The 60,948-nt window shown below is 28.1% G+C and overlaps 6 protein-coding genes, 1 non-coding gene and 1 pseudogene across 13 annotated transcripts in view; 4 read left to right on the top strand and 4 right to left on the bottom strand.

The window, feature by feature from the left end:
* The window catches only part of LOC112601254 (glycogen phosphorylase), a 15,514-nt gene extending 12,954 nt beyond the window's left edge, over nucleotides 1-2,560 (bottom strand). The window contains exon 1 of the mRNA XM_025348755.1: nucleotides 2,106-2,560. Coding sequence (XP_025204540.1) covers nucleotides 2,106-2,357 — 252 coding nt within the window. The 5' untranslated portion in view covers nucleotides 2,358-2,560. The remainder of the gene's footprint in view (nucleotides 1-2,105) is intronic.
* The window catches only part of LOC112601257, a 15,315-nt gene extending 1,061 nt beyond the window's left edge, over nucleotides 1-14,254 (top strand). The window contains exons 1-3 of one of the 2 annotated variants that reach the window (XM_025348764.1): nucleotides 5,955-6,090; nucleotides 6,509-6,987; nucleotides 11,255-14,254. In XM_025348764.1, the coding sequence (XP_025204549.1) occupies nucleotides 6,523-6,987; nucleotides 11,255-11,941 (1,152 nt within the window). In that variant the 5' untranslated portion in view covers nucleotides 5,955-6,090; nucleotides 6,509-6,522 and the 3' untranslated portion in view covers nucleotides 11,942-14,254. Of the gene's footprint in view, nucleotides 1-5,954; nucleotides 6,091-6,508; nucleotides 6,988-11,254 lie in introns of those variants that run through there. The other variant, XM_025348763.1, reaches the window with a different exon arrangement.
* Nucleotides 14,255-15,083: 829 nt separating this feature from the next.
* Nucleotides 15,084-15,202, top strand: LOC112601271. The gene has a single exon (XR_003115045.1). It is a non-coding gene; the product is annotated as a 5S ribosomal RNA (ribosomal RNA).
* Nucleotides 15,203-20,950: 5,748 nt separating this feature from the next.
* Nucleotides 20,951-36,734, bottom strand: LOC112601256 (reticulon-1-A). Of its 4 annotated transcripts, none has more exons than XM_025348759.1 (6): nucleotides 35,886-36,734; nucleotides 31,920-31,955; nucleotides 21,980-22,187; nucleotides 21,694-21,902; nucleotides 21,519-21,624; nucleotides 20,951-21,080 (listed from the first exon to the last, which is right to left on the bottom strand). In XM_025348759.1, the coding sequence occupies exons 1-6, from the start codon at nucleotides 36,469-36,471 to the stop codon at nucleotides 21,023-21,025; spliced, it is 1,203 nt and encodes a 400-aa protein (XP_025204544.1). In that variant the 5' UTR covers nucleotides 36,472-36,734; the 3' UTR covers nucleotides 20,951-21,022. The 4 variants fall into 4 exon arrangements, with proteins under 4 accessions (XP_025204544.1, XP_025204545.1, XP_025204547.1 ...); XM_025348760.1 differs by lacking the exon at nucleotides 35,886-36,734 and adding an exon at nucleotides 32,387-32,483; XM_025348762.1 differs by lacking the exons at nucleotides 31,920-31,955; nucleotides 35,886-36,734 and adding an exon at nucleotides 29,890-30,469.
* On the top strand, nucleotides 33,629-41,067 carry LOC112601255 (serine palmitoyltransferase 2). Its single transcript, XM_025348758.1, has 10 exons — nucleotides 33,629-33,826; nucleotides 37,608-37,760; nucleotides 38,028-38,189; nucleotides 38,248-38,402; nucleotides 38,481-38,845; nucleotides 39,098-39,261; nucleotides 39,350-39,511; nucleotides 39,606-39,868; nucleotides 39,951-40,080; nucleotides 40,792-41,067. Exons 2-10 carry the CDS (start codon nucleotides 37,698-37,700, stop codon nucleotides 40,888-40,890), a joined length of 1,563 nt encoding a protein of 520 aa, XP_025204543.1. The 5' UTR covers nucleotides 33,629-33,826; nucleotides 37,608-37,697; the 3' UTR covers nucleotides 40,891-41,067.
* Nucleotides 41,068-41,625: 558 nt separating this feature from the next.
* On the bottom strand, nucleotides 41,626-43,005 carry LOC112601215 (annotated as a pseudogene).
* Nucleotides 41,870-46,541, top strand: LOC112601253 (UDP-sugar transporter UST74c-like). 2 transcript variants are annotated; one of them, XM_025348754.1, is made up of 4 exons: nucleotides 41,870-41,942; nucleotides 42,726-42,798; nucleotides 45,296-46,029; nucleotides 46,096-46,541. In XM_025348754.1, the coding sequence occupies exons 3-4, from the start codon at nucleotides 45,344-45,346 to the stop codon at nucleotides 46,403-46,405; spliced, it is 996 nt and encodes a 331-aa protein (XP_025204539.1). In that variant the 5' UTR covers nucleotides 41,870-41,942; nucleotides 42,726-42,798; nucleotides 45,296-45,343; the 3' UTR covers nucleotides 46,406-46,541. The 2 variants fall into 2 exon arrangements, with proteins under 2 accessions (XP_025204539.1, XP_025204538.1); XM_025348753.1 differs by lacking the exons at nucleotides 41,870-41,942; nucleotides 42,726-42,798 and adding an exon at nucleotides 44,554-45,166 and having other exon boundaries at nucleotides 46,096-46,539.
* A 1,148-nt stretch (nucleotides 46,542-47,689) lies between these two features.
* On the bottom strand, nucleotides 47,690-53,503 carry LOC112601220 (mediator of RNA polymerase II transcription subunit 15). 2 transcript variants are annotated; one of them, XM_025348701.1, is made up of 9 exons: nucleotides 53,247-53,503; nucleotides 51,386-51,785; nucleotides 50,953-51,321; nucleotides 50,598-50,754; nucleotides 49,418-49,886; nucleotides 48,617-49,362; nucleotides 48,372-48,559; nucleotides 48,160-48,300; nucleotides 47,690-48,104 (listed from the first exon to the last, which is right to left on the bottom strand). In XM_025348701.1, the coding sequence occupies exons 2-9, from the start codon at nucleotides 51,758-51,760 to the stop codon at nucleotides 47,880-47,882; spliced, it is 2,670 nt and encodes an 889-aa protein (XP_025204486.1). In that variant the 5' UTR covers nucleotides 51,761-51,785; nucleotides 53,247-53,503; the 3' UTR covers nucleotides 47,690-47,879. The 2 variants fall into 2 exon arrangements, with proteins under 2 accessions (XP_025204486.1, XP_025204485.1); XM_025348700.1 differs by having other exon boundaries at nucleotides 50,812-51,321.
* Nucleotides 53,504-60,948: the final 7,445 nt, after the last annotated feature.

Below are 60,948 nucleotides of genomic sequence, written 5' to 3' on the forward strand. Positions count from 1 at the left end.
ACAAAAATTTTTATCAATTTTTTTTTTTGTGTTTTATAAAAATGATATAAATAAAAAATTAAAACATTTAATTTGAACTGTATCAAAAGCGTTATTATATTGCATAACTATAAATTATAATTATTTTACATACATATTAGAAGATTAGTAGAAACTATATTAAATATAATAGCTACTATATGTTTAATATTTATCTTATTTCAATTAATTTATTTTGATTAATATATATATATATTGCAAATCGGTGTGTTATAATTCAAAATTTGTATTTCTAAAACTACATGTATATAATCTATGCTTATTGTAAAACGAGCATAAGGTACTCATTACTCATATTATATCATGTAAGTACATCATAGTTCATGACTTGGATGTAGTTTAAAAAAAGAAATACGATAAATATGAATTCACTACATAATAATTAATATTTTAATCTATTACCAACATGCGGTGCACAATGTAAGTAATACATAAAACCCTATACAATAGTAATACTAATAGATCAAGTACAATATTAATCTTATGACAGTAAATTCCACCCACTCTCATATTTTTTAACCATTTGTGCGATTTAGCTAATTTAATATTTCAATGATTTTGCAGAACTTTCACTTTAATGTGTAGTAATAAATTTTATTCGAATAAGCTTATAATAAACTGTATGATTCAACAAGCATTATTTAATTTTTTTTTTATATATATATTAAAATTCAAATTTTTTTAGAATAATTAAAAACCATTTTAAAAATTTAATACTCAGATGTTTTTACCAAGAAAAGAATGTAATTTTGCGATACAATTTTTTTTTTATTGACATTTTCTGGTTTTTATTATAATAGTAATTTAAAAATTCTAATAGATTATATCAATATTAATTTATTACAATTTTATAATTTGTAGTTAGGTAATTAATATTAATAATTATAATTATTGGACACTAGATTAAATATTACATAATATATTTTATATTTTATAATATGCATTTTTGCAGTCTTATTTCTTATTAAAAACCGCTCGTTCGGATTTCGATTTCGATTTTACACACACCAACATATAACAATATTTGATAAATGATTTACACTAAAAAAAAAGAGTGTATTGATACTCCTTAGATGGCAAAAAGTATTTAAGTATTTTAAAACACAGTATTTAAGTATTCTTCAAAATTTCAAAAATCAGAATTTAAATTTATATATTATGATTATTAAAACATCACTTGTATTTCGTATTGTCGGATTTTTAAATATACAAGATTGAATAGCCGTGATTATTAAATTTACATCAACAATTGGGTACTAATATATTATAAGATATTATAATTTTGTATTAATAGGACATGATATAATTTAAAATACGTATTATTGTCGGCGAAACCCAAAAGCGCAAATCGTGGATTTCTTTTCAATAGACCAAAAACGCAAATTCATTAATATTGTACCCGTTACACTATAAGTTTCATTTTAAAATTATTAATTATCAAATTTAATGATTTATTTAAATTAAAAATAACTATAGTAATTTTATAATTCAAAAATACATCAATAACGATCGAGTTCAGTTGAAGTTTAGTATTATTGTAACGTATTTTGGATTGCGTTAGAGTCAAATTTTGCAATCATGGGCTATAACCATTATTGTCAATTATCAATTTCTATTTTACTACACAAAAGTTAACATATTTGATATAATTTAAGTTTGAGGATATTTTAACATGTTTTTTGATTAATAATACATTCTCGTGTAACGTTTTCAAAATCTAGCGCCCGTTGGCAATTTTTTTTTTACCTTCGTATAGGTACATACTATATAGTATATATTTATTTAAAATTAATTTCATTTTAATTTCAATTTATATCAGGAGTACCTGTGATATTAAATGATTATGTATTCAAAAACAAGTTTTAGAGGAATCACAGAGTTTCAATTATAAACAATTTTTGCATTACATACTATACGGTCGTTTTATGACTACCTGTCGCAAAGTACTAAGATACCTAAACAACACGAGTAATAATTATGCATTTGATCTGACACCTGTATTTATCACAATCTGGTCTGTTTAATGTGAAATATGAAATATGCGCAATACAAATGACTACACTCACCTTCGGGTTGACTGCATAATGGTGCTGTTGTGTCCGGATCCACCGGGACACTAGGCTGTCTCGGACCGAGTGCGCCAGCGCATAATAATAATCCCGGATTGTGGCTACATTCCTATCCTTGACTAGTGTGAAGTGCAGGTGCCGGTTGAAAGTTTTCTTCATGGCCACCACATCCTCAACATCCGCAATGGACTTGACACTGATCTGTTTGCGTTTTTCTACCTTAGGCTTGTTGATTTGCACCGCCGGCATATTGAAGCTTTTTCAATATGATCTATACCCTTGATAGATGGTAATACAAGTGCAATATGTGAAGAGGATAGATATGAGTGTGTGTCTCACACTATAAGAATCGTGATGTTTTTAATCAAGTGCACGATGTGTTCTCGGACGATATTCTCGGGAAGTGTTTTGGAAGACGTTTTAGGTCGTTGTCGTTGGCCAGCCGCCGATGAACTGTGAAGATCGAAGGCACGCGAACAGTTATGTTGGCGCTGCGGCTCCCCACAAAATTTCCAGAGATAAGAGCGCATCCGATAAGCCTACGGAACAATAAGACTACTCAAACAACTTAAATTCGCTTTATTTATTGTGATAAAATGCTGCAGCTAACAAGCGTGAAATCGATAAAATATACCTATCATATAATATTTAATTAAACAATTAATGCATAAACAATATCAACATATTATAATATATTATAATAACTGTATTTTATAGTAAATAACTGGCCCGACTTCAAAGTTCAATATTATAATATTATAAGATGTGAGTTTACTGTAGGTACTAGGTATAAAATCTATAATAACACTTAAGATGATATGCGGGCAATGTTCTCTTATAAGATATCGAGGTACACATTAAAAACAATTTAATAAAATGTATAAGATATTTTCGCATAAAATTCAGTGTTTTGATTATTATTAACAGCTTTATATACCTTGGTAGATATACGCACACTATTGACATCTTATTGATATAAATGCCAAAATTGAAAATACTAAATTGTCTCTATTAAAGTATCAGCTGCATTTTTTTATTTTGTAGTATAATTAGTGTTGGAATAATTCCTTAATTCTTATTAATCACTATTTTTTCAGACAGTAATCGACGCTTAGAGTATTGAAGAACAAAAATGTAAAAAGTAGTAATTTAATAAGTCATTAAATTAAACTTTAAATATAATGAAATGGAAATAATATAAATTATAATATTGTGTAATTTTAATTCTAATAATCTGAAAATCGTCTATGTATATTCAATGCAAATTAAGTTCCGCTGCGTTAAATACATACGAACTAAAAGAAAATTGAAAATATTAATTCACGTAAATTACGAAGGTAGTGGTTGTATAGTAATTAATAATAGAAATGTATCACAATAATAACGTTTAGTACAAAAATAAATCTCAATTTACATATCTTATACCTATATTAAATCGGTGTATTATATCAGATTTGCATATTTCAATGGGAATATATTAAATAAAAATACAATAATTTAAGGGTATAAACGTCCTATAGTGACTTACCGAATCGTTATCGCACCATTAACCATTGACCGTTCAGTAAATACAATTGCAGGGTGTTGCTTAATAGCCCGATAGTAATAACGGCTGTTTAAACACTACCGACTTGTGGACCTACCTGTAAACTACAGATCGGATTTTGGTTCTGAACTTACAGACATGCTTACAGAACGATTAGTTATAATATTAAATATGATTATTGTTATCATTATTTAAATTTATCATATAAAATGTGGTTTAATTTATTTGGTAATTGCGATAATAAATAATTAAGTATTTTTTTATACAACATTAGCATAATTTTACACAATCATTAAATCTTACAGGGCCAGTAAATTACAAGGCCTTTAACAAATTTACAGGCTGATCTTAATGCAATCCATCCTAAGTATCATAGATATGTTTTTATACGAGCGTTTTATCTTTTATCGCTTAAAACGTTATCGGTATAAAATTAAAAAGTTTGATTATTTACGAATTTTATGTATAATGACAAGCCGGTAAAGGGTGAGTAGGTACTAATTTGTACTAAGTAAATTTATTAAAAGATATCCTGTGAAATCAAATTAAAAATGTTTAAAATATAATGTTCAAACTTTAAAACTTACAGAAATAAATAAGTGGTGTAGGTAAATAATATTATTATGAAATACGGTTGTGATTATATTTTAAAAGCCAATTTTAGTATCATACAAAAAAAAGTCCATACATTTATTTCGTATTATTTTAAAATATTATTAAGACACTTGAACTATATATATTATAATTTATAACTTACAATAATAATAATAATGCATAATATATAATAAATTAACAACTAGTTTACAAGCATGTCTATATCTTTAATTTATGGTAAAAATTATATATTGGTAAAATTTTTAAAATGTCTTCTTTTTTAGTTTAAATAATTTTGTGTTATTTTAAATGCATAGCCGAGTACAAACATATTTTAGTATTACTAAAGCTCTTAAAAATTGTCTATAGGTACAAAGTGATGATTGGGTATATTGTGTTGACCCATAAACTTTGTACGTGATTTATATTTAACAAAATATTTTATCTAATATTGTTTTATACCTACACCTATAATCTATAAACTATGTTAATGAAGTTATATGGAAAACTAGTTAAATATTCCAGTTTAATATATTGTGAACATATTTAATTACTATATTATTGAGTATGAATAGTTACTAATTTATTTTTCTTAGTTATTATTATTATTATAAATTAATAATATTACCTATATATTGACATATTGTTGATATAGATACTCTGTATGGTTGCATGTTTGTACAATATTGAATTATCTATGGGTTTATTAAATAATTCAATTCTATTAAAAACTAAATTTTTTTTTCGTTATTAACTACTAATCGTATGCAAAATAATTTAATAATAATATATAAAACGAAACTTTCCCATGTCATGAATATGATTACGTTATTATTGATTAAATTTATAAAAACGATTTTAATTGAATTTAAATTATTTGGTTTTATGGGTGAAATATATTATCTATATATTTATGTATAACAATTAAATGCCAGTTTATGTTTCCATTATACCTATTTGGTAATTAATTTTAAATATAGTATATAATAAATTTATCAATTTTAGAATTGTTTTATATTAAATATTTAGTTTAGTCACTTTAGTCACGCAGCGTTTTCGTAAATGACAATTTCTAGACCATAGAAACAACTAATAATGTTATTGTAACTGTTTTCCTCATTAGTGAAAATACAGCTTTAAACTTAAAGACCGTATTCTAATGTATTAACGTATTATCTAATACGTGTTGAACTAAAAATTATTTTTAATAAAAATATGAAAAACCATAATACCAAAACTAATAATAATTTCTCACAACATTTCAAAGATTTTAAACTCTAACTAATTATAATGTTATTTTATACGTTTTGAGTAAATCGATTATATTTAAAATAACAAAAAGCTGCCAACGTTATATTATTTTTACTGCACATTCGCTAACTATAAGTACTTACTTTATATTTTGAAACTAACTCGTGAATTATAAACATTTACGTTGTTCGACATGCCAACATAAAATATTGTTTACGCATGACTTTATATTGTAGTATATTAGTATAGGTGTCATTCGTATACAACAGTATAAATTGTACATGATATATTTGAAAATTTTTATGTCAATATTTTTTTCGTCACATAAATCGGACATGTTGTTTTCGAGTTCATTGCACAACTTGTAATATATATATATATATATATATATATAGTGGCTTCTAAACTACAAAGTATATTTTATATTATATTATACGTAGTAATATAATTTGTGAGCAATATGTACTATGTCGCATAATATTCTGTTTTTGATTTGTTGTTAAGGTTAATAATAACAATATAGGCGTATAACATTGTTGATTTCGATAATATTACATTGTTAATTTCGATACCGTCAAATCTTGACTGAACGTAAGTTATATTTTATGTAGTTTGAATATTGTGAACTTTTATAAATTTAATGTAGTGTGTTGATTAATTAGTCGTTTACTTGTTTAATATCCAGTGTTCCATATTATGTGTTACTTATCACCTAAAATATTTCCACGACAAATTAATATTTTTATAGTAACAACAATTTATAGGAAAAATAATTTCAATTCGATAACATAAATTAATATTATATTCTCTTCGTTCTAATAATTTACCCATTTGTTCTAAAACACCATTCAAAATTTAAAAAATATTTTTTAAATTTTTTATTCAAACCATATTTTCTAACTATGATTACGGAGACCAGTTAAAAAAAACAACTTAAACCGTATTTAATTTTTTGTTTTTGTTTTTTTTTTTTTTTAACCATTAAATATTTTTATGCATGCGTATGCAGTAAAAAACAGCAGTATGAAGATTAATCGGAAATGTCGCCACGGCGGCGACGAAGAAGACGACGTCCGTTACATGTCGAAAGTGAACAAGGGCGCTCAGAAAATCATGGTCGCGGTCCCGGATCAGCTGGCAATGGTGTTCATGTGGTTCCTGATGGTGGCAGTGTTCGTCGTTTTCCTGATGACGGCCACGTACTTGATCCTAATGTACGAATCGCCACCTTTGCCAGTGGCTTTGCGTGTGTCACCTGGGGAAAGTTGTCCAACCGCGTCGTCCAAACATCCGCTGGCGGCTCGACAGGACGTCGGGCCGGGTGACGTGCACTACGTTTTCGTTGACGGCGATCGCATCCCGCGATTGTCCGCTTGTTCGCTGGAAACGGCTGTGAACGCCGTCTCGGGGCAAGGCAGCGGTCGCGTGAACGTGTTCGTCGTAGGAGGCATCGGACGGGCCGAGAACAGTAATAATCGAACGCTTTCGGTAAGTGTCCCGTGCTGCTACAACTATAAAAATATATATTAATCAGTAAACCATTAAACAATATCGTACGCGCCGGTCCGGTAACACCTGCGCAAGGTCTGTTTTAAAAAAAGTCTGATTTCCGTTTTGGGCTAATATATTTGCAGCTATACGATAAAATTTTAATATACTTGTACGATATATTTTCACATACGTATAAGTATATAATTTATAACTGCTATTGTTATTTTAATTTTTAGATTTAAAAAAAAAAAAAAAGGTCATTATTATAATTCCAATATTATACCATAAACAGTGTACTCTCGATTATCCACGGAATACATACAGTGGCTTGACATCTGCGGATAATCCTCAAAATTCAAATTAAATCCAAAATTCATGTTTCTATACATGTAATATTACTAAAAAATTAAAACATGTTATTTTAAATAGTATTTAAGGAATATTAAATTATAGCATGTTTTATTTTTATTTAAACATTCGTATATAATATTACGAAAATATTTTAAATTTTATGATAAAAAATAAGAGATACACATGTACATATATAATGAAAAATTATAAATCATTTATATGCAAAAAAATCAGTTATAGGTACGAGTTGTTGTTTTTTTTATTCTTCTTGTCTTTTTAACTATTGAATTTGAAGTTTATTTTGTATTGATTTCGCGAAAGAAAACGGATAATCGAGAGTAGGTACACTGTATATATAAAACTTAATATTGGATTTTTACATGATCGAATAGATTGATAAGATCGAAACTGCAGTATAGATAAAAACATTGTGTACGTCATAAATCTCTTAGCGATCACAAAATATTTTTACTATTTAATTAACCAGTGAAATATGCTTGTATTAAACAAAATACGGCAACTGTGAATTTTAAAAATATTTTTTTTCTCGTTTCTGTGAACAATTTTTATACTTTTGGATTTTTGTATATCTTTACTAAAAAAAATTATGAACACCAGGCAAGTTGCACATGATAGAACTGATGCTTTTCTACAGTGTTTTGTTTCTGTGTGGTATTCATTAGATTTTTTATTAAAAATTTACAATCTAAGACAATCAAAATAGTTAGTATACGTTATGGTTTATGATCATTCCACTTTATGTTAATCTGTTTTTATAACCGTATTGGTTTTAATTATGCAAGGTAATATTTATAATCATTATCCATATTTATAAGACTATTATTCAAATATTTTCTTAATGTAATTTAGACACAAAGACTACTTTCCAAAAATAATGATAATTAATTTTATAAAATTTAAATAAATGCATATTAGTTTATTACCGCATACGAATATTGTCAATTATTATTATAATACAACATATAATTCGTTGGTTAAATTGATTTATTTGAAATACCTATTCCACTAATAAACGTTGCAACTGTTCGGAGTTTTTAAATAATTTAGTATAGAAAATATTAACTAAACTTGCATGCAAATCATAATGAGTTGATAACATATTTTTTTTAAAGAGATTATACTTAGATACGCACTAAAATCGTAATAATGTTAGATTTTAATTCTGCTTGATTTCGTATCAGTATCCATTTGAATAATTTAATTAAACACAATTTTCATTAAAAATTCAAAATAAAATCTTATTATTTTAATTATTTTATTTTATTACCTATTTAGTTACATATTAATCTTGCTGTAGACTTTATATTAATACTTGAATATTGTATAACAACTAACATGATATGAAAACTAAAAATAAATAAACATATGCTTAAATAATTTTAAATATAGGAAATAAATACGTCATAGGTACATGTAAAACGTGAGTTGGATTTTAAGATTAAAATTTAGAGCAATATAATGCGTTTAATTAACCTACTTTAATTAGAAATATAGACTGCTATTTCCTATCGCTGCACTTCGTCCTTCGAAAGATATCCTATTCGTTTTTATTACATCTTTATATAGGTACTTTGTTTTTTTTTTTTTTTGTCAAAGAATTGGCATTTTATCAATTAGAGATAACCTATGATTTTTCAATGATTAAGAAAATAACATTTATAAAATACTTTGATCTCTCATTTTTTAATGGTGATTTCTGAAATAAAATTGAATATAGTTAGTATCTTTAGTAGGTCAAAATTAAAAATGTCTAATGTTTATCAGGAGAACCAGAAAAAAATAAAGAAAAACGAGAATTTTCACGCAAAACTAGTTTTTGACAAAATCGATTTTATTTTTTGGCAAAAAAAATTAACACATTTATTACAATGACCTATTCAATAACGAAGTACACTAATACTGTAAAGCAGAGTGATTATTTATTTCACCTTTTTCTTTTAATAATGAATATATTAAAATTCTAATTTTTAAATAAACCTAATGATGATATTTGTAAAAACTTTGATTTTTTTTTGTAATTTAAAGAGTGTTCTGTAATGTCTTTGATTCAGATAGGAGCCAACCTTTTTATTAATAATTATCAAGGAGAATTTTTTTAATGTCAATATAAATCAATAAAAAATCAAATTGAACGAGTAGTTTCTGATTTATCAAATTTGACGTACTAAAGATAATAGTTGATGTCCTGCACGATAATAATTTTGGGAAATCGGAGGCTATGATAAATTAAACATTATAACAATTAGCAATTAATAATTAATATTATTTTATTAAAACATTATAATTTGTAAAAATTCTTGAAGTGTAATACAGACTATGTACTAATGTTCTATACTACACCTAACTAATATTACATCTTGACCATCTCGTAGTATTTTATGTGAAACAAAATATAATCGTTATTAAATATAAAATAATATTATCACAAATACTCAAAGTATAATAACTCAAACACTTCTCGTTTCTTTTTAATTTTGATTTATTTACATAAACATTTTCAAAAAATTATCTAATACCTACCTATAATAATTAGTAATAAAAAGGTTTTCTTTTGAAATAAAAATATTACAACACTCTTTTAATTGCATAAAAAATCGAAGTATTTGAAAATATAAGATCATTTAAACTACTTAACTTCAAAACTCAAAATGTTATTAAATTTATTATCAAAGGGAAAATGGGGATAAGAGGTGAACATGTTTTGAAAATTTACCTCATACATAACATACATACATACATTTTATATATATATATACAAAGGGTATATCGGCAAAAAATCCTACCGTATTTAGAGATTGCGCTATGTGAGTTGTGGTTGTGGTACAACTATGGAGAGGGTATCGATCGATAGCTGTGTACGTGCCATTTTTAGTAGGCGTAATAATGTGGATCATTGAAGATCGCGCATTTGTCTTAGAGGAGTATATTTGTAATGGTGGACGGTGTTTTTGCGATTTCTAGTCAGCTAGCATTTCGCATCCTGTTCCAACTTGACCGACATGATTTTGTTCTGGATAGAAAAACAATGCTCGCGTTTGGGTGTCCAATTTTAGAGCAACGAGTTCTATACTGAAAAAAAAAACTGTCTGACCAACCTTTGATCACAACAACTCCGGAAGATGTGTCGGTCAAGTTGAAATAGGATACGAAATGCTCGCTAACTAGAAATCGCAGAACTACCATTACAAATATACTCCTCTACGACAAATGCGCGATCTTCAACGATCAAAATGGCATTTATACAGCTATCAATCAATACCTTCTCCATAGTTGTACCATCACCACAACTCACACAGCGCAATCTCTAAATACAGGGGATTTTTTTGCCGGACCCTGTATATTTATTTATTTATTTACATACAATGGTATATATATATATATTATAATACGATTGTACCAATAACGTTTATCTCAAATTGATCATACATCAAACTAGAACAGTGGTTCTCAATCTTTTTAGAACCGCAACCCAATTTTTTTTCCAAAAATCTATCGCGACCCCCATAGTTTTAAATTTACAGAATCAAAAAAGTAATTTCAAAAAACAAATTTTTTTATTACTTATTTACTACTTTATAATAATAATAATAATTGTAATAATATACTTATAATAATAATTTTAATAATATACTTATAATAATAATATAATACTACTTCTCGCGACCCCCAAAAATTGACTCGCTACCCCCCAGGGAGTCGCGACCCACAGTTTGAGAAACGCTGAACTAGAATATTCAGGTATATCGGCGATCGGCCTCTTTTCTCCTACACTATTTTATAATATTACTCAATAAATATATGGACAAACAATATTGTACAATACCGTCCTGTTCGGCGTCATAATAATCGTTTAATGTTTTCAATATCGCGATATATCTGTGCGTTTCCGTAGGAGGTGTCGCTGTCGTCCACTCTGGACGACCTCAAAGCCAAACACGGCGATGACCTGTTGAACGTGACGCACGTCAGCCTGGAGGAGTGTCTGGATTGTTCGCCGTTCCGAGGCGTGGACGTGAGCGGCCGTCCGGCGCTCGCCAAATTCGTGGTTCAGCTGGTGGTCCTGTGGCAGTTCGGCGGCACGGTGCTCGACGACGGGGTGGTGGTGGTCCGCAGAGGCGTGTACCGAGCGACGGGCGCCGCGGTCGAGTACGGCGACCGAACCGTCATCAGCTCGCCGGTCGCGTGCCACGCGTTCGTCTACAAAGCGATGCTGAGCGCCAAGAGGTACGCGCTGGGCGGCGAGCCGTTCGCGCCGGACGCCGGCCGGGCGATACTGCGGAACGAGACGGCCACCGCCGTGGACGCCGCGCCCGTGGCCGACTGGGTGGTGTGCCGGGACGGCGCGGTGGCCGACCGCCGCTGTTATTACGCAGAGCCGACGGCCGAATCGCTCAGTGATCGCTGTCCCGTAGCGGTCGGCCAGCCGTCGTTGCCGAAGTCCCCGCAGAGAACCACCCGGGTCACGTCGCCGAGACTTCGGAAACCCGTCGATCAGACCGCGGCCACAAACACGGACCGTCGGCGCCAGAACGCGGCTGCAGACGACGGGCGAGTTTCCTCGGTCGTCTCGAACAATTGAGCCGCGTGGCCATATCATTATGTCGAGTATAAAATGTGTGTACATACCCCCACATACGATAGTATTTCGATCGCGGTCGAGTCCGAATTCACTGCTCTATTGCTGCGGCGGTTGATAAACCGTAACTTTTTCTCCGATCGACTTTCCCTCCTCCGTAGGTACTGTAGGTATATCTATTATATTATACACTTTTTTTTTTTTTTTATTTATATTATAATAAGACATTCCTAGCCTATAAGGCTATCTACATCTATGGATAAATAACATAATTTTTTTTTTTTTTTTTGACTAATTTAAACATGATATAAGTATTTACAATTACAATTAAGAGCGATAATTACAGTAGTGACTAGTTATTTAATAGCATTATCGAATAAGATCGTGCGGGCGACCGCGTTTTAGTCGTCTTTGAGGTGGTGGTCGTATGTGTAAGTTGAAGTGTATTGAGCCAGTTGATTTTTGGAGTGAACTGTGGAAATTTTCTGCTAGAGCTTTTATATGATCTTGAATTTTTATGATTCGGAGGTCTTTATGTAGATTTTCGTTGCGTATGAACCATGGTGCGTTTGTTATTATTCTTAATACTTTGTTTTGGAAAATTTGTATTTTTCTTAAGTGTGTCACTGAGCAGTTTCCCCAGATAGGACAAGCATAGGTAATTAGTGAGCGTAATAATTGCTTGTAAATTAATATTGAGCATTTTTTTTGTATGACTGATTTTTTGTTTAGGATAGGAAATAGCATTGAGAGGCGCTGGTATGCTTGTTGTAATTTAGAAGCTATGTGAGGCCCCCAGGTTAACCTCTTGTCCAACGTGACACCAAGGTACTTGACAGAAGACTGCCAAGGTATGGAATCGTTGCCAAATCTTAGAGGTGGTGGAGTGGAATAGCGACGTAAGCTAAAAATGACTGCTGAGCTTTTTGAAGCGTTTATGTGTATTTTCCAGTTATTGCACCATGATGCTAATAGATTTAGGTGATCTTGTAAGTTGTTTGTTATCGCTTCGACGTTGCGGGATTCACTGTATATTGTTGTGTCGTCTGCAAATAGTGCAATGTTTGTACGTGGTGACTGTGGTATATCAGAGATGAATATATTGAACAATATAGGTCCCAGTTTGGACCCTTGAGGTACACCAGCAGATATGGTCCGAGGGACAGAGAAATTATCATTAATTCTAACTGAGAATTGCCTATTTGTTAGAAAGGAATTGATAATATCAAATAAGTACTTCGGTGTATTGAAAGATTTTAGTTTGTATAAAAGGCCTTTGTGCCATACTTTATCGAACGCTTTCGAGACGTCTATAAATACGGCACCAGTATGGCAATGTTTTTCAAATGAATTACTAATATGTTCAGTTATGCGAAAAAGCTGTTGTACTGTCGAGTGATTGGATCTAAACCCAAATTGAAATTTTGGGATAACATCTGCGCTGTCCAAATAATTTTGTAGTCTCGTATGAATAACTTTTTCAAAGATTTTTGATAAGGAGGTAAGTAAACTTATCGGTCTGTAGCTATCAGGATTTGATTTATCCTTACCAGGTTTTTTTATTAGTACACTTAAAAGTATAATATTTTCAGTCAGTAAAAATCTTTGTTCGAGTCCCGTTTGTTTTAAATTTTCATTGCGAATTCCAATATAGATAGATACATACGATACAAATACTATAAATTGCGCAAACAACGCTGTTGAGAGTTTCCGACAAAACTTTTACAAAATATTTCGTTATACGTTTTGGAGTTCAATAAATATTAATTGTGTGATCCGGTAAAAAATGAATCGACTAATAATAAATATATATATATACTTATATAGGCGTAGATGTCCTAGAAATTATCCGGGAGATGCTAATATGAACTATAATACACCACATAATGCATAAATCGACAAAATTATGAAAGAGTTATTTTGAAACATATATAGTGCGGACATTTAAATATTAGACAATATTAAAGTTTAGAGATGCATTTTCACATCCTGTTTAGTGTCTATTTTTGTAACCAAGGTTTAGAAGGTTAGAAGTATAGGACTGTAGAAGATATCTTTGAAAATATTTGGAATGTAATCGCAAATTATTAGGTCTGCAACCAATTACGACGTATAGTATTTTAGAAAATGGCACGTCAACTATTTAAACATTATAGCAGTTTACTGCAGTTTTCGCTAATGACTTTCCATCGGTCCTGGTAAAAACCAAGATTAGGTATCTAAATAAGTGCAGCCATACAGTGTAGCATCTATTCATTGTAAAATTGTAATTTTGTATTTGTTACACAATATATATATATATCATGATGTATATAACTGATATATTATAGACTTTTAATATATTAAAAAATCTATTTGGGGTTTATTTATATAGACACAAAACTTTTAGAAAAAATGTGTGTACACGTATTATACAAAAGTCAAAAGTAATCATAGCATATAAAACCAATTATGCTATAGTAAATTTTTACACATAAATAAGATTCAATCTTTAATAGTCTATAACACTATTTGTATCCATGGCGTATAGTTTATGACAAATTAATGAATAATGATACGCGGGTATACGACTATATCTACCGTATATTCTATAAAACAATTTTAAATAATATATCAAGTATCATATCCTGTATAGCCTAGGTTAGGTTAGGTATAGCCTATATAGTTACCTATCTACTTAATACCAATATAGCTGTAAAACTTATTTAATTAAAGATGTTAAGTTATCTATAGTTGAACATATTAAATATAATAATTTAAATGTATATTGCCAAAATATAGCCTATAGGTAAAGGTAACCAGTGAGACTGTTTTGCTATGGTAAGACAGTAAGTACAGAATATAACACATCGTGGTCATAATCCGCGTAAATGAAACAAATTCTTATTCTTAACTCCAGTTAGATAGATAGGTATATATTATTATTTATGACTTAAAAAAATTCTTATTCCTATTACTTATTAGGTACCTACTTATATTATAATATTATGATATATTCATATACACAAAAAAAAAATGTATAGGTATTTAATTTGTCATCAGTTAAAATGTATTGTATTTTTTTATATAACATGTATATAATATTGTAAAAACAATTTTAATTATAATTAAATAGTCAAATAATTTGATAATCACTAACCATCTCGCCAACGACCATACCACGTTGAATACACCAGTTCTCGTCCGATCACTGAAGTTAAGCAACGTCGGGCGTAGTTAGTACTTGGATGGGTGACCGCTTGGGAACACTACGTGCCGTTGGCTTTTTTTTCATCCTTTTTTCAAAAACTTCTTAAACCAGTAAATTTCTGAATTATATCAATTTTTAAACATATTTTATTTTGAAGCTCGTACCAACGTTTAATTGTCAATGCCGACTAAAACGTTAAAAAATAGCGTTTCCATCACACATTACACAATAAATGTTTTTTTTATAACTGATAGACAAAAACGTTACTAACTTACTGTTTAAGATAAATTAATATAAATGAACATATAGAATATAGATCCTCATATTATTATCTATTAAATAAAATAGGTACGATCTTGGATCCTGTACAGGGTTTCTCTCGTGGTGTTTTCAGTTCTATACAAAACTGCAGTTTGGTGAATCTATATACCGAGAACAGCAAGAACAGTTCATTATAGATGAATTTTCGGAGACTTTATAACAAAATATAGTATGCATGGCTTGTACGGGAATAATATACGGCATTCTATCTTATTTATATCTATAGTATTGCAGTAGTAGATATCTAATTGACTGAAATAGCTGGAAAATCATTTTATGAAAAATTGAAATTAGTACTTATTTTGTTATTTATGTCTACATTGTTAATATTAAGTATACAATAATTTATTGTTTAACTACACCTTAAATCAACGACACCGTGGTTGCTAGCTTTCGTATTACATCAGCATTTTTTTTTTATTTTATCCATAATGCAATTCATTAACCTGCATGATCTAGGTCCGCATTGAACCGGCAGCTACCGAGAAAATCTCGATGGGCCGCGTAAAATTTGGACCGGTCGTGATCATGATTAAGCTTAAGCTAAAAACTTTTATTTTAAAATAAAGATAATATAATGTATTAGCATATATATTATGTTGCATATTTCCAGTTCTAAACTTACTTATTAATGATCAACCAAATTTAGGCATTTTATAAATACCTATATGTGTTCATATTTCTCTTTGGTATTTTTTTTTTATATGCAATAAAAATATAATTGAAAAAAAATTGCCTTTGCTTGTATAAGAGGTAACTTAATACATTATATGTTGGGTAATGGGTAATTTGTAAACTTACTTTAAAGAAAATATCATGAAATAATGCACACAAACTTCAAATGAATAAAAAAAATAATCTTTTTTTGCTTGGAGTGTAAATAAAATAAGAAATACAACATTTTTGTCAAATATGGGCCCATAGGTATAATTTCGGGGAAGAAGGACATTTTCAAAAACCCCCAAATTATTGAATATTAGGGTTAAAGTCTTCGTTGCTTATCATATATAATACAATCAAATCTCTACCTATGAATGGACCGATAGAAATTTAAAATCTCAATAGGCCAAAAAGTCTCAATCCGGCGCTGACATAGTCTTATATAAGTAATATAGACACAATAACAATAAATTATATAATTATTAAAACTATTTAAATAAGATTATATAAATTACAGATAAAATATATCATAATAAAATAAGTAGGTACCTAATGGCAGCACCGGATTTAAGGAAGAGGCAATCTGGGGCACGTGCCCTGGACGCCAGTCATAAAGGGGCGCAAATTTCTAATTATATAATAAGTAAAAAAAAAAAAGGTTATTAATATAAGAGGGTGCCAATTTCATATTTTGTCCCGGGTTAAAAAAAATATTAGATTCGGCGCTGCCTATTGGTACCAATAGTACCTACTTACTAGTTACTACCAATATGCGGCTAATAATATTAGTTAGGTACTTGTGTTACTTATATCATATAAGCATCGTTTACTGTCGATTTGTGAAAGTGAATATTATATATTATGTTTATAAAATACTGAGTTACTTAATGTTGTCTAATTTGTTGGTTGTATAAAATTATATTATTGTAATACTATTAGGTACCTATAAATAAAATTTGTAATATCACAAAATACAATAGATAAAAATAATATTTTTATAGTTGACAATATTTCCAAAAGGTTCACTGAAGGTTACTGAAATACAAATTAGAAATTACAGTAATCAAACCAATATTTTATTGTTGTACTCTAATATTTAATATTAATTATTCTTTTTATCATTAAATCGTCGACTATTGTTAAACAAGTATATTTATATTTTCTGTAAAGTATTTATTTGTATGGTACGAAGGTTATTAGGATGACAATCATTACTACGCGTAACATTTGTCACAGCATTTTTACCTACATAGTTAGTAATCTAACCTAACTTATAGTTAGTATACCAATATCCATATGTTAGGAATAGTGTTGACTGTTGAGTATTTTGGATTTTTCTAATATTAAAGTGGTCTACATTGAGAGATTCTATTGTAAAAATATTCCTTTAGAAATTTTTCATCAGGCTAATAATTGTCGTCGTCGTCTTCAGTGGAGCTGAAACCTGTGCAACTTACACAAATCCAGGTAGGATAATATTATTGTCTGATACTTAATCTAAAATCCACGGAAAAATTATTAAAATTCACGCCCTTTTGTCTAAATACACGCAAGTGTATTTGATCAATACTATCACCTAAAATAATAATTTATTTTTACTATTGTCTATTAATAATATTGTAATATTATGGTAGGTTAAATTGTTGCCAAAAAAATTGCATTCATTAAAAATAATTTATATTTAATTATTAAAATAGTATATATTTCTATTACTATAAATTACTGTCAATAACTTTTGAGTCAATACAGTCAATATAAATTTATCATTGTTATAACACAATAACGTTAAATTATTTAATGACAAATATTAGATTCTGAGGGAAATGATAAATATATTGTTCAAAAAAATAATTAACTGCATCCAAATTAGAACTTAAAAATCATAAAATGTTTAAAAAAAAAAATATCTTCGAGCATTTTTTTAGATTTTATGATTTCAGATGAATAATTTATGAAGAAATCTAGTATATTAAATTTTCAAAACATAGATATAAAAAGAAAAGCTTTCATGCAGTTTTAATTACAATATAGTTTACAATTGTTTGCGATTTTAACGAATTTCATCAAAATTCTAACTTCAAATGCATATTATAGAAAGAAAATTATACATTAATGTATTTTCAATATTTTTTAACTAACATAAAAAAAACTTTTATGGATTCTTGTATTAAATTTTCAAGAATTCTGATCTGGTGAGTAATTTTTATCGACATTTGTAGAAAAAAAATCAAAAAAACTTATACATTTCTCATGACTGAAAACAAGATCAAAACTCAAAAACAGTTGAGCAATTTTGAAAGTTACAAGTAGGTATCTATTATTATTTTTCTATGAATGACAATAAAACATCAAATATTGTTCGAGTCTTCAAGTTGAAATAAATATTTAAGGTCAATATCAAATGTTTATATAGATACAATGTATTTAGCCATGCTAATAGCTATACCTAATAAACGTATCACTTTATGATATAGCCTGATAGACCGTTTCCGCTAAGAATTGTTTTTTTTTATAAATTAATATATTATTATTGAATTTAAATTAAACATACCTATAATAGTGACACTCGACACCTTGAACACCTAATGGCGGTATGCCGGTAACCACTGATCTACTTTTTTTTTACACGTATTTTTTCAATTATGTATACTTTTATTTATCAGTTGTTATAACTATAATTTAATACATTACAATTTTTCATGGATTGTAAATAACACCAACACGTAAATCTCAAAGACATACTACAATCTGTAACCACTTACCAGCTTAAAATTATTATAAAAAATGTATAAAACGTTAATGTATTCTAAAATAATGAATGTTTTACATAAAATGTACCGTTTTATATACAGAAATAAATAATATAATTTTCATTTTACGTTACAGTTACTATTATTGTTAGATTTAATATTCTAACTCGTACATAAGTACATTAACATTCGCATTTATCGAAAATAATAAAAATTTTAAATTATATACAACAGCGCTATCTGACGAAAAAAGTGAGCGGTAGAATAGAAATCTGCACCAGAACTTACACGCATTAAGGCCACGACACGATTATTATTTCATTATAACCATGATCAACTTTACGTCTTTACCCATAATAATATAACTATTAACTACCAGTTGACTAAATATTCAACTATTATTCACTAATAATTTTATTCATGCAATTATTTATTTAAGTTACTCATCATAAATACATAATTCTCAGCAATCAGAGAATGTAATATCTCGTGGAGATTCTAAATCATTCTAATTCGATACATTTTCAATAGAAATGTTGAGACGCAAGTTCAATTAATCAAAAATTGAGTCCTATCTATAGTTGTACAGGATCAAATTATTTTTAATTAATGGAATAAACACACAAATTTAATTAAAAAAACAAGAACTTGATATTATTTTAACATGTTAACATCATGCAAGAGAAATTAAAATAAGATGGGTGTTAATTGTGGCGATTAATACGCTTCTATTTATTAACCACTAATTTAAGTTTTCTAACAGATTTAGAACAATTCTCAATAAGGTCCATTATTTAATTTATATATTAAAATAACAGTGATAATTTAATCAATATCATTAAACCACAGCACTGTACATGTTGTAAGTGGCGCCAAAAATACACTTCAGGTAGTTCAACTTACATTCATGAAAATTGGATGAGCACGTAAGTAATTGCAAAATTTTAAGTTGTTCTGTTAAAGTCGTTATATACACAAGAGTTTCATTTAATTATTTATACTTAAAATAGTTATTTAAACCAATTTAGAAAAATAAATATTTCTGAATAGGAAAAGATGAACGAATCAATTAAATAATTTGAACTGCTAATTTTGATTTAATTCGGCGCCACTGCTTGTTAGGGTACACAATGAATGAATGAATATGGCCTATTTAGAAATAGATAATATAATGTAAATACAATATAAATGTTATTTTTAATATACATTAGTCAATAATGTCTAAGTACCAATAAATAATAACAATTAATAAGATAAATAAACTAAAACTTTGAATTTCTTTTTACCACGGGATTTTATGAAATAAAATATGTACTCAACATCATTTAACATAAAAAATCGCTCAATAGGATTTGAATAAAATACATAAAATTACATTGAAAAAAAAAACCATTAGTATATTGCATTGTATGATGATTTTATGGTATTGCCCATATAATTAATTTTATAAAAGTGAACAGCTGTTAAAACTATTGTCTTAAAGAAAAAAAATGACAGTGTATGCTTAAAAATTGTAACAATATAATGTAAAAACTTTTACATATTTAATGATATATATATATATATATTATGTATAGCTAAATTCAATATTATCTGTTTGAGTTATAAAATAATTGTTAAACCTATCTTTTAATTTATGTATAGAAATAAGAAACTAGAACAAAATCTAATTATATATAAAAAAAAAAAGAAAACTTAAACACATTCTCAACAGAGTAAATATATTATAAGTATACACAAACAAATAGCATTGTTTAAAGTTAAGCTAGCTTGCTTTGCTATATTATAATATATAGCAAGAGGAATAAAAATGTAGGTAAAATTTAAGGAGGGGCAGAATAATAAAATGAGCAAAAGCTGAACCAGGCTGAAAATAAAAATGAAATAATTCACAAACCTTTACACAATTACATTGTGGTGAAAATAGTTATGTCAAAAGACGTTCTACACATATTTTCCCGTGATATAATATAAATTATTTAAAAACGGGAGCAATGAGTATTTTAATGATAGTATAAATGTATAACTTTACTGGGACGACATGGTCTAAATTACATTATATATATATAAATATATATTAAAAAAAAAAAATGTTGGCCTAAAATTTTTATTATTGACCACAAGAATATTGATGGACTTTAATAGGAAAACAAATAAGAGAGTTTATTCCTTCTTCTTTGTCTCTGGATTCTTTTTTCCGATTGGAATAGCAGCTCGAACTCTGCAATAATTAAAAAACAATATCAATTACTGCAATTAAAACACTCATACTTCTTATCTTAAAAATATACAAAATGTATGTATAGCAGCATTTATTTCATCTGTATTCTTTTCAGGTTTTTTTTTTTTAATTTTAGATAGAGGGAAATTAATATAAAATTTTGATTTTAAAACGAGTTTTTCAGTCTCTTTTCTTAAAATTAATACATTGATAAAAGCCAATAAAAGAAGAACATAGATGGTCTTGATAATAAACTATATAGTTGATATGTTAATATTTAAGATCAATAAAATTAAATACATTGTACTGAATTACACATTTCTGAAATGGGGACAATACAGATGTACACTTCATACTTTAGTGCTTTATACATACAATATTATGTATAATTTCAAAAAATTAATATAAAATTTAATTTAATAATCAAAAAAAACTCACTTGTTAGTCAATTCAGCAATCTTGCTTCTAACTACTTCAATATTTTGATCAATTTGAGTCTTATTGTTCTCATAAACTTTGGGCAATGTAAACAGAGCAATAAATCCTGAAAAAAAAAAAATTTAATAATTTATCTATATAATATATATATATATGTAAATAAAACTATAAGTACCAATAATTATGAGTGTAAGACCGTTGAACAAGGCGCCAACGTATGTCAACACCCAGAGAATACCAAAAAATTTGGCTGAATCAACCAAGTCTTCAGCTAGTAACAAACGACGAACTTCAACCAATACAGCATTAATGTGTACAACAGCTAATTTGCTCAGTTCTTCAGCTTTTTCTTGTGGTAGCCTGATGTCCAAGTCAAGATATTCTCTACAAAATATAATCAAATAAATATAATACAATTTATGATAATTATTATAGATCAGTTTTAAGAATAGATAACTCACTGGAATGGATGACTTTCATTAGTTTTATTGACCGTTTGTAGGGCGGTTTTGTATAGACGTAAAAGAATGCATCCAGATTGAATGAACATAGCCAGATAAGCGACTACACTAATCAACGACATATATGCAAATGACAGCAATACAATTAACGTTGCACCAAAAACAATGCCTGAAGATACAGGATCTCTCCAATATACCAAAGCTTCAACTGTAAATAAATTCAAAATTAATAATTAATACATTATTATAATACATAGATAATATTAATGTTTTTAAAATAGTTTGAAATTATTCACTATAATAGGTATAGTGACTATCTCTACATGATAATTTATAAAATGATAACATCCACATAATAACATAGGTATTATATTGTATCATTTGTTTCAGTCGATTGTGACATCTCTACCTACTGTATAAACATTAAATGCCCTAAATTAACAATACATATAATTTTGTTTTTATTTGGAAAACAATTTTAAATCTTCAAAATATACATATTATGAAATATAATTTAAGAGTACCTATTCATATTATAATCAGATTTACAAATTTAACACGGTCATATAACAAGCGCTTTTGATTTCCATTATTGAATGTTCTATGAAATACAGTACAAAGCATAGCTTCGTTCATAATTTTTACCCTACTTTAGGCATGCTTGTCTGCTATACTGACGTTTTCATACAACATCCGCAACTTTACCAAGTAGTACAGAGAAAAAAAATTTAAAATAAACAACATTGAATTTTAAATAGGTCAATTTTTGAATTTAGACCTTTAACAATATTATCAGTCACTTATACTGAGGAAAATACATTTAAAAGTACCTAAATTTATCGACTTAATATATAAAATATTTTTTAATAGATCAATAATGGCCAACATATACACGGCCTAAGAAAACACTACAGTAAAAACCAGGATAAATTGTTAATGAGTTTACTATATTTTAACGTCAAACCAGTACAATTTAAGTCACACTAGTTAAGCAACATTAAAACAATTAAATTAATATAGTGTCAACCCGATTTTTACTAAGGGGTAAAACCGAAAACATCTGATAAATATTGGTTTGACGTTGGATATGGACGTGGGTGGGTTAGGTTTGGACGGGTCGGCTTGGATTCGTAAACGTAGACAAAATTTGTCGATTCCACATCACCACCGCCGCCGTCGCCACCACCACCATCAGGACCAGAACCACTACCAACCACAACCGACCGGGAGACGACGGCGTTTCGGTCGAGCAATTACCCGCGTAACTGTAAACACTAAAAAATCACCGATTCATACACGAACTCCAAATAATGATCCTCAAGCGAACTCGTATCAGAGTCTCAGATTGTCGGAGGGGGAGAAAACCGGAGTGGAAACAACGGATGTGTAACAAGTTGAAACGGCCACGTTACCGAAATGAAAAGAAAAAAAAATCCGAAACACCCAGAAAACGAAATTGAAATTAAAGAGAATGAAACGTTTCTTCACGTTTCTCGTCGTCGCTGCAGAGTTTGTAACATGACACCGAGAGTCTTACGAATCCTGAATCCTGAAACGAGCGTTCGGACAGGGATGACCATATGCGAGCGGAGCGTCACGCACGTCCCCCGAGCACCGTTAAGCGCGAACACATACCTGGTCCCCTGTCGGGCAAGGGAGCGGCGGGAGCGGAATAGCTGCTGTTTGACCTGCTGTTGTACTTCTTGGGCGCCATTGCGTCGGGACGTCGTAGGAAAAAAAACGGTGCGAAACGAAACGGGGTTGCCGCGTCTGAGGGACAAAGGAAGACGGAAAACAACGAACGTCGTCTTCTCGTCTCTATGAATATAAAGGAAATAAAAATTAAACGATATTGTAAGCCTGTCGTACGATGTACACGACGACACTGAATACACTATGGACAAGACACCGAAAACACACCAAGAGAGCAGCGCACACGTCTGATCAAAACACACACTGTACACGGGCTATGGATGATCTTTGTCGGAGGCCCAGCGCGGCGGACACGCACCACAGTGGCGGCAACAACGGCAAGACGGCGGATTCCACGTTGCAGCAGCCCCCTCCCACCAAAACCCAAGTCCGTGACAGCAGCAGCAACAGCAGCTGTGCACCGCCACCGACGTTCCGTCATCCCACCTACGTTGTCATCATCGTCGTCGCCGTCGTCGTAGTCGACGTCGTACGTACAACAATAACTGCTGCTGCCGCCGCCGACTATAATAGTTCCACATGTGCGTGTCGCGTCCGCCACGACGACGATGAACGATGAACACCACAGTACGTGGTACACGCGTCCGAGTACGTTCGGCCGCCGCCGCCGAATATTTCATAAACAATAAATTATTATTGAGACCGTTATATTTTACTGTATACAGGTTTGCGATTAATTTCGCAGCACGCAGGAGTGCAGGACAGGTGTGTTAACTACGTTGGAACGACGTCGACGACAACGACGAAGTAGTCTTCGACGCGTACCAAAATTGTTCAAATCAAAAATCGGCCACGACACGCGCAATATGTCTGAAACGATACATACGGTTTTCGAGTTTATCTATTATCTACGATAATAAAAAAAAAGCGACATGATCGTCACGTAATGTTTACGTCCGCGGTCATAATATAATGGGATTTAACAACTGTATGACACTCGACAGCGTAGTTGTTTTGTGTATAATAAAACTATTTGACATTGAACCGTAATTATATTGTTTACGTTATTATTAGCGTGTAAGCCAGCGACAGAGCCTCCAAACCTCGTGTTTCAAAAAAGTTATAATTAACACTTTTTGGGCATCATTTTTGTAAAAAAAAAAAAAAAACACTGTACGGACATTTAATGACAAGGGACGGACGGTGGTAACTTTTCCGGATTAACATTAAGTTATTTGAAGTGCATATCTATAATCATAAATCATACTATATATTCAACATTTATCAGAAAATTAGAATTTCAAAGCTGTATACTCTACTTACTAGAAAAAGCTGATTATAAAATTATTATGTTCATATTGTTAAAAATTTAAATTATAATGATATAATAATAATTTAAGGGATAATTTATAACGTACAAACTAAGTATTACAGGCTCGGAGAGTTTATAATTTCCCGAAACAAGAAGACGATAATTACTCCGTATTAGAACAAACTAAAACAGCTAAGTCCAGAAATGTCTTCTCTAAAAAGTTCTTAGTTCTTCAATTGCTCCTATATAAGATTTTATTTAATGATGTAATGGACGGAACACAAATGTCTTCTAAACGGCACAAAAATAAGATTCTTTAAAATTAAATGCTGATGCATAAATAACGTGACCATAATTTATTATTTTTCTTCAAATCGGGACACCCGAACATTTTAATAATAAAACTATATAATTTTGCGTAAAATAACTTAAGTGGGACATTTTTAGGTTTTTGGGGGACAGCGGGACGTATGATCACGTTATGCATAAATATAGTTTGAACTAAATATTATATAAACTACGAGTTTCAGTGTTGTCTTACATTTCAGTGGGGTATTGTTACAGATTAAAATATAACAGTCAAGGCCAAAAGGCAAAATGACAAAAGGAATAAAACAAAATTGATATACTACTCTAAAGATAATATATGCATTACATCTTACATAATTAGAGTAGAATTTTTATTTTGAATTTGATCTATGTCGTAAAATTATTTTATGAAAATTTTTAGAACGTGTTACACATTGGGTACTAAGCTTTATACACACAATAATGGTTAATTTTTTTAAATTATTTTTAACATTTAAAACAAGATGTACCGATTTACATAATGAAAACTAAGTTACATTATTTTTACAATATAAACAGTTGGATATTTTGATGATAAAAAAAATGATATGTATGAATATATGAACATGTCTGTTTTGAATAAATAGTTGAGAATTGAAGTAGATTGTTCCTTATTTAAAATAATTCACAATATATGATTTATATTTTTTAAACATCTAAACTAAATCATGTTTATCACATCTAATAATTCTTAAATATTCTTTTATTTTTAATTAGAAAAAGTAATTGTAAAATGGTATAAACAATAGCTAAACGTGATGCATACAGGGACGTTAATATTTTTTATAAAAGTAGACGGGTAAAAATAAAATACAAATGACTCATATTGCATTTCATAAAATTAAACACCGCTATAATAAAAATGCAAATACATTAAAAGCAATTTTAATTAGGTAAAAACAATGAATACAATTAAGTTTATTTAATTTGATTTTTTAAATTCAAATATACTTCACTGTATTAAATAATTTAAAATGTTCATACTTTATTGACACTTTATTTAAACGATTTACGTGACTAATTATTTAAAAAAAAAAAAAAATACGACAAAATAATTTTGAAGTTATAAATTATGTAGTGCAACTACTACATACAATATATAGTAAATATATATATGACGTTAATAAAAATTTCGTCACAGAAATCATGGCCATTGAATGAATATCCATCTCTATGCATATACATTTAAAAATATTGTTAAAAATAGAAACTAGGGTCATCGTCTGGAATGAGTCAAGCTAACATTAATATGGCTACCAAATCTAGCTCATCAACACATAACAAATTACCTGTTCAAAACGTATTTTATATTACATAATTAATAATTACATAATATATCTGATAAATGTAGAGTTAGTTTATAAACAAATTTAAACATGAATAAGTCGAGACAGCAAAAAAATGTATTTCAAATATAATAGATTAAAATTTTGATTTTAATAAGTGTTAATATTAGAGTTATTATAGATCTTTACTTGTTAGTTTAGATGTGTAATGTGAGGATATTAAATTTGGAAGCAATAAAAATTATTATATCAGAAAATTTCAAAATAGTGAAGAACAATTGACATATAGAAGAGTTATGTAATATTTCTTTAATCGATTTTGTTACACTTTATTTTAGGTTAGAGAAAAATTAAAAAATTATCTTTTCAAATATCTTAATATACCAACAATGGATTTTTAAGTCTTTTAAAACAAGAAAGTTGAAATTAACAAAAGTGGCTAGATCAATAAGAGATAAAAATGTGTAGTTGATAAGTTATTACTTTCAAAATTTCATTCATAATCTAAAACTATTGTGAATTATTAAAAATGAAAAAGGAAACTAAATCTATTTAAATAAAAACCATTTAATATAACTGTAATATTATATTCATACTTTAATGAAATTAAGATAAACTTTGACAAATAATCAAGTGACAAATTAGGTTATCAAATAATATCAATTTAATAAAACACGTAACTTATCAACATGCAATAAGTTATCTCAAAACTTTGTGAAATGAAATTTTTTTTTAGCTATCTAGTGGGTAATGAAGAGAGGGAGGGTCAAACACTAAAACCTAAATAATTTCTTGTACTATTGTAAATAATCAGAAAAAAATTAAAGGTTTTGTAACAGATTAACAGATTAATAAATTAAAAAATTAATTCTATTCAGTAAATTGTGTAATTATAGTGTATATTATGTATTAGATTATATTAGTAATATTGGTTATTTGTTTTCCTTGGTTTTTACAAGTAGAATTTAAAAAAAAAACATTAATTGTAGTTTAATAGATACCTACTTATGAATCCAGATAACAATTAATTAATAATAAATTATTATTAATAATGGAATAATCATTTAAAAATCTATTGAAATGTCTACAAATCAATTAAAAGTAAATTCTCTGAAGGTGTCGAATGTACTTTCTCATTGAGTATGTTAAGTTATTATTATGTGTTATATTAGAATAAAATATTCGTTATAATACGAAAAACGTTTCCAAGTGGTGAAAGTTTAACATTTTGATGACAACAATTAAGTAACACAATCGCATAACCACAATATTGTCTAAAAATATGTATCCATCAATTTAATAATCTTATTTCACCATGATAAAAAAAATATGTAATAACTACATGTAACTTATTATTAAATCTCAGGTTTAAAAAAAAAAAAAACAACTAAAAATTACCTATTATAAGTAAAATAAATAATTTATTTTTCATAGAGAACACAGAAAACAAAATGGTAAAAGCTATGATTAATAAATTACGATATTATATATGTAAACACTAAAATTAAAAATAGAATAATGTGATAAATGATAAAACCTATATATTATGCGCACTCTATGTGACAAAATTTACACTATACACATAACTAGGTATAAACACTATAAACTGACCATCAATGATCAGGCAGCAGATACAATTTAGTTAAATTCAATAATTATTATAATTCCTATTGATATATTTTTTAAATTAACTACAATTTAATTAAATGATTAGTTAGTCCGCCTATCGTAACTAATTTGTTATTACAGTCATAAATAATTATAACTTTTAAAAGTATACTATTGCTGTTGCATAACAAAAATACACACGAAAATGAGTTGAAGAAAATACAATCCGATAAAGTAGATACAGTGTAAGTAATAAGAAGAAGGTGGTGGGTCATTAACTAATGTTTAACAATTTTAATAAAAATTAAATTTTGCTTTCTTGAAATGAAGTACTAATAAAATAGTCATTAAAATGTATCTGTCACCGCGCCATGTTGCCTCCTTATATTTTCCAAATTATAACCATTCGGCATAGAATTATACTCGAAGATCACCTCGGTGTATGTGAAATGTGAATTACTCATTGCTGTATTATGAGCGATGATCAAAGAATTTAAAAAAACACACCTGTTGAATGTTGAACCCTATATTATATTTTATCATATTATATTGTTATGAAACCAACTGGCAACTGCGTATCAATTTTTATGAACGTTCATCAAATATTCTTTAATTCATTCATTTATTAATATAAATTATATAAATTGGTTCTTATTAATCAATCACGTATGTATAAGTAATAAGTATAATAGTATTATTTAAATATATTTAATGCCACTTGTTCAAAACATCTCACATTTTAAAACACTATCATTATTTCTAAACATGTGGTAATAATAAAGGTCATGCTTATGCATATATTTGAACTAGATAATGCTTAATGCTTGTAATTAAGAATATGAAATCCAAAGTTTTTATACAAGTATTTTTTATGATCTACATATATAATTTAACAACTATTATATTGCGACTTCTGATGACATAACATAAAAACAACATAACTTTTGTCACTCTAGTCTCAGACTCTACATTATTATCGTATTTTTCAAAGCCACTCATATCAAAAGTTAATATTAAGGAATAAAAATTGATATAATATTAATCACTCTATAATAGCCTAATATTTATTAATAAGCAATTTTATCATAACTTATACAAGTTACATAACTTGTAACGATGACCGAACACGATAAAAAAAAAAAATTGTAACCAATAGGTACATATCCCATAATGCAATTTATATAATTCGCATTCATACGGTAACCCGGGTAAGTATACTATATAATTATATTCAAATCGATGTAAACGCCAGTACCTATACAAAATTATTTCCATTAATTGCGTTTGGACAGGCGACAAATCTGAAGGTTATATTATAATGAAAAAAAATTGTACCGTTAATAGTGTTTAGCGAAATAGCAACAACCAACGAATCAGATTTTTATCGATTGTAATGAGAATTGATGATAAATATTCAACTACTAGAGTTAAAATACGATTGCGACAACAATTTAAACGGAGTTTAAAATGAATTACCGACATTTATATGAATAAAATAAAAAAACTTAAAAATACAACTAAGAGCTACTCCCTCTCGACCGTGTGATAAACAACATAATAATATCAAAAACGAACGCCTACGGAGGAAAGAAAAAAATATAACCAAACGGTCGTTTCGCTCGCAAACTGGAGGACCGCGTCATAGCGTCTCCAATTATTTACGCGCGCGCGCGCGCGTTACCATGTATACAACGGGTACTTACGTTTCTCCCTCTTGGAACCCATTGTGACTTTATTTTGAAAAAAAAAAGATTAATATCGATGAAAACGCACACGGAAGTTTGCTTAAAGTTGATGAAAAAAAAAACAACAACAAAAAAAAACTGTTATAATCACGGAGTTTTCACAGTGCGGTCGTCGGTCTAGTGTTAACCACACATCGGGGGGCGCACAAATCGTTTTCGCGTACCTACGACAATGACGACAGCGACAAATCTATTTTTACGGCTCACGATCTAATTATATCGTTAAGCTAGAAAACGAGCAAGTTTTTTTTTTTTTATCGCGGAGACCGGGCAGTACACGCAATACTGTAATAGACGGACAGCGACGACTGTTGCAGCGGTTGGCCGTAACAATGAATGACGGCGGCGGCGGCGGCGATTTCTACTACGACGGTGGCAGTTCAAAGCGAACGGGCGAACGAACACGAGGAATAATGACGATGACTGATGATGACGAGAATTATTGTACAGAAAACTCACAGCGCTATAATGTTATCGAACTTTGCGGCGCAATAAAAACCAACGGGCGGAGAGCGGACCAACCTGCATTCGGTTGTAGTACGATAATAATGATAATAATAATAATAATACGACGTTATTGGCGGCAAACGCGATCAATAGGACGAGGGAGCTCGCCACAGGATACGGCGCCGAGGGGTAAAACGGCAGGACGAAGTGGCGGGAAAAAAAGAAAAAAAAACCAGCTGACGACCCGTCGACAAAATATCTGGCCGATGCGACGGCGCAGAGTTTACAGGGGCGGGGAGCGGGCGCCGCCGACAATAGAAGCAGCTGCAGCCTGCTCGTGTGGCCTATAAATTATTATAGTACTCCTATGTGTGCTGTATAGTCTTTAAATGCCATCCTATGATAAGTCTACCACCGCCGCTGCCACGATATTATAATATTTATATTCCATATAATTCGGGTAGACAAGCGTGTGTCGCGTACGATTTCAATGATATTACACTACGCACTTAGCGTAACCGTTCACTCGACACGGTGACTGAGCATCGACAAGGTTAAACCTACGAGTTTTCACTTCAATTGAAAGCCTAACCCAACCCGACTACGCATACAGTAGTATTTCATAGGCCGATAAACGAAGAATTCTGGGATGTAAGTCGTAAATTTAGAATTCAGTATTCCAACAATGGAAGGAGTTCATAAACATTTTTAACAACCCTCAGAAGCTCGTCATAGGTTCAAGAGGTAGCAGAAGTTTAGAGAGCTAATTTCCCATAAATCAGCATATTCATAAAAATAGATAACCGTACTTCCCAGTATTTTCTGGCCAATATTATTCGGTTATACTTCTGTACGATATGTGCGTATTAGTGGTTTTTAATAGGTCGATAATAAATTTAGATTTATGTATTAGAATTGCTTGGAAAAATAATAAATAGTACTCCAAGAAATGTATAAATTGATAAACGGCCAAAATGAAATAATTCTTGGAAACTTTTGAGAAATTGAATTAAACGTAAATGCATAATACACGAAAAATGATTTTAAAATAACTAATAATTTATAGATGAAACATAAGTACTATACACATTAACTATATTAGAAAAATTAAAAAACATTTTAATTACTAATTTAACTTACAATAACTGTGTTAAACCCATCGTTGAATAAAATAATTAGATTGGGATTATTAGACGAGGTGGTCAAGTGAAAAAATTTCGAAGTTAATATAAAAATATTATAAGTTATCATTTTAAGGTATATATTTTGATTTCTATATTCATTTTTTTAAATAATTCAAATCTTATAGAATAGTACTATAAAATAAAACAAAACTGCGAGGACGAACTCCCATTAATATAGGAACCTTCCAACTTTTTACTTATTTCTTTTTTTTTCCATAGCATTACTTTTTTGCTTCACATTAATCAACATAGTCAATTAAAAAAAATAAATTGTAAACATCATACTATTATGATTAAAACTTGTATATAATTTAAACTTAATAAATCTAAAATAACTATATTAATAATAGAACATACCTTTTGGTGGTAATTTTTCAGGGTTAAACCATTTATCTGAAAAAAAAAATATATGTTTTAATTAAAAATATCTTTAAACCAGTTGTTGTATTTATTTTTTATAAATTTTTAAGTTCTATATAGACATTACAAATGATTCATTTGTATACTTTACACGTGTTTTGTTACAACTAGAACCAATTCTTGTAACCATAACTAACACGTTGCACAAGCAATAGCTAGTATACAATTACACGTAAACAAGTTATTTAATCTAATTTAAAAGTATCTAGACTGGTTACTTTTAATTATGACCTACCTATTATTGTAGTACAAATTACATAATATGTACGTATTATACTAATGAATAGACGAATAAAATAATTTGTGATACTATGATTATTTTTTTTTTTTTAACAATTCAATTAGTTAAGATATAAAATTCAATAACATAAAATAATTTAAATACATAAATAATTATTACTCACTAAGCCAAACCATAGTATTCAAAAAGTTTTTTACAGGAACTACCATGTCAATATTGTCTTCATTTTCTATAAGAGAATTCATATTTCAAACAACAAAAATCTATCAATTATAAATTTAGTCACACACTTTAAGTACAAAAAACCAAAAGAATTAATTATTAAAAAATGTATTTATTATAAATAATAGTTTTGAAGATTTATAATTGTTTCAAGTCAAATATTTATAGTTTTGAGTTTATAACAAACTAATTCTTAAACAATAAATATGGGAATACTTCAAGCGACGGTGAACAATGAATAATGATTGTAAATTGTAATATTGTGTATTGCACGCGTTCGTAAGATAGATCACCCGTACAGGTAAATAGTGCTAAATATCCAATAGGTACTATGCATTCACACTGGTCAAGATTATTATTAGTTATTACAAAATCGATAATATTCTTCCACGTTGGAAGTTCATGGATATAAATAAATAAAAATGTAAACAGAAAATTAATAGGACGTTCTACCATAACCACATGGCAGGTATGGCACATGAATACATGATAAACATTAATTGTTTCTATCTTACAACATAATAGATTTCAAGTTTAAAATAATCTATACATATAATTATAATTAAAAATTATTTTATTCAATATTTATAATATCTATTTTACTCATTAAAACGAATTAATTTATTCAGTACATCTCATATAGATATTTCGATTCCTATTTAAATTTTGAAGCAAGTAATATAAGCATTTAAAATATATTGAGAATTCTTTTATTTACAAGTTTAACTGTTAAGTGACTTATAAGCTTAATAGCTAAGACCTAAGTCTTATTTCATCGTGAGAAAAATTGTTTATAATTCTTATAAAAAATACGCAAATCATGAAACTATAGTGAAATTTAATATTTAAAATAAAATAATAGTCAATTGTAACAACAAATGCATTTTATGTGTACACTATTTAATCATGTAGGTAGTCGATTTCTAAAAATATGTATTTTTAACGATAAACATACGCAAATCCGTAACACATACTACACAATATTGATGAATATTGAATAAGTATAATAATAATGTTTATAATGAAAGTTCTTAATGCAGATTGTACAAAAAAAAAAATCATTATAAATAAATACATTATTTTTGAAATAATAACTAATGATACATGCCATACATTAAAGACTAATACAAATTCACAAAACATTAAAATGTCAAACGTCAATAATGGTATCATGAAATTATTTGAATATTCAAAACATTTATTAATGATTTCATTCTATGCAATGCAATATGAATTGTCAACTAGTACCTAGCGATCTTTTGTATTTTAGTTACCGACTTGTCCAAGCTTTGTATTATACGTGTTCGTGATAAGTGACTTGGTTTGAAAAATCGTACTTTATTATTTTGAAAGACATAAAAATAAATATTTTGATAATTCAGTAAGTAATTCAATATTATATTTGTATTAGAGTAAAACTAAAAAAAAACTTTTTAAGCAGTTATAAGTATCTAACTAAAACAATCACCTATTTATTTAATGATTTAATTATCAGTATAATTTCATCAAATTTATAAAAGTATTATTTCTACCTATCGGTATATAAACTGCTTAACAAAATGTACAGTATAGAGCCCAGTATGTAGAGTATTTTATGACATTTGAAAAAAAAATCTAAAATACAGAAATTAGTAAATAATATATAAATATTGATTTAATAATATAATTATTTAGAGATTAGAATATTATTAACTAAGTAGTTAGTAAATATATAATATATGAAAATGTTATTCTGAAATTGATAAACTAAGTATTATTAAAATATAGGTTATGAAGTACTAAATAAAATTTACATTGTTCCTATCTTAGAAATTTAAAAAATAAATAAATTCATGAGTAGAGTAAGAAAAGACTTGAAATTTTAATCCCAAATGACTAAAATTTTGCCAATAATCCTGGTAACAAATTTACCATATTAATATTAGAAAAACCAAAATCAATCAAATTATAAAAAGTATACTAAACATGCATTAAAAAAAAAATAGTACATTTATTTTTTAGTCTAATAATAAACTGTAATAAAGTAGTATTAATATTTAATTTAAAACAAATGCTTATGTCATTTGTGGGACACTATAATTTATGATTTAATAACTCATTATAATAGAATAGAAAGATCAAAAGATTAAAGGTTATTGGTCAATATTGAAATATTCTAAAAAATTCAAATTAATAAGTTCATACTTATATTTAATAATACATGTAAGAATATCGATCAATTATATAATCATCAGATATCCTTGTATCAATAATAAATAATATATTAATAACAAAATAAAACTAAATATAAAATTTTTTATACTAAATTCCATTTCAACATAAATTATAATCCATATGATTATAATTCATACAATATGGAAACAGAATTCATAATGATTTTCATTTATCACAATGTATTGTATTTTTAATGTTGATACTTATGTAATTTACGGTTTGATGGTTTTACTGAGGCATGGTCAATAGTTGGGGGAGGGGAGAACACAAGATGGGGACACTTAATCCCTAAGGAAAATGATATTAACTTATATTTTAGTAAATATCATCATAATATTAATATCTAACTTGAAATTATAAAATAAATTGTTTAATTCATTAATCAAATGGAGATGTATCTAGTACGTATTTACTGATATTGAATAATACATTTGATCAAATTTTATTTTCTATTTTTTCCCTAAACTTATTTATTAGAATTTATTTTAATTAGTTATAATTACAACAATAAAAAAATTTAAATATTAATTATATAGAAAATAACATATAATTATATTATATTATATTAATATTTATATGTTGAAATAACATTACACCTTATTTAGCTTAAATTTGAGATTTTTTTTATTTTGCCTCCCCCTGTGCTCAAGTAATAGTAATTATAAGTGTTATGCATGTAAAATAATTTTCTTTGTATAAGTTATAAAAAATAAAATAAAAATATTTTATAAAAACAATAATAAATACAATTTTATTTCATATATTTTTAGTTATAACTGTCAAAGATAATAAATGAAAATTATTATTAATTTTCCAGAATAGTTTTATAGTTACTCATATACTAATCAATAAAAATATTAGTATATAAACCTAAATAAAATATACAATTTATAAGTTGTTTAGAAAATATATTTGTGTAGAAGTATGGCAACCTAACTTGAGTAAGATTAAAAATAATTGCCACATTAAATTATTGTTGTGTAATATTAAATAAGACAATTGAAGAAAATCAACTTCACTTTATCCAAATCTTTTTAAACTTGTCTAAATAATTTGAAAATCTGATTTTGCAAAATTTAAAAACTGAATATTTGATGAAAAGATTGAAATGGGCAAATGTATCACTTTGCTAGCAATACTACCACGAAAAAATTTATTTTTTCCTTAAAATTTTAAACCAAAACAAAATTATTATCAATAATTGTATTAAAATCTCTTAATCTTACCTAATCCGATTCTACAAAATAGTTCATCAGGTCCAATCTTTATGTCACATACATCCCCTTCATCAGAATCTTTCTTAGTAGACACTTTTGGAATGACTTCTGGAATATCTGAAATTTTTACTTTGGATTGTACATTATCCACAGGTTCATTTTCCTGAATGATCGCTGTTTTAGTAACATTTGTTATCATAGATTCAAGTTTTTCAGAAGATACTTGTTCTTCTGCTTTTGGGGATTCTATTGGTGGAAGAGTTCCAAGATCCTCGTTTTTTTTATAACATACTGGATCATTTTCAAATAAATTATCTTTCTCTTCGTCAGATATATTTGAATCTTCAGCTTCTTCCTGGACGTCATGAACAGTTTTAGATTCCTGATCAATTACTTCATAAGTATTTTCAAGTGGAGGTGGTTTTTCAGTATTAATTACTTTCTCAGTTAGATTGTAAAGGTCATCATCAATAGCATTTTCATATTTGTGTTTTAACTCTTCAGACAACATCCCATCATCAATATCCGAGGAAATAGTTTTCTGATCGTTTTCTGTTTTATCGGTTTCTAAATCCAATAGTTTCTGATTTTCCATCGTATAATTGTTGTCAGATATATAGTGCACAATTAAAGCTGGTTTTTAAATAGGATAGTGTGCAGTTTTTAGGCAAATTATTGATAAATCTACAAAGGAACTATGAATTAATACTAAGTATTTAATTTTTGGTATAAAAGTAAGACTAGACAAATTGCGTAAAATTTGGTATTAAAATATCAAAAATTGTCTACTCCTCAAGACCGTACGTTCATGCGACATACCAGCTGATATGATAACTGAGCAGTGGACAATCAATAAGCAGTTTGAAGCTCGTCGAAGTCTGCAATGCACTATGCAGGATTACAACTGTCAACAATTATTTTACTGGCCACAAACAAAATATAAAAATCGTAAAATGGTACATTTTTAATATTTAAAAAATAATTAATAACAAATCTACTCGGTGAATAAACTAGTAATTACAATTTTTTATATTTTTATCATATTTATCGTAAGTCTATTGTGCATAAATAATGAGGACTTTTATTATTCTTCATTCATATTATTTACCCATAATTATATAGCCAAAATATGTTTAAAATTTTTCATATACGGCTAACCTGCATTAAACGAATCGTTATTTTTTTGAATTTAATTCTAAATTATAATGTTATCACATTCGCTTAAATTGATAAACACGTCAATAATCTATTATTTTAATTTCTATTATATCTTATAATATGATTATTGATTACTATTATATGTTCGTGACGTTCGTGTCAACTGTTAATAAGTAATAATGAATAAATAATCATTGAGTATTAGAGTAATTAATTACTCAATAGTCAATACTCTGTCTATGAAAATGAGCTGTCATAACGCCTATAATTTATTTTTTACAGTATTTATACTTTATGGTATTTTATAGGATTTAGTATATACTATACACTATACAGTTCAAAATACCAGATTGCCACATGAATTATATTCGTAGTTCATAATTCATAATTCATATTTCATTTTGAATTGTGATTTAAATTTCTGTCATAAATTTAAAAATGATAATAAAATCACAGAGTAAGATAAGAATAAAACTATAAAAAGGTATAAGTTCTTCATAAATAATTAATTTAGAAAAATTTAGATTAGAATCTAGCATAAAATGTGTAATATTATATCATTATATTTTTCAGTTTTATTTCCAAAATTATTTGTTTAAAGTACATACAATTAATTTGGACAATAAAAAAAAAAAAGAAGTATACACTCAGTGGTAAAACATAATGGCATCAGTGTTAAACAAATTATACCTTAATTATCCAAATTTAAAAGGATCTTTAGAAAAGGTATAACATATTATTTTTATTTCATTTATGTATAATTTTAAAATAAAATAATTTAAATAAATGAAGGTAAGATACTTATAATAATTTACAAGAAAAAATAAATTGTGAAACCAATTCACATATTTTATTTTATAAGCTTTTATAATAAAAATTAATTTAAATGTTTTTGAAAAAATTAAAAATGTGTGTACCTACTTAGCTATTACTCTCTATTTTAGAACATGAAATTTATTGTTGATACCTTTAGTATAATTTAATTTATTTCAGGAAATGATCCATGACAATTTAAATAGTATGAAAGAATCATACGAGAAAATGCCATTTTATACATCAATTATGTCATCTATAGGATTTTATTTTTTGATTTTCATTGGACTTATAAATCATATCATTTTTACTCCCAAAGTAGCTACTGAAAAAAATCGAAAGGTAAAAATAAATTTATTAGTATATTTTATAATGATTACTATACATTAATAAATTTAAGGGCTATCCACCATTGTACAATAAATTTGATAGCATATTTTTGAGGTATGTATTTCGACGAGTTAAAGACTGTTTTAATCGAGTAGTTTGTGGTGTACCAGGTGCAGAAATTAATATCATTGATAGGGTAACTCATGACAGTTGTTGGTCATTTGAGTAAGAACTTTTTATCATTATATATTTATTATTATATACTATTGTTTGAATAAATAATAAAAATTTAACATATTTCAGGCTTCTAGACACAAAATCTACTTTTCTGAATTTAGGTTCATATAATTACTTAGGTTTTGCTCAAAATAAAGGACCGTGTGCAGAAGATACTAAAGACATAATAAAGGACTACGGTTGGGCAGTTGGTAGTTCACGTCAGGAACTTGGAACCAACAATCTTCATTTAGAGCTTGAACAACTAACAGCTGAATTCTTAGGCGTTGAAGATGCTATAGTGTTTGGAATGGGATTTGCCACTAATGCTCTGAATTTACCAGCTATCATAAATTCTGAGTGCTTAGTTCTAAGTGATGAATATAATCATGCATCTGTTATTTTGGGAATACGACTGTCAGGAGCTACATCTATAGTATATAAGCATAATGGTATTTTTTATTAAATATTTATAAAATTATAAAATTAGTAGTTTTAAAACATCAATGTATTTTATTTAATACATTTGACCAAAACTTATCAGGTTATGATTTAATTTCTATTTGCACCTATCTAACTGCCTAAGATGTTTCAAACAGTTCTAAGTAATGAAAATTATAAAACTTAACAAAACATTTATAAATTATAAAGATTTTTATTGCTAATAACTATATTATAAATAATAATAAATATTTTTTTTTTAGATGTTAAAAATTTAGAACAATTAGTACGTGAAAATATTGTTTCTGGTCAACCGAAAACCCAAAAACCTTGGGAAAAAATATTTATTGTTACTGAAGGCATTTTTAGCATGGAAGGATCGATTACAAACCTTCCAGATATAATTGCCATTAAAAAAAAATACCAAGTATTTATCAATTATCTCAATAATTATTCAATATATTTTATTTATATTATAAATTTCTAATAGAAATAATAATAAAAATACATTATAGATTTATTTATATGTTGATGAAGCTCATAGTGTTGGAGCCTTAGGACCAAATGGTCGAGGTATATTTGATTATTTTAACTGTAATCCAAAAGATGTTGATATATTAATGGGCACATTTAGTAAATCATTTGGTTCAGCTGGAGGGTATATAGCTGGCAGTAAAGTATATATAAAATATTATAATTAATGTGATTTTTATTTACATTAATATTTGATGTTCACATTAAATTAAATTACTGTCCTGATGACTATTAAAGGTTTTAATTGACTATTTGAGAGTTAATAGTCATGCTTCATGTTACGCTACTTCTATGGCTCCACCTGTAGCTCAAATAGTTATAACATCTATGTCAATGATAATGGGGAAAAAACATGGAGAAGAAGGTAGAAAACGGATTATCCAACTTGCAAGTAATGTCAGATATTTTCGAAGGAAACTTCAAGCTTTAGGTTGTGTAGTATATGGAAATGATGATTCTCCTGTTATTCCTATGTTGGTATATATGATAGCCAAAGTTGGGTAAGTATAATAATACTGTCATTTTTGACAAAATGTTAACATGTTTCATAAATAATTGTACACCAATTTTTATTTGTTTTAGAGCAACAGTTAGAGAGTTCAATAAATTTAATATAGCTACGGTTGGTGTTGGTTTTCCAGCTACTCCATTACTTGAAGGGAGAATTCGTTTTTGTATGTCAGCTGCTTTGTCTAAGGAACAACTCGATGAAGTAATTATATATTATGTGTAATGTGTATGAATACTTTTAAACAAAGAGCAATTCTTTATGCAACTATTACAATTTCATATTTTTACATATTTCTTTTAATTAGATTAAAATTAATCGTATTAACTTTAAAGGATATGTGAAAAATTTTATATCATATTATATTTGAATATTTATTTTTATACATTTTTCTTCAGCATATATTTCTGTTTAATTAATAATTTTTTTTTTAAAAAATTTATCTGTGTTTAGTTTTTTTTTAATTTTGTTGAAATTTAAAAAAAATTAACGATTATGTTTCCGATCACAGATGATAACTAAAACAAAAAATAATCTAATTTTATTTATAACATCGATAATTTTTATGTTTACTTATTTATTTTAAAGATATTTTCCGATTTTTAAAAATACAAAAAAAATAAAACAATTACAAAAAAATTGTTTATTTATGTTATTAAAAGCTAAAAATTAATAATTAACTTTAAATCTGAACAATATATTTAATAAATTAACAATATTAGTAATAAATATATTTATGTAAATACTTGATTAATAATGTTAATAGTGTGTAAAAATATTTAAAATAATATTAATAAAATTGTTATAATTTAGTACAATATTAAACATTCTATTTGCATTATATTTATTAACTACAATTTTAATTAACATGTATTTATATATTGATTATTAAAGTATATTTATTTGTGTGTATAGGTTCTCGAAGCTACAGAAAAAGTAATGAATAAATTGGGTTTGTGTTATTCTAGAAAACTTAAATCTAATGAAGAAATACTATACGAGAACCCATATTAATTTAATGTTAACTATTTATATTTTTGTTTAACCTAATTTACTATTGTGTACATTTAATGTAATGAATATATAAATTATAATACTTAGGAACAAATGTGACTGTTAGATATGATTTAGCATGTAATTTATTATGTTATCTAATGTCTATTAACATTTATAATGATTGTTTAGTTTTAACACAGAATAAATAAAAAATGATTTGTGTTCACATTAAAAAAAAAAAAAAAATGATATTTAAAGAATTTTATTTATCTTAATAATACCGAGTAAAAGTTAAATTGCTTATTTTGATGAGAAAATTGTGTTTATAATTAATTTTTATACAACCTAAATTAGACTATAGGAAGTCAAATAACAAATTATAATAACATAATAATTTAAATAAAAAAAAAAAAACCACTTGTAAATTTATTTTATAATATTTTAAATTATCTTGAAATTATTCAAGTATAAGTAATATAATTATTAATATGGTAATTTATTTAATAAAATATAAACATAAATTTCAAAATATTTTTTTAATATAATAATTTATAACTGTATGTAACAGGTAATGTATATTCATTATTAATTTGTGTTTTATAATCAAACAATGTAAAAATATTAAATATTGTAATTTAAAAAACCATTCATTATATAATAAATGAAATGGGTAATATATATATTAATTATGATTTAGATACTTATTAAAAAAACATTTAATAAATACACTTGCACTTTATTGTTTATTTTAAATTATAATTCTGTGCTAATTGAGTTGATGATTGAAATTAGAATAGTTGAAATTGTTAATAAATAGTCAATTGACTTTTCACATAAAGTTGATAGATACAAACATATTTCTTCATTTGTTTTATCAGTTGAATTCAACATATAAAAAGCTGTGACAACAATAGCTGCTGCTGTAGTTATTTTGTCATACTCAATATCAAGTAATTCTAATCTAATAATAAAGAAGCAAGTATCAATAGTTTATTTTATTTCATACAATTAAATATTTTAATAGTTAATAATAAAACTTTAAAGTCATGTGTTCTTATTTACTTTTCATTGTAAGTATAAATTCTATAACTTGTATTTTGATATTGAAGTCGATCATAGAGCTCTTGTTGATAAATATAAACAAAATCTGTTAGCAATAAGCATGTAGAATACAGACTATCTGTAGTAATGAATGGGATCACATCAATAAAATATTCGACCAACATAAATATTGATGGTTCATTCAACTAAATCAATATAATATTGTTATAATAAATGAAGTTTTATTTTCATTATAATATAATTTTAAAATTCAACCTTATAACCAACTATGCGAAAGACTTCAGCTTCTGAATAACGAATATTTTTTTTTTGTATATATATGCCCAGTTCGCTGTAGTATAGCTTTGATATCTTTTAATTTAAGACTCTGCATAAACATGATAATTTTTATTAAAATGTAAAAACCTACCAATTATCATAACTTTCAATATAATTGTTAAATTCATATTTATTTATTTAATAAATTATAGTCCTTCAGCATAAATTTGAGAGTAAATATTTAAACTATAAATATGGATGTCGACTGTTATACATAAATTACCAAAGATTGTTTAGTATACTTGGACAGCAATTGCATGCACGACATAATTCGTAGATAGGATTGTTTCTTACATAGCTTTAAAACTTCTAGCCATTTATTAGAATGATTACAATAGATTTGGTTGTGTTTGTAAATGAAATATTCAGATAAAAATCTAAAAATTTCATTTAGGTAAATAATTAAAATGTTATTAAAATTAAATCATATTTTTATTACCTATCATATAATTCCACACATTTATACTTGACAGTGTTATCCATACCAAATTCATCAGCAAGATTAAATATAAATTCGACAACTTTCGGTGAAAACGATCTGTATGGGTAAGTGCCATTAAAATAAAATGCTTTAAAATTTTGAATGCTTTTCTTGTACAACTCGAACCATTCAACTACGTATGTTTCTAAATAATTATATATTTGTTAGTTGTTTTGTTATTAATCGTTAATATATCAAAAATTAACTGAATTACTTTCGTTGTACTCATTATTGATTCTCATCTTGATTACAATAGTATTAAAATTTATCATTCGTTAAAATAAAATCTAGATTTGGTGTTGTGTATTTATTATAGATGTATATCATACAATATAGGTGCTAATATGAAATAAATGTTTAAATCGTACCTCTATACATTACAGAAAAATTAATTTTAGATAAAAGTTATTATTTGTTTGAAAGCATATTTTAACGTGATATTTTATCATTATTTACCAAAACAATTTTTTTTAATGGACACAATTTTTAAAAATCGTCGCCAACCTTTTCTATTACTTTTAATTTAGATATTAATTAGGTACCTATTATTATGGTGGTATCAGCCATCAGGCATATTGCCAATATTGTCAACAGGTAACCGCAGTTTTCTACTCCAAATAATTATCCAAGTAGAATTATCAAAAGGATATTTTTATTGTAAGTTTTCCCATGTCCTATGAAAATGAAATACAATCTGTATAAATATTAATGCTATTATATTATATTATCATTGGCTATAAATTATAGTACAAAATGCAATACCTACCTTCCTATATATATATATTTTTTTTTAATGTTTATATAGAACCTATAATAGTATAAAAACTATAAAACACTAATTGTTTCTAAACGTGTTTGTAGGTATACTGAAAACAATTTTAGGAGGAAGTGGAGAGATGGGTATTATGTAAAATGAAATATAGTTTTTAATAACTTTTTAATTATTGAACTTCCATATTAACTCGTTTACACCGAATAGTATATTAGTATCTATATCAGAAATCAGTAAATTCAACGAAAATTATTGTTTTTAAGGTAGGTACCTACATAAGAAAATTAAATTGTGCCTTGTAAGTAGGTACAAAAACATTTGAAGTTTTTCACTTTGTCTTTTTTTCTTAGATTCAGTACTTATATGGAAACATATTGTATATGATATAAAATACTATCTAATAACCAAATTTCACTATCGAAAAAAAAAATTAACAAGTATAAACCATGGCACTATAATATCAGTACCTATATCTCGGTTTTTGTTCAAGTAGTTAGGTACCTTGGTTTACAGAAAATCGACAACGCCATACCAATGTTTGTAGAATAATAAGGTCGAGATGGGCAATCCTTTTGTGGTGAATTGAATTTAGTTCTTGATCACTTTTCTAACATGGTTCAAACTAAAAATTTTTTGAATTAATGAGTATGTTTGTTTTTATAGAACTACTCTTTAAGTCTATAAATATAAAACCATATATTATCACGATAGATTTGAGATTTGTGTCGCAGCAAATGATTGAATACTACTGCTCTAGTCTTTCTTGATATCTCGAAAACAACCTTTGAAATGTTCGTCAAATTAGATCGAGTAGGCTTTGACCTTAAAAGCCACAAGCATATGGACATTGATGATTTTCGCGAGTTAAAACATAATTTATACACGAGCTTTTAATGCTTCAGCCCTATAGCAATTCATACGGGTTTAAAAAGGAAGCAAAGATAAATCTTCGTTAGAATCAACGATTCAATTGATTCAAATTTCAAGTAATGTGTGTGCAAAATTTGGTGTCTATAGATTATAGATTATAAATATTACATACATTCATTTAAGTATATATATTACACTATGTATTATGTATATTGTATATTATGTACAGCGGCTACAAGAAGACGTAGTTACAAATCATGACGGCACATTTTTTATATCTAAAAAGGTTTTTTAAATCTTTTTGCTTCATATTAGTTCATAAGCATATAAACATTATAAACATATTGGTGCACCTGTCCGGTTGAAGATAAGTTATCAGTTATCTATATGACCTATCATAATATTCATAATACAATTTTAGTAATTTTACTATATCGTTACACTGTTACAGTTCAGAAAATGTAAGTTAAAATAACTGAATTAAAAATTAAAATGTCTATTGTCCATTATTCAGCTCATTTCCTATTTTCCTCTCGATTAACAGTTTCTGGTGATCGAGTTTATTAGACGAAAACATTAAAATTTACTCGATAATCATGAACACCACGATAACACTATAATTTTGAAGTGTCAGGATACCACTTGTACAAATAACATCATAGGTGACCATAGAAAATGAAGATAGAACATCTTCATTTTGTTCAGTGGACTTACGAAATCATCATATGGCTTTTATAAACGATTTTGATTTTTGTTTCACGATGCAAACAGTATCTAAACTACCAATTAAGGTAAAATCAAAATATAGCATTAATACCTATATATATATATATATATACATTTATATTCCTACAGTATATTTACTTAAAAGATGAATATTCCAATTAATACTCAGTTTATCATTTTTTTGTTTTCCATAGTGTATTGTTAACATGTGATAGCCAGTCAGGACGTGTAGACGACTAAAAATGGTAGGCACAAACACCAAGGATGAAGAAACTCTAGTTGAAGACTCATCAATTATCACGTCATTTTCAAAAATTAGTACAGCTCTCTTCTATGCCGCTGCATCTATGTTGATCACTGTAGTAAATAAATCTGTACTTACCAGTTATGGATTTCCGTCCTTCCAGTTTCTAGCCATTTGCCAAATGTTTATGACAATTTTTGTACTGTTTATAGCCAAGAGTCTTGGAAAACTGAAATTTCCAGATTTAAATAGACACACATTTAAAGATACATTTCCAATGCCTTTGATATATTTAGGTAATATGGAGTTTGGTTTAGGTGGAACCAAAGAATTAAGCTTGCCAATGTTCACCATGTTAAGACGTTTCTCCATACTGATAACCATGTTGGGTGAATACTATTTGCTCAACATTAGGCCCAAGTTTTCTGTCAAGATATCGGTTGGCATGATGGTATCTGGTGCAATTATAGCAGCAAGTAACGACTTGGGATTCAATTTAAATGGATACATGTTTGTACTGTTTAATGATTTCCTGACTGCCGCAAATGGAGTATTTACAAAGAAAAAATTGAACTCCAAAAAAGAAATGGGCAAATATGGACTTATGTATTATTCATCTTTGTTCATGATACCGCCCGCTTTAATATTGCTGTATTTTTCGGGTGATCTAGACAAAGTATACAGGTAGAAAATTGCATATAATTTTTCATTTAAAAACAAACAAATCATTAACATTTTGTTTGATTTCAGGTTCAGTTATTGGTTGCATATACCATTTTTAATCCAAATTTTCATCTCATCTATAATGGGCTTTATTTTAAATTATAGCATAATGTTATGTACTCAATACAATTCAGCTCTGACAACAACAATTATCGGATGTCTTAAAAATATATTTGTTACTTATATGGGTATGTTTATTGGTGGTGACTATGTGTACACATTGAATAATTTCATTGGTATCAATATCAGTGTTATTGGTAGTCTATTTTATACTTATGTTACATTTAGACCATCCACACCATCTCAAATTAAGTTGCCAAATACTATAAGTGTATAAAACTTTGTTCTATACAATACTATGTGAATTATATCAAATTAAATTTATTAATTTTAAAACTAGTTACCCTTTAAATTATAGTATTTTATTTTTCAACGTGTATTTTATTTATATGAGAACAATATGTTTGTTACCCTTTAATTATTGTTGGTAATCAATTGTAATATTTTATTAAATTATATTTAAATAAAAACTAATGAGATTAGACTTACTATATATATTTGTTTATACTGTTTACAGATAATAAAAAAATAAAGATTTCTATTTATTATCTAATAATTGAGTATAACATTTTATATTATGCTACATAAGACTTGGTTAACTAGTTAATTAGGTGTTGTATATTCTTGCATGTGTTAAATAAAAACAAATTTTTTTATCAATTCAATTATTTATATATTATAAAAATATTCAAGGTAATTAACTTAGCACTATAGTAAATGAACACAACAACTAAAAATTAGACCTGCATGAACTATTAAAAATAACAATAATCTATTTTATCCTTAAAATTTGTATTAATGTCATATAGTAATCAAAGGCTGATATGAAATACCTGGATGATAAAAAAAAAAATGTTTTCTAAGGGGAAAAAACATAAGTCTTATAACCGTGTTTTGAACACATAATTAATATACGACATAAGGTTTTCAAACTAAACAGAACTTAACAAATCTTACAATAACTTATGTATTGAATACATCAAACAATATAACTATAAATTATATTATTCGTATAGATAATGCAAATCTTTAAGACTAAGAGTAGTTATGAACACTGATAGCAATATGCAATTAATATATAATTCATAAAAAAAATCTTAGTAAATACACTAAATTCTAACTAAAATATTACAAGTTATATTAGTTTACTGCTAAAAATAACTTGTATAGAAAACATAAACTAGTATGCATATATTTTTGTGACTAAGGACATATTATTATATATTTATATGACAATAAAAACCATTCCTAACACAAACACATAAAGGAACCAATCCAAATTCAACTTATCAAACAAGTATAAATTTACATTGATCAAAAATATTTTAATTTAATAAAAATACTAAAAATAGTTTAAAGAATATATTTTTTCAGTAAATTGTTGTATAAAATAATTTAAATTAACATTAATATACAGTCAAAAATTATAAAATCTTAAGGTAAAAAAAAATAGCTTATTTAATTCAATTTAATTTACAGAATGTTAAGAAAAAAGAAGTTTATAAACAGGAAAAAACAGGGGTTAAGACTGAAAATTACAATTTTTTTTAAACAAAAGTCAAAAACCTACATAAAACCACTAACAGTATTGAGTACTCTAATGACATGGTTATAATAAGTCTTAATGCCAATAAGTACCATTGGTTTGTACATACGTATTAAATAGATAAAAACATTTGGAAATGTTAAAATCAATTATATAAAAATGTATACTGTAAGAAGTATAATAGTGTATGAGAGCATAAAGAATTTTATTGTGAAGTTGCTGGAGGTTGAAGTTCTGGATTTTCAGTACGCATGGCATCCAGTTTTGCAAATATTTTTAATGCTGGTCCAAGTTTCATAGACATGTCTCTTATTAAATGATCTTCTTTGAGCAACATCAAAGCCTGACCATCAATTTCATGACTTTCGAAATCTGCTGCTATTTCTTCACTGTCTGTTAGTTGACCAATAAATTTCCGTACATCTTTTACCTAAAATAATGTCAATTTAAGTATAATAAATAAAAATAAAAATAAAATAACTTACAGTCCATGTCAATGGATTAATAGAACACAATTCTGGAGCCACATCTATCTTAGTGTCAACATCAATTTGCATTCGATTAGGTAAATCAAGTGATGAGGCAGTATTACTAGAATCACCAGCTGAACCATTGCTTTCACATTCCCAATAAATATAATTAATACATTAATTATTTAGTATTTTTAAATAACATACAACAATATTAAAATATATACCCAATTTTTTCCATTTTTTTTGTCCGTTTGTCCAGTTTTTGAACTATTTTCAAATACCTTTGAGCATTCTTGTGAGCAAAAACGTTTTGATTTCTTTTTAATTTTGAATTTTTGTAGTTCTTGACATTTTCCACAAGAGTCACACTTGATTTTGTCTGGATTGTTATTGTCTGTTTTACTTTTTTTATCTGTAAAAAATAATTATTAATAATTGCAAAAAATGAAAAATAATTGAATTTTAGTACTTGGCGGTTCTTCGTCCAATTTTATGTTTTCCTTATCCTGTGCACTATTGGAAATATCTGCTATAGTGCAAGATCGATTTACTGGGAATGGTTGATCTGCTTCTTGTATCACAAAGCCTTCAATAACATGGGTCAAAACCTGAGGTTTTACTAAAGCTTTAGGTAATCCTTTATCCCTAGAATTGTCTTCGTTAGAAGTAACAGGTAACGAAACTGATGCAGTTGTTTCAGTAGTGTTTTCTGGTATTGAAACCACTGCAGCTGATGTTTCATTAGTTTGAATAGCTGGGGATGTCTTTGGAGATTCATCAGGTTTAATTGGTGGGAGCATTGATGAAGTTGATGTTTGAACTTGGGGAGAAATTAAAAGCTGAGATTGTGTTGAAGCCTGAGGGGCACATGAAACAACTGGTATGACAGGACGATCAAGAATAGTGATTTGTTGTTGAGGCTGGCTACTAACAATAGCTTGGCCTTGTTGCAGCTGATGTATATGTATCTTTTGTGGAGAATTCATGGACATACTCATTACATTTGTGGTGGGTTTTATGATTTGTTGTTGTTGATATGCAACTTGAGGCGATTGCATGCTCACAATTTGATGGTTTGGTGATTGCATACTAACTAATTTAATTTGTTGTTGAGCTTGTTGTTGCTGTTGTAAATGTTGTACTTGCACAGTCTGCTGCTGCTGTTGTTGTTGTTGTATTTGTGGTACAAGTTGTCCAGAACTTGTTAAAATCATTCTAAAACATAAAATAATTTATAATTTGTTCATTCATATATTTGTTTTATAATTACTTATTGGTGTTCATAGTTTGTTGAGGAGACTGAAGAGGTTTGGTTTGATTAGTTTGATTAGCAGCATCTGATTTATGAGGTGCAATACTAAAACTTTGACGGACACCAGTCTTAGGCCTAACTTTCAGTTGAGATTTTTGCATTTGGTTTAAATGCTGTATACCAGTAGAGGTTTGAGTAGAAATTGTAGCATTGGGGCGGATTGTATGCCCCGATGGTAATATAGAAAGTTGTCTGTTATTACCCATACCATTAGGCGTTGTAACAACTTTGGGTTGTATATCAGCTCGTTGTGATTTAATAGTAGTAGTTGTGGTACCACTAACCATTTGCCCAATATTTTGCATAACACCACCACTGGTTTGCACCATAGTTTGACCATGGTGTTGTTGAAGGTGTTGAGGGGGAGGGCTTTGTATAAACATAGGAGTTTGAACTTGTTGTTGCTGACCATCTTGCTGAGGTGCACCTGGACAATAAAATTAATAGTTACTATTACATTATTTAAGAAAGAAAAATATTTTTTTAATAATAGAACAGTGTGAAATTAGCAGATAAACATGAAATTAACTTATTACAATTTAGATTTTATAATGTATGTCAGTTGTATTAATAGTCGGGAACATGAAAAATGGAATGTGACAGCCGCGATCTAATGGTTAAATCGTCTTATGTGTTCTCAAAACTCTAAAATCAATTGGCTTGCCAATTAAAATTATTCATTTTATAATACGCACAAAAAAACGTCACAAATCGAGAACCATTTTTTGCAGACAGGGTGAGTCAGTGTACAACAAAGATCACACGCCAATTTTCGTGTCCCCGACTATAATTACTAGGTACATACTGTAAGAAAAATTTTCAATGGAATGGTCTAACAATTTGCTAAATAAACTATAAATCAAATAATGATAATTTCATAAAAAACTGAAAAATACAACTTTATTTTGTATATTTTGAAAGGTGAATATAATATTTTTCTTTTAATTACAAATTAATAATTTTTATTTAACTTCAGGTAAATATATTTTTTTAATAAATTTCTTTTAAAAAATTCTTGATTTATTTATAAGATAATTAATTTATTATATTATCTAAATTAGTACTAGAAAAATAAAGTTATATTTTATAAGATTCCACACTATAATTTTAACTAGATAGTTATTATTTATTGACTCACCTCTAATAAAAATTGGATGATTCTGTGTCAATAGTGCTTGAGGTTGTGGTGTAGCCCAAGTGAGTCCTTGAGGAAGTGATGCATTAAATTGCCATGGTGAAAACTGCATTGTTTGAGCATTTTGTTGTACAGTTCTTCCAGTGGCACAACTTGTATACTAAAAAAACATTTTCCAAATAAAACAGAACATATTAAAAAAGTCTATAGTACGTACTGTTTGTTGCATTTCATTTTGTTTCATATTTGGTTGACTACTTATCACCCCTAACTGGCCAATGACAAGAGTCTGGTTAGTAGTGGTTGGTATAGCAGCATATCCAGTCGGAAATGACGTTGCCTGTCCTTGTGATATTACCTGTTTATGTGCATGTGCTGTGGTGAGCATCTGTTGTGACTGAAATTGTTTATTAGGAGCTGCAATCACTTGTATAGCACCAGAGGTAGGATGTTGCAACATTGTTCCGGGCATAATTAATTGACCTTGTGCATTGTACTGAACAAACTGAGGGCCAGCTTGTTGAATTAACTGAACACGTCCATGACTCCAGTCATTGATCTGTTGAATTTGAGTTTGTTGCTGCTGTTGTTGAGTAGGTGTCTGTGCCTGCATAGTATGTTGCTGTTGAACTTGTCCTGGTTGTTGAGCTTGTATATTGGTCATTTGCACTTGACCCTGTTGTTGTTGCTGTGGTTGAATAGTAGAAATTTGCATTTGACCTGATGTCTACAGAAAAATGATTTTTTTTTATAAGATTTTAAAAAGCTATATTCTTAGAATAATTAAATACCTCAATAGTTGTCATTGGAGCTGATGAATGAGGGAGTTGCACAGTGCCCCCATTGGATCCATCTGATGACATCTGCATAGTAATAGTTTGCTGACCAGAGGCGACAGCAACTTGTTGAGGTTGTTGCTGTTGTTGCGATTGTTGCTGCTGCATGTCAACTTGTCCCTGAGGCTGTTGAATCATAACTTGTATTTGCTGTGGCTGTTGCATTTGTTGTGTTTGTTGGTTTTGTTGATTTTGTTGGGATTGTTGTTGTTGATTTTGTTGCTGTTGTTGTTGCTGTTGCTGTTGCTGCTGTTGCTGCTGCTGCTGTTGTTGTTGTTGCATTTGTTGTACGTCTGTGGCAGGCTGTTGTTGTGCCGATGCCTCACTCATTTTTGAGCTTGTTCATGAAAGCTTACTAAATAAATTAAAAAGGCAGGTAATATAGTTTTATTTAAAGTATTACTAATAATAAATATTATTAAAAATAATTTATTTTAATGAAAATAACTGTTATAGATGGATAATTAATAGTTATTTTAAAATAATTGGTTACGCGTTAACTTTTCTTTTAAACTAAAGTACCAATATAACATTTTTTTTTTCTAACAATATATCTATCTATGGGTATATTTAGGTATATGTAAAATATGACATACTACAAGTATTTATTATCAATCGGTTATTATACTATATTTGGTATGCGTCTAGGAGTTTATGTAATAAAAATTAGTTAGGTACAACTAATTAATATTTGAATTTTTAATAAATGTTTATTGAAACAATAGATCAAAATTAAAAAAATAAGTGGAAATAATTAATGTTCTTTTAACCTATTTAAAATAAAAAAAATTCCATATTTATTATTGTTTATACATATCATTATCAAAACATGAAAATATCTTATACTCCTTCTAGTCTTTCCCATATTAATGTTTCTATACTCTGACATGTTTATGTATTATAATCAAACTATTGAAGCTTTCATTGATTGGTTTATTCTAATAAGAAATGTTGATAATATCAGTGTTAGTTTTGTTTAGAAAACTAAAATTAAAACTAACAAAATATATTACAGATATAGTTTGCAAACACAAGGCATAAGAATCCAATTGTAATAAGTAATTTAAATTTAAATATCTTTTTAAGTTTCGACATAATATATCAAGTGATTATTAAGGAAAAAAAAGATCGAAAAATTTTAATTAGGTAACTACTTTTACTACATAATAGATGGAGAATCGTACTGTGATGGCGAAAGTACGTTTAGTAATGTGATTCTCCATTATTGTACACCCAAACGACTGTGCAGCTAACTACCTCTTTCGTACCTACCTACCTAATTGTATGTATATATATATATATACATAAATTCAGAATGTATCATGAATATCTGACATACAGCACAAATATAGGTATCATATATCTATAAGTATACCCATTCAAATGTAATTGTCAATATATAAATATCAATAACATTTCCTGTACTTCTATCTTATCGTAAACACGTCCAAGGCGTTTAATAATGTATCATATTTATACGGAAACCTAAAACAAGCGGACACACGTATACCACACACACGCGCAAACGCGCACGCGCGCACACAAACGCTAAACACATTAACACATCAGAAATTCAAAACACACGCTGTCGACCTTTGTAGTCCACGATTTTGTTTTCGGAGAGTTAAGCTTTTGCGATGGGAGACCAAGTATGCTTAAACGACAACATCATAGACAGGCAAAATACACAATAAGAGTTCAGAGTGTAATGCGATCGCGGTCGTGTGGCGGGCATACTATACCTACCTATATAGGTTCGGCGCTTACTGCTAAAGCCACAATAGTCATAATAATAAAACATTGCACAAGCACTCACCTCCGTTTAGCTGGCGGCCGGGAAACTGGGTCCGCGGGACTCTGCGGCTTTCCAACGACGCGAAAACACGATCGAGTGATCGAGAAACGACGGTCTCGTGATAAAATCCGTTGCGACCGGACGACGGCGACGGTCGAATGATCGATGATAATATAATATTTTTTTTTCAACAGCGGCCCGTTTTTCAAGTGGCGTAGTGCACTATAATAGGCTATAGCTGCGTCGCACACGCGCACGCGCTCACAATCCCCCCCCGCTGTGGCATCGGCAGCAATGAGAAGCGCGCGTCGAGCGTCGGCGGCGCAAATGGACGCGCAGCGAAGATGGGTTCGTCGCGCAAGTCGTGTGCTGAAAACGGTCGCGGGCGTGAGGTAACGCTGGTGAATTAGAATGGCGGGCGGCGGGTGCCGGGTGGCCGCCGCTGCCGGAGCTTGTTCGGGCGCGGCTGCGCATGCGTGCCGTCTCTCCCTCCGACAGATCAGCCGCCCGCGACGACCAATGGGGCACCGCCCAGGCGGCGGCGCACCAATAAAGGACCACTGGCGCGCCGGTATACGCTCGGGATTCCTGGGAGTAATTATTGTAATAAAGCCGCCGCCGCTGACCCGACCCCGGAGGGGCTGTGCGGCGGCACACGATAACATAATAATAATATTACGCATCTATATACATGTATGTGTGTTTGTGTATACGTAGGGGGCGATGGGACAAAAGATTTATTATATACGAATTGTATTTTTCCCTCTCACTCGTGCGAGTGTTCTTATTCTCTCCTTCTCTTTCGCTCACTACCTCTCACTCTCTCTCACACACTCTCTCTCACTCACTTCCCCCCTCTCCATCTATCATTCACCGCTCCCTCTCGTTCGATCTCCCTCAAATTCTTTTGTATTAAATGGTATCTGTACGCTTTTGCAGAGGTATTCTATACACATAATACATATACATATACCTGTATACGACTATACCTATTAATAACCGCCTACCTATATGCGTGCGACATTTTTTTTTTTCATTGCAAATTTTCGGTATTCCGAACGACACAATATCCGCTCCTGTCATAATCGTATACATATGTATATTGCCGATATATATTATATATACAGCGAATGAGACTTAAAAAATGACATTCTGGGTATAATATGAACTATAACCAATAGACGCCCAAATGTCTTGCAGATATAGGTACCGCGACGAATATAATATGCATTATATTGTTGGAAAAAAATAAGGTTTTATGCAACATATGTGATGACAATATAATAATACAACGATATCCCTATAATACGACCCTATATATATATATATATATATATACGTTATTTCAGTTGGATAAGTATAATACGCAAGTACCCAGGTATACCTATAATGTAATGTAATATCCCGCATTCCCGAAGATTAACACGAACTGCAAGACACGAATTTCATGGGCGCACAGTCGGTGAGCATTGTCTGTTATATCTCGAAGGTCATAAAGCCTTTTAGGTACCTATCTATATATACGTACTTCAACCCGTTTAGAATGACATTTTATTTACCGAACAGAGAACTCATAGAGGCTATATATTTTATTTAAATTTTGAAGTAATAGGAACTTGTTGGCTGTCGCATAAACCTCTTACTGTAATACACGTAAATTTTAAATAAAATTAGGTATATATATATAATTTATACACATATACAATATGTTTATGATATATATATGTATACGTATAACAACTTTAATATATACATGTAGCGTGTGGCTATACAGAAGTCACTATATATATATATATATATATATATAGGCCAATGTGCATATGTAACATATATATTAACTGCCATTAACTGCATTAATTATTAAAATTATATATGATGTTTTTTGAAATTACCCATCTAACGAATTTATATGACGTATAGAGGCGACGAGAACGCGTGATTCACGTATAGCGCCCTGTATATACACGCACGCCCGGTGGTCGGTGTACATGTTTACGTGCGCAATAACGGGAGAAATACGGTTCGCCGCGGTGTGCAGACTGCGTCGTAGACCGCGGGACTCATCCAATGCACGCACGGGAGGTGGAAAAGTTTTTAGGAACCCACCCACCGAGCACCAAACCAACCGACACGCACACAATGTCATTCATTATGTTTTGCATTTAATATATACGTAGATACTAAATAGGTATATACAAGGATATAATATAAAATATTAAATAAATACATCACGCTTGTACATTATAACTACATATATATATATATATATATATATATATATAAATTATTAGATATAATATATTAATTTATAAATATATATTTTAGCCTTTAAGTATAACCACATAATATAACATGTTGTATACTCGTAGATATGTAAATAGGTACTTATTTTATTATTTGCAATAAAAACCCGGGGTATAAAAATGTATAATTGATGCATGATGGATATTGTATATATATATAATATACTATATATATAGGTACGTATAGATAATTTTGTGTTTAAGTTTATGGTTACGAAATAGGTATACGCGTGTATATATAAATAAGTACAAATAATAATAGTAGATACTATATTACTATTATATAATATAAAAATAATAGGTACATAATATGTGATTTAATCCGCGAACGTGAATAACCTATTATACAGATATACGTATTTACATATATATATATACTGAGTGATTATTTTATCAAATTATATAAACATTATTTAAAAATCCTTCAATGTTTTTGAAAAATTTTCTTGTCGTAATTAATCAACATTGTATTAAAAAAATTCTATTCTGAAGTAGGTAATTTTTCTGAGTACTTCGATACATAAAAATCATAATTTGAACAATTATATAATTCGTGATTTAGGTATAAATATATTTAAAGTTTTGAGTTATAGACCAAAGTTTTGCAAGGTTTTCTTGTACCACTCTTCACACCTATGAACTTTAGATACTTATAAACTCTAAGTTATAACTAATAAGTCATAAATTAATTTTTCAATTTCGATTTTTATGAATCTTATAAATATTCCAAAAAATGTTCACTTCCATAATTTGAAATTAAAAAAGTGTATGTTGTTCAAAAAATTTAGGATTATAGATATTTATCATATATAGGTACCTACAGATACATAATAATATCTTTATATTAGTATATATTACTATGTATACTATAAATGCTGCTATATTTGCGTGTTATATTATTAAATAAATGTGGGAGGTATTATATATATATTTTAAAATATGTATACATACCTATACTATTATATAGACTTATATAATATTTTGACATATACGATAATAAACATATATGCATATATTATAATATATACAAATATTATGATTAAAATACATATTATACATTATGTAGTCGTATGTAGATTACAAGGTAAAATAATATACGCATGTTATATATTCAGTTACGGTAGAAAAATGTGGTCTATTATCATTCCTAATAAATATCCTAAATATCCATAAATATATACATATAACTATACTAAATTTTAAGTGAATAAAATTCGGGTGTGCAATATGTTTGCGTGTGTGTATGTATGATTGAATCTGCTAGCTGTGATTAGGAGAGTATAAATAATATATAAGTACATTTAATTTGTCTATTTACAAATTTATAGGACTGAACACTGAAGAGATAACATACATATATTGCATATTATGTATAATATACATTGTATTTATTATAAATGGATGCCTTACCCGCATGTCTTGTATTTATATTATAATAAATAATACACCTATTTATATTATAAATAGAAAATTTGTGTTCAGAAGAATCCATTTTATATAATGGGTTTTAAAATTATGATTGTAAAGTTGGCCGATTATTGAATTTAATAGTAAGATTTTAAGAATATATTGTCTGTAGTGTTTGCACGTAGGTATATATATATATATGTAGGTATTTTACTATGAGTTTAAATTAATAAGGGAGTTATATGAGTATTATTACAGTTCAATGTAATAATATTTAAACTTCAAGTGTTGATAAAATAAAGTTTATATTATATTTTTAATCTTTTTGTAAATACAAAATACTTTTGATTTAGACGAATTTCATAAAACATTTAACTATTTAAATATACCTACACATTAAAAAAATTTGATAATATTGGTATACTTTTAATATTTACACATATTTACAAATTACAAATATTTAAGAAGAACTTATGTGGATCCTTGTATATTGAAATTTAATCATTTGAAGAAAATGTCAAGTATATTCAAGATAATTATTCATTTTTTTAATTACAACAATTAATAAAGATATATAATACTTTTATAAGTTATGAGATAAAAATTCTTGTTTCCCTTATATTTTTTTGTCTTTTTCTGATTTTATTAAGAAAAATAGAATATTTTACTTTTAATCTCCTATAGCTGTATATAGATATATATAGTATATCAATTTGATTTAATTTGCTGCCAGAATCCCTACCCTAAATATTGTACACCTTTATTATGTATAACTATTAATTATTATAGTAATCATTAATCTGTAAGTATAACTTTAATGACGCCCATTTGATTATATAAAAATAAACTCAACTTTTATGACACAAACTAAATTTATGTGTGTTTCCGTAACATGCATATTTATAATTAAAAATAAGCTCTATAATAAATATTCTCCGCGCGTCTGTCCGAGTCTTATAGATAATCTTTTTACAGCAGATATAACTTTTATTGAAAACGGTGAGTGTATATATAGAGTCATTCATAGAATTTATATCCGATCAACAACGGATAAATAGAAAAATTATTTATATATACTTATGTATAGATAGACTATTATATGGACTATAAATATATATATACATCCAATATTTATACATGTTTAAATGAAATGTTGTTCGTTAGTATGTATATATATTGTATAACTTGAAAACAGATGGGCTGATTGAGCTAGTGATATAGCGTGCGCGTACACTTCAAAAATTAAACAATTATTTTTTTGTATTATTGCATAGTATTTTATAATAATATAGTATTTTATGAACTATTTTTAATTAATAGGTATACATGGGGATTGATCAAGCTGCAAAGCTACGGTTAGCGCGCACGAAAACGTATAAAAATATAGTTTCCACTACGCTATTATATAGTCGTTTTACTTGTATAGTGGGCTGCAGTAGCCCATAAGCACAAAATGTGATCTAAATGCAATCCAAAAGCGCAAAAACAAATATTCCGTAAACGTAAAAAAATATCCCACCACTAAGGTACAAAAGTGCAAAATGAATTCGAACTTTTTATCTACTGAAAAAAATAAACGATTTGCATTTTTTGGTTTCACCGATTTGATATAGCTATAATACCAACTATTATATAGGTACCGTCCTTATTATTTAAACGCAGTATATGCATGTCATTGGCGTATACCTATATATACTTGCGTCACTATCGTTATCTATAGTCGTGCATGCGGGATTAAATATATAGTATTGCATACTCTATCGTTATTTATCGGTTCAGCACATTATATCACCGTATATATATAGATTTTAAATATTTATAGCGTATCATTTATAGACGCGCGTTATTCAAATATTTTAATGAATTTATCAAATATAGTTTACGAGTTGTAGTTATTTAAATAAATATTAATATAAAATAATTACAATAGAGCGATTTATTTTATGTTAATATATATATATACGGCATATACGCTGTACGTTATATACCTATAATTTACAAAATTATACATATAATATTATATAGAATTTAATATATAAAGATAACAATATGTCAATATGTATATAATTATTGGGTGTTGGGTGAGAGAGAAACTCTTCATAATTTTGTTGACTTACAATTTTCAACGTATCTATACGTTAAGTTGAAAATTTGAAATTCATGCCATAATAGCCACTAGATTGGGCTTATGTTTTTTTTAAATATTTATTATAGTCCGAATAATAAGGTATTTACGGAAAGAAAAATTGGAAAAGTTGTTCGGAAAATTGAAAGTGTTTTTTTCGATAGGATTTTTGTATGAATTCGCGACCATATCCATGTACCTATTTGCTGAAAGATGATGACAACAATATTCTGAACCATTCTTAAAACAATAACGTTTGCCCACGGGTCACCTGGTTATTTAATATATAGTTATATAACTTATACAGGCATCATCCACAATGACAGTTGTATATATATATAACTATATATGTATAGTATTGTATACCCATATATATAAATTATTGTTTTATATATATATATAGGTATAACAGAGGTGTATTTATAGGAATTGGTTCTAAGGTGGAATATAAGTCTATATATGTATATCTTCTACTGTTATAAAAGGGGGCTGCCCCTTCTTTGTTCGTTAAGTTTAACTATAATTAAATGTCCATGAATTTTTATTTTTTAAAACAAAATTAAAATCTGAAAATCATTGAAAGCCAATAGTGCTTATGGGAATTTAACAATAATTATTAAAAAAGAAAAAAAGCTCTGGGGGGATATATCCCTCCATAATTGCGCCACTTAAATATAATCATATAACCTGCAGGAGTGGCTACAGCTAGGTCGGTCATGAGATGAATTCGAGTCGATCGCCACACCCTTTCACATTTTCTTGAATTTTTGAATTTTTTCATAAATTTGTGTATATCTTTGTATATATCACGATTATAAAATTTAGATTTAAAAAAGGCAATAAATAACTATATGAAAAATGAGATTATACACTGATTATATCGAGTAACTATACTAATACTATCGTATAAATGTATAATAGGTAAATATTACGTATCACGTAATCTGATGGATATACCTATAGCCTAATTAAAAGTAATAATTTGTAATCAAATATATTAAAATAAGTGTTGTGTGAAACTGTGAAATTAAACGTTAATAATTTATTTATATTTTAAACATTACATAATGTATTTTTTGTTTATTGCAGACAACTTTTTTTTCTTTTTTTATTGGATCGCAATTACCTAGAAAAACTTGGAGGTCGATCATAAGTTTATATTAAAGTTGGCCATAACCCTATAGCTGGTATAGATCATACACGGTGTATATAATTTAGCAGCTATAGTATAAGCATAAGTGTAAATATGTAATGTATATTCAATGTTCGATCTCCGATTTGTGGGTAAAGTCAACATTGTGTATATATCCTATAGACAATACATAATTGTACACTAGAGGTTTCAAAACATCCCAGCAACAAATATATTATATATGTTATATGATTAACATAATTTTATAATTCCTATGTGTATACAATAATGTTTTGTGCTAATAAAACAATAATGTAGATATAAGATGATTCATCTCCGAAATATAAAATAGTATATAGTACAGATTTATGTTTTAAATTATATATTACATGGTTGTTATATTATTATACGTGCAATTAGTATACCTAATTAACATTGAATTGTCCCATTTGAAACACAACAAAAACAAAATAATCTATGTTACAATTTTTCACTAAATATATAGGTACTATTTTAAATTCTTACATTCTCTAAATAAAAATATATGTACATATACTCAAATTTACCCATAAGTTATTTATATTATGTCATCTCCATTCCCCTCGTCACTATACATATATATTGAAGCATTAAACCGACTGACCGTGATGGTGACCGACGAGTCTCAATTGTCTTAATCACGATTCATTTCGAGTTAATTAGATTTACAATTATGATGTGTTGTTTATAAAATCATAATTACGACTGCAGTTATAA

Source organism: Melanaphis sacchari, unplaced genomic scaffold (genome assembly GCF_002803265.2).
Source record: "Melanaphis sacchari strain LSU unplaced genomic scaffold, SCAv2.0 Contig76_pilon_pilon, whole genome shotgun sequence".
NCBI lineage: Eukaryota > Metazoa > Arthropoda > Insecta > Hemiptera > Aphididae > Melanaphis > Melanaphis sacchari.

Coding starts and splice junctions, on each gene's coding strand:
- LOC112601256 (XM_025348759.1), bottom strand. CDS start 36,471: ATGGAAAATCAGAAACTATTGGATTTAGAAACCGATAAAACAGAAAAC. Junction 22,188..31,919: donor TGAAAAATTACCACCAAAAG/GTATGTTCTATT, acceptor ATTTATTTACAG/TTGAAGCTTTGGTATATTGG. Junction 21,625..21,693: donor TCTTACACTCATAATTATTG/GTACTTATAGTT, acceptor TTTTTTTTTCAG/GATTTATTGCTCTGTTTACA.
- LOC112601255 (XM_025348758.1), top strand. CDS start 37,698: ATGGCATCAGTGTTAAACAAATTATACCTTAATTATCCAAATTTAAAA. Junction 38,403..38,480: donor GACAGTTGTTGGTCATTTGA/GTAAGAACTTTT, acceptor AACATATTTCAG/GCTTCTAGACACAAAATCTA. Junction 39,512..39,605: donor GGTATATAGCTGGCAGTAAA/GTATATATAAAA, acceptor TGACTATTAAAG/GTTTTAATTGACTATTTGAG.
- LOC112601253 (XM_025348754.1), top strand. CDS start 45,344: ATGGTAGGCACAAACACCAAGGATGAAGAAACTCTAGTTGAAGACTCA. Junction 46,030..46,095: donor GATCTAGACAAAGTATACAG/GTAGAAAATTGC, acceptor GTTTGATTTCAG/GTTCAGTTATTGGTTGCATA.
- LOC112601220 (XM_025348700.1), bottom strand. CDS start 51,760: ATGAGTGAGGCATCGGCACAACAACAGCCTGCCACAGACGTACAACAA. Junction 49,887..50,597: donor TCATCCAATTTTTATTAGAG/GTGAGTCAATAA, acceptor TTTATTGTCCAG/GTGCACCTCAGCAAGATGGT. Junction 48,301..48,371: donor AAAAAAATGGAAAAAATTGG/GTATATATTTTA, acceptor TATATTTATTGG/GAATGTGAAAGCAATGGTTC.